At 40.6% G+C, this 68,890-nt stretch overlaps 6 protein-coding genes across 8 annotated transcripts; 4 read left to right on the top strand and 2 right to left on the bottom strand.

The window, feature by feature from the left end:
• The first annotated feature begins 4,846 nt into the window (after nucleotides 1-4,846).
• LOC141652932 (dehydrodolichyl diphosphate synthase CPT3-like) lies at nucleotides 4,847-7,822 on the top strand. The gene is made up of 2 exons (XM_074460552.1): nucleotides 4,847-4,984; nucleotides 6,382-7,822. The coding sequence occupies exon 2, from the start codon at nucleotides 6,435-6,437 to the stop codon at nucleotides 7,272-7,274; it is 840 nt and encodes a 279-aa protein (XP_074316653.1). The 5' UTR covers nucleotides 4,847-4,984; nucleotides 6,382-6,434; the 3' UTR covers nucleotides 7,275-7,822.
• Nucleotides 7,823-37,663: 29,841 nt separating this feature from the next.
• LOC141652061 (ethylene-response factor C3-like) lies at nucleotides 37,664-38,454 on the top strand. The gene has a single exon (XM_074459716.1). The coding sequence runs from the start codon at nucleotides 37,681-37,683 to the stop codon at nucleotides 38,419-38,421; it is 741 nt and encodes a 246-aa protein (XP_074315817.1). The 5' UTR covers nucleotides 37,664-37,680; the 3' UTR covers nucleotides 38,422-38,454.
• Nucleotides 38,455-40,561: 2,107 nt separating this feature from the next.
• Nucleotides 40,562-44,405, top strand: LOC141652930 (putative inorganic phosphate transporter 1-7). Its single transcript, XM_074460548.1, has 3 exons — nucleotides 40,562-40,793; nucleotides 41,874-42,479; nucleotides 43,191-44,405. The coding sequence occupies exons 2-3, from the start codon at nucleotides 41,902-41,904 to the stop codon at nucleotides 44,176-44,178; spliced, it is 1,566 nt and encodes a 521-aa protein (XP_074316649.1). The 5' UTR covers nucleotides 40,562-40,793; nucleotides 41,874-41,901; the 3' UTR covers nucleotides 44,179-44,405.
• Nucleotides 44,406-44,497: 92 nt separating this feature from the next.
• Nucleotides 44,498-46,908, bottom strand: LOC141652931 (actin-depolymerizing factor-like). 2 transcript variants are annotated; one of them, XM_074460550.1, is made up of 3 exons: nucleotides 46,694-46,908; nucleotides 45,032-45,297; nucleotides 44,498-44,881 (listed from the first exon to the last, which is right to left on the bottom strand). In XM_074460550.1, exons 1-3 carry the CDS (start codon nucleotides 46,706-46,708, stop codon nucleotides 44,731-44,733), a joined length of 432 nt encoding a protein of 143 aa, XP_074316651.1. In that variant the 5' UTR covers nucleotides 46,709-46,908; the 3' UTR covers nucleotides 44,498-44,730. The 2 variants fall into 2 exon arrangements, with proteins under 2 accessions (XP_074316651.1, XP_074316650.1); XM_074460549.1 differs by lacking the exon at nucleotides 46,694-46,908 and having other exon boundaries at nucleotides 45,032-45,318.
• A 2,466-nt stretch (nucleotides 46,909-49,374) lies between these two features.
• LOC141652928 (uncharacterized) lies at nucleotides 49,375-53,932 on the top strand. 2 transcript variants are annotated; one of them, XM_074460547.1, is made up of 7 exons: nucleotides 49,375-49,461; nucleotides 49,794-49,888; nucleotides 50,885-50,985; nucleotides 51,709-51,778; nucleotides 52,946-52,973; nucleotides 53,067-53,127; nucleotides 53,581-53,932. In XM_074460547.1, exons 1-7 carry the CDS (start codon nucleotides 49,449-49,451, stop codon nucleotides 53,672-53,674), a joined length of 462 nt encoding a protein of 153 aa, XP_074316648.1. In that variant the 5' UTR covers nucleotides 49,375-49,448; the 3' UTR covers nucleotides 53,675-53,932. The 2 variants fall into 2 exon arrangements, with proteins under 2 accessions (XP_074316648.1, XP_074316647.1); XM_074460546.1 differs by lacking the exon at nucleotides 49,375-49,461 and adding an exon at nucleotides 49,477-49,614.
• Nucleotides 53,933-63,950: 10,018 nt separating this feature from the next.
• Nucleotides 63,951-66,524, bottom strand: LOC141651048 (uncharacterized). Its single transcript, XM_074458775.1, has one exon. It carries the CDS (start codon nucleotides 66,522-66,524, stop codon nucleotides 63,951-63,953), a length of 2,574 nt encoding a protein of 857 aa, XP_074314876.1.
• Nucleotides 66,525-68,890: the final 2,366 nt, after the last annotated feature.

Raw genomic sequence — 68,890 nt, 5'->3', positions numbered from 1 at the left:
TCCTATCTTTGGTTAACATCCCAAACAACGAACATCAAACCCATCAACAAAATTACCTCAACATTATTTCCAATACTATCTTATTTGTATTGTCATCCAACTCTCCACCAAATATCTCGTATCGTTCCAATACTCCACCAACTTCTTACTCCCTTAGTTCCTCGAAACTCATTATCAATCATGTTGTCCTGAAACTCCTATATAACCATAAGCTACATCCTCGTGATACTATCACCCATTTCGATGATTCCTTACTTTTATATCACATAACTCCGGTGAACATTTTCCTCAGCTTACTTTTATCCTTCCTTTCTCTTTACACTCAATAATACCAATTAATAGTTCAACTCCTTATTCCTTCTACCTAACTCTTTAGTAAACCAGTTACTTTTTTTTTTTTTTTTTTTTTTTTTGCTCCAAAACTCAATTTCCCTCATTTCATATTAATACCATCTCACTCTTTCTTACCATCAATCTTTTCTTATCCTGCTCTTACTCACACTTAACATAAATCGACCAGGACCACCTCATGCTATTACTCACCCTGATCTCTCATGACTTACTTGCTCAAGGAAGTCACACATTAGTTTCGTTTCTTAATGAACCAAATTTCCCAAACTCACTCACTATCTGCAAATCTACGTCGCGACATGCCTCCATTAAGTTCGCTATATACAACTCTTCTCAATTCCTCTAAAACGACCTTTCATTACATATATTCTTACTCAACTCTATTTCTAACCATCTCCCTCCCTAATTCGTTATACATCTCCGGTTGCTACTATCCACATCCTTTCTTTCAATCTTTTCATTCTCACGTTCCTTAAACTTACATCATGCCTTGCCCACATTCACTTACATTTTCATTACTCAACATACAATCATGTCACTCATCTCGTCTCACACAACATGCTCTATGCCTTAATTAAGTCTTACCAATCCCAACACATATAAATCATGTCCTCCCCACCGAACTCATACTCATCATAGGTGCCACTCTTTACACCACAAAATTGGGTAACTTACGCGTCAAGACCAACATACATGTAAAACAATGCATAAAGAAGCAAAATAACGCCTTTGAATTAAACATAATATGCAACGAAGTCAAAAGATAAGCATATGACCCAAAATAGGGGTCACTAGATCGAGTACAGGCCACTCGATCGAGTAAGGGACTTACTCGATCGAGTAGGTGAAGATCAGAAGCACGTAAAACAAATCACCAGGGCTACTCGATCGAGTAACTAACGTACTCGATCGAGTACCCCCTTACTCGATCGAGTACCAAGGATACTCGATCGAGTACCCCAATTCTCAGCACTGTCCAGTTTTCGTAAAACAGTCATAACTCACTCATTTCTTGGTCGTTTTGGACGTGTGACCTATCGTTAGAATCGTAAAAGGACAAGCTATCACCTCCAATTGGAATCACATCAAAATCATTTATGCATCTAAAGTTATAACAGTTTAAAGTCAACTTTGCTGTAATCAGACGACATAACTATTTGATTTTTACTTCCAAACAGCTTAAACAACAACCAAGCAAACAAAACCAGTCCAAAACTCATAAAACCAGTATTCATAATCATATGTTACTATTTTCAAAAGCCAAGCAACAACATTCATCATGCACATAGCTTGTCTAACTTGCCAATTATGACTTACCCACATGTTTTTATTCTATCACTTTTCGTAAACAAAATCACAAATACACGACATCAAGTCCCCTATTCACATGTTACTAGCATAACAACATTATAAAATAACTTCCATTATATAACATGCTTAATCCGGAACCATGTTATCATACCACGATGATTCATCTTTTTCCACTAATTCATCCATCATACCACATATTTATCCACCATATTCGTTCAACATATTCACCCAGCACATGTTCAATTCACACTCCCAACCTTCTGTACTTTTACTTAACACGACAACAACAACATGTATACTTACACATCGCTTTATATATATATATATATATAGACAAAACACTTTTCCTTACATAATTATAACATGTCAAATTACATGTATCAATAATTATACTTTCATGCTTTACAATCAACCAACATACAATTCACGTCATTATCATCTTTCATCCATCAATTCATACAACATACTACTACATAGATACACACAGCACACAATAAGCACATAACGATCCCGACACATATCCCATGGTGACCGGTTCAAAATTGTAGGGCGAGTTCGCGACTTTAGGACGTCTCCCAAGTCTTTGCATTAGCTCCTACAACCTTTACCCCGGGTTCATTTTAATTGACTCCCTATGTTCATTAAGTTCATTGGTTACAGGTTTCAGGATCGTCGCTCTGATACCATTTGTAACACCCCCATACTCCAAGTGCCTTACCAGGACCACTCAGGTATGAAGACATCACCATCTCGGTCGCCCGAGGTATGATAATCAAATAGACAAAACAGAAACAACGCTTATTATAAATAGTTTAACGAATAGTTATAATCCATGAAACCAACTAAAAGTACGATACATTATTCAAACTATCTGTTCTCAATCGTAATGTAAATAAATACTAAACTACAAAATGAAGACTCTATCGTCATGTCGTGGCCATCCCAAATATCCCAAAGATCATCTCTATACCTGTTCAATATCTGCTCACCATCCCCGAATGGATCACCGCAGTTTTACAAAACAACACCGGGTCGATTTAATCACACAATCAATATAAATAACAATAACAAGATACACAGACAAATTGAACCGTCACACACACACACACACCAACTCCCATCATCTCAACACCGACGTCCACCGGACTACCGCCATGGGGGACCGCAGCCGTTCCCACCTAAGCCCCGCTCATCGTACGAGCGATAACCCCGTCCATTAATGTGCACATCCCCTTTCGTGGCGGGTTCCACGAAGGGCGAAACTAGGGCGTGAGATCACTCCCGCAAGTGACCCCACTCATCCGAGAACGCATCTCGAGAGCCATAGAAACCAATCACAATCACAATCACAATCACAATCACAATCATCATATCAAACAACTAACTACAAGACATCACCAATATCCCATTATGGGACTAATCTTTTGAGTAGGAAATCCTACCTGAAAGCACAACACGCAGACGGTATCTACAAATTAGATCAAAACGGCTCCTCTACGAATTCTCCTCCTACCATACAACACATAGATGCTACCATTCAAATATTACTCATAAAAACCCCCAATTCCTAAATTAGGGTTTCATCAATCTTAACAAAACATTATATAAATTATATTAAAAGCTTACCCTCGACGCAAGAATCCAACGACACACGAACTACGATACGAACCGACCGTCAACTCCGGAATTTTCAAGAACGCGATTAGGAAGAAGACAAGTTGCTTTCTCTCTTAAACAGGTTTTAGGTTTTGTAAAAAGTGATTTAGAACAATGACGGATATGTTTAAATACCTTAATCGCGTAATTAACAAAACCCGAGAAAACTCCCCCGCAAAACCGGACACTCGATCGAGTACCCAAGGTACTCGATCGAGTACCCCCCCTACTCGATCGAGTGCCCCAGCTACTCGATCGAGTGCCCAACAGGTCAGAAACTATTTTATTTCGCAAAACTCCCTTACTCGACAGAGTAAGGCCTACTCGATAGAGTACCCCAAGACTCATAAATACGGAGTATTACACCATGTGTATCTCTATCATCTTCCTATGTTCACTTGTTAAGCCCAATTTGTAAAGAATATTTCAATAGAATAATATAGCCAAATATAGAAGGTTCCTTACTAAAAATTTGAGCGGGAAAAATTCTTGAGTTTCTTATTCTTTTTTTTTTTTTTTTTTGCAAGCAAGGGAAATGACTTTCCTTTCAAACCTTATTGGATCCGCCTAGTCAGAACTATGACGAGTGTCTTTACACCAGAGATCATAAGGAGAGTCCGGCAAGCCCAAACCTCGGGAATACGCGACAGCACGGGAAGCCGGCACCCCGTTTAACAGACCCAAAGGGCCACCGTGCAATACCTCAGTGCTCCCGTCTAGGGCGTCGAACTCGGGACCTCAAGGATTGAGGAAAGTACCTTACGGCACACCCGGACACCACTAGACCCATGATCATAATTCTTATATTCTTCGTTTTATCAACAAATTTTAATAGTAATCGTCTTAATTATAATCGATTGGATGAATGTTTTTTTTCTTTTTTTAAAAAAGGGGATTTTTTAACAATTAGGGTTTGAAAATTAGATTCGCCCCGTAGATAGAACATATCAACGGATAGAGTTCACAAAATCATTTCTTCTTTTAATGTTCGTGAATTCAGAGGGGGTTGTCTTCAAGGATTATGATTAGCAGTAGTTTTACTAGATCCAACCCATATTGCTAGAAATTTACCCACCAAATTTGAGAAATGCATTAGTCATCGCTCCAACAACCCAACCTCTTTCGCTTCTCCCTTTCTCAACACTCACAAACGCCGACGATTCTCCGTCACCGACGATCCAATCCGGTTCCCTCTTTCCGTCATCGGTCAGTTTGTGGGGTGGGAGCAGCCACATCTATCGTGTTTTTTCTTTTGGGATTTCTTGGATTTTTGATTAATAATTTCTCTCTCTTTAATTTGTGGGTGGGAAATAAGAGGGGTAAAAACGGAAAAAGGTGGGAAAAAGTGCAGGAGTGAGTAAAATATTGTGCGAAATTTAGCAACACCCAAAAAATTAACGACCAATTAAAAGGAATTTCAGGGCACGGTATACCCAAACCCGACCCATTAAAATCCCGATACAAAACCAATACTCCGTACAGTAGTAACTAGTAAGCACTCTAGAATTGATAGTTGTAAAAAAAGAAGCCACAAATTAACAAGAAGTCCAAAAACACTTTTGACTTCTTTAACGACCTTTTGTCAAATCTTGTCTTCTCCTCCCTCACTTTGCCAAAACCCTTCTTCTCCGATCTCCCTAACCATCTGCTTAATTAACCACTTAAGGTAATCCGATCGTATTATATATATTGTTACATTTAATGTTCTTTCATTTATTTTTTGTTATAAAGATGATTACTTTTATATGATTTGATTAATTATACCCAAGTATAATGATTTATTCATAATGTTTTATGCAATATGCATGATTTAGTTTCATTAAGTTAAGTTTTTTCACTTTTATTTTGGTGGGTTAATCTTCTTTTGGGATTGTTTTGATTGTTGATGATCTAATTTAATGCATGTTTGAGGAATTTGATTGTTTTTCTGTGCTATTGCTTGTGTCATTCATGCTGAGGCCATTGACCCATGGTTCTAAATCTCGGTTTGAGACTTGATCTTAAAATCGAGCCCATTTTCTCTCCATTTCCTCAAAAGAAATGGAGAGGCAAGTATCTATTAATGGCCAGGATCGCATATTGACAACATCTAACAGTTTAAATTTACGCATAAAAATAAAGGAAAATGAGGGTGTAAGAGGAAATTATTATTTAAAGAGATTGTGAGAGGAAATGGAGAGAAAGGAAATAGAGAGGATCCATTCCTTAAAATCGGTCTTCGCAGTCTCTGAAGCTGTAAATGCTACAGTGAATAATTTTTTACTTTTAAAATTGCGTTTTCATACTCCCTCCAAATATATATGTTCTTCCCATTTCTCTATTATATGTGAGTAGTATTTTAATGAAATGGGAAGAACAGTAAAATTTAGAGAGAGTATATCATTTCCATCGGGCGAAACAGTCATTATCTGTTCAATTGTCTGTTCTTATTGTGTGAAAGTCCGTCGAGCCATTTATCAACGCAATTTTTATAGGAGGGATCCATTTTAGGCACTGAGGTAATGTTGCTGTAATATTTGATAGAGTTAGAAAAGTGATCCAGAAAAGAACAAATGAATACGGAGTAACATTTATTCAGCAGTCGTAGGTTTTACCTCAAGGATAGACAACATATATAAGTTAGGTAGATCATAGATGCAATATATTCATAGAATTAGAACCTCAAGGGTAGAAGTTGAAATATCAGTGAAACTGCAATCGGAACATTCTTATCTTCTTTGATAACACAGGACGAATAGTGCCTATACTACAAACAAGAAAGTCGTTCCTAATTTTTTGTTGCATTATTGTACGTCGAGAATGAAACCTACATTTATCAATTTCTATGGCAGATTCTCAACTCTGCTTGTCAGTAATTTTTTGTTGCATTTAATGCATGGATTGATGAATGTATATTTGTTTTGATAATCTCCGTTGTGGTGTATCTTGCTGTTATCATGATTATAACAAACCATACATGGGTGTGTTACTAATTGAAAATTTGATGGCTAAGTTGTGGTTTGATTAAATTTATTCGTGGATTTGATTCTTGGTGTGTTTTGTGATGTTGTTTCTTGAATTTAGGAGGTTTTATTGTCTCATTTTCTTCGGAAAGAGCATTTTGCAAAGTGATTTATATGGAGGAAACAAAAACAAAGGGAGAGTCGATGTTCAGTAACATGGCTTATGTTTTGCGGAGATGTTTGTTTGGTGTCCTTTCGGTGGGTCCAATCCCCGATCATATTGCTTTCATCATGGATGGAAACCGGAGATATGCCGAAAAATGCAATTTGGAAGAAGGTGCAGGCCATGAGTTAGGGTACATGGCGCTAATGTCTATGCTTAGGTATTGTTATGAGCTAGAAGTAAAATATGTAACTATTTATGCGTTTAGCATTGATAATTTTAAAAGACGTCCTGAGGAAGTTCAGACTTTGATGGATCTTATTCGGGAAAAGATAGAAGGGTTGGTTAAAGAAGGGAGTTTAGTGAATCAATATGGAGTTAGAGTTCACTTTATAGGAGACCTAAAGCTTTTAGACGAGCCGGTTAGATTAGCTGCTGAGAAAGCCATGGCAGCAACTGCTGGTAACTCAAAAGCAGTGCTCTCGATATGTATTGCCTACACCTCGACCAATGAGATTATGAATGCTGTTGAACTATCCTGTGAAGAAAAATGGGATGAACTTAAGATACTAGATTCTTGTGGGGCTGCATATGGTTTGACCAAAAATTTTGTCGATTTGGTGGATGTTGAGAGAAATATGTTTATGAAAGTTGCACCAAGTCCTGATATTGTAGTGCGGACTTCTGGTGAAAGTCGGCTGAGCAATTTTCTCCTGTGGCAGAGTTCTTGTTCCATTTTGTACAGTCCTTCAATATTTTGGCCCGAGATTGGACTTCGCCATTTGGGTTGGGCCATCCTGAAATTCCAGAGATATCGTTCTTATTTGGAGAAGACAAAGAAACGAGTATAGAATTGAACAAGGGATTGTTTTGTTGTTAGATAAACTCCCATGGTGATAGATCAGATTATTCTTCTAATGTATTTTTCCGCAAACTTTGGGAATGAATGTCAGAGCTAATTAGAGGATAAATGATATCAATGGCTCAGACCCCACATCCTTGATTGTTCTATTTTGCATTTGTAGAGAGATTTTGGAGATACAGCTTAAGAAATCGACAGTCCTGGTGCCATATGAATTTCAAGCGTCACCGAAACTGCAGAGAAATGTATTGTATGAATGCTGATCATCAGATCTCCTGTTTCATAGAATTCTCAGCGTCTCTATTTGATTATCCAAAGTGTCAGTTCAAGTGGTTGGGATCTAAAGCAAGTTCGTGACAGCTTTGATCTCATCAACCTCGTGTAAGAAAAAGTAAAGTAGCATTAAACCTCGGAAATTAGGATTTGGTGATAGAGTTACATTGCTAACTGTAGTGAGAGGTCCCTGATCCTTCTGAGCTATATAAACTTTCATTGTTATTTTGATCGAGTGATTTATATCTATATCTTTCGATTTCACAACAGTATCGGATTCGTTGGGTTAACTTAATGTTGTAATTTCACAATGGTTTCGTGGTTTCCTACCTTCATTTTCCGTCTGTCTTTACTCTGAACAACACCGCCTTGAGCTCGCTGTTGATTGACCTTTGCAACTATCGCCATCGTCGATTGACGTTGAATCGGTTTCCTCTCTCTTAGGTATAACTCTTTCTATGTTTTATTGATTACTTGTGATTTATAATATGAAATGTTATGGCCATTGATTTTATGTCCGTCCTTCTATTGTGGTGGTGTTTAAAAAACTCTCATCATTTGGAATATAGGATATTACCTCCGATTATCCCTCCGATTATCCCTCCGATTATCGTTATCCTTCCGATTAGGTATAACTCTCTTAGGTATAACTCTTTCTATGGTATGCTGATTTGTTGGTTGATTCTGCTGCAGAATCAGATTAAACGGTTAGGGTTACCTCCGATTATCCCTCCAATTGTTGTTGCTAAGAGCATGTTTGGCCTAGATTGTTAAAAATGAGTTTTTGTTTCTAAAGCTTAATTGTTTAAAAGTAGTTTTTAAGAATCAGAAACACCAAATTGCTGCTTCTATTTTTATGGGCAAAAAGATGGTATTTGAGAAATTATTTTTAACTTTTAAATATATGATGTGTTTGGCCAAAAAGTGTTTTTAAGTCCAAAAACACTTTGAAAAGTGAGGCCAAACACACACTAAGTTCCTCTTGTTTCGCCTTCGGTTTGTTAGCTCAAACTAAGGTTAATGCCCTTTGAGAATCTCATCATTTGGAATATAGGATATTAAACAATCAGTAGTATAAATCAATTACTGCTATTCAATCAACTTTAACAAATGACGTCCAATCTAGGTATTCTGTTTTGTTTGATTGTCTGGTTTCGGAAGCCAGATTACTGTCGATTACAGAAGGAGTTCCTAGATGCATTGGATGCATTGTATTATTAGATTAGTTATATTAGCGGGACTTTTCATCTCCCAAAAACGTAACTTAACATAGTGCGGACTTCTGTTGAAAGTCGGCTGAGCAATTTTCTTCTGTGGCAGAGTTCTTGTTCCATTTTGTACAGTCCCTCAATGTTTTGGCCTGAGATTGGACTTCGCCATTTGGGTTGGGCCATTCTGAAATTCCAGAGATATCGCTCTTATTTGGAGAAGACAGAGAAACGAGTATAGTATTGAACAATGGATTGTTTTGTTGTTTAGAAAACTCTGATGGAGATGGATCAGATTGTTCTTCTATTGTGTTTTCCTGCAAACTTTACGAATGAACTCCGAGTTGAGTAGAGGATAAATGATATCAATGGCCCAGACCCGCATCCTTGATCGCTCTATTTTGCATTTGTAGAGAAATTATTGATGCAGCCTAAGAAATTGACAGTTCTCCTGGTGCCATATGAATTTCAAGCGTCACCGAAACTGCAGAGAAGTGTATTGTATGAATGCTGATCATCAGATCTCCTGTATCACGGAATTCCCAGCGTCTCTATTTGATTATCCAGTGTCGGATCTAAAGCAAGTTCGTCATAGCTTTGATGTCATCAACCTCGTGTAACAAAAAGTAAAGTAGCATTTAACATCGGAAATTAAGATTTGGTGACAGAGCTACATTGCTAACTGTAGTGACAGGTCCCTGATCCTTCTGAGCTATATACAGTTCCATTGTTATCTTTGATTGATTGATTATATATACTAATAAAAAACCGCGAAGTTGACATATATGAATTGCGTCCTCTTTGTTTTTTTTTTTTTTTTGTGTGTGTAACAATATTTTACCCATTTGTTTTGAACTAGTTTAGATCTCGCGCATTGAATGCACGGTATTTATAAAGTTACTAATATAGACCTCGTGCAATATATGCATGGTATTTATAGAGTTTTACTTTTTAGTATATTATTTATAGAATTTAAATTGACAATTCACTTATTTTTCATGTTTCTTCTTAATGTATTTTGATTAGAGAAATAAATAAAAGTTTAACTCATAAGAAGTGTTAGGGTGCAAACCCTTGTCCTACATCGGTAGAATAAAGATGGAAGATCATCTTTATAAGTATCTACTAAATATAATAGTACGAGGCCTTTTGGGAAGGAGCCCAAGAATAAATCCGTGAGGGCTTAGCCCAAAGCGGACAATATCGTACTATTATGGACAGTGGACACAGATGCAGCAGAGGCCCAACACAGGATATTCACGCTTCCGCACAACAAGAAGTAATAAAATGAGTATTTTTTTTTTGAATTTATTTTTTTGTTTTTTACCGAGAAATTAATGATGTTAATTTACAAATATTTACTAATATAACATATTTTTTAGCTGCACATTTTTATAATAAAAAGTCGATGAATTTTAACAAATATTTACTAATACCATATTTTTTAGCCCCAACTTCTTATCATAAAAAATCAATAAATTTTTATCAATAAGCTCTTTAAAAAAAGAATCTCCTTATCCTAAAAAGATCGGAGTCGGTTTTGAAATTCTCGAGTTTGCTAGGTCCTTTTCTAGTATTCGTTTTAGTTTTGTTCGTAGGGATGGCAATTGTGTGGCTCATGGGATGGCTCATCTAATGCCGATCGACTACTTGACACGGTTTTGGGTGGGTGCGATTCCTGAGCATATTGCTCCTCTTGTTGAAACGGATTCTGCTCTCTTACCTTAAATTTGTGCAGAATGTGAAATATTAAATGTTATAAATATTTAAATACAAAAGATTATATCCATTCATAACTAGGGGATGTAAGGAGAGAATGATTGTTGTACTGCTGTTGGAATGAAGCTTATTAATCTGTGTATACAAATTCAATTCTTTGGAATTAGTGTCCGAGTTTGCTTATTGGGCCGTTGGGAACTTGGGATGAGTCAAGTATCCGTTTTTAGTCCTCATGAGTCCGACACCTAAATCCATACTCATTAAGTAGATAAGCAACCGGCTCTATCTGAAGTTCTTTTTTTTTTTTTTTTGAAGGAGCTCTATCTGAAGTTCTTAACATTGAACAACTATGTTACTCTGATACTTCACTTAGTTGCTGTATTTCGTATCCGATACATTTTTGTCGAATACGATACAATACTTTGATACTTCATTTAGACCAAAATATTGAAAATTCGCACAAAATAGCCAATGAATTGAATGAGGTGGGTTCTCAAAACGGTGTCGTTTTATAGATTCAATTGAATTGTCGTTTTGCAGTCGCCTTAGTTTTGGAAGTTTGTGACACTAGAGTCTAGACACTAGACCATCATATAATCTGGTATGCATCAAGTAGCCACAAAACAAAAGTCAAAACATTAATATGGATAAGTAACGCATTATCTGTACTAAATTACCCACTAAAAAGTTATCTCTAGTTAATTATTATGCTCCATATTCCACATTCTTATGTCACTCTCACCATGCGTCCATGCCCACCTTCCAGGAATCAAGCACTGTGATTTTGGTCACGTAAAAATCAATTTATATGACATCAGAATGTTATGGTCAGCTGAAGAAAAAAACAACCCCGTCAAAATTGACCGGAAATTAAAACAAATTCTCTCATATGTTTCAATCTGTATTTAGGTTAATAATAAGTTCGAGTATGTTCAATCATGCAAATGAGTATGATAAATCCATATTTAACTTAATAACAAATTCTCTCATGTTTCAATCCTTTTTTTTTTTGCAACATGAACAAATATCTTATAATTATCAGGAAGTCTCATTATAGACAGGGGATATCCGTCTATAATAAAAGACGGGTCAGATCTCTTTCACAAAGAGGCAAGTGGAAGGCCAAATGGTAACCCACTTGGTTTTCCATTTGGCCTCTCACTTGCCTCTTTGTGAGAGGGATCCGACCCGTCTCTTATTATAGACGGATATCCTCATCTATAATGAAAATTTGTATATAATTATTAGTGTAAATTGATAACTTATGCCCGATATAATTCCGCTTTTCAAATTTTATACCTAAGATAATTTTTTTTCAAAACTTATACCGAACATTCTAATTTCTTCCAAACATAATACTAAGTTGCACTTCCAAACATAATACCAAATTGCACTTTATGATTGAAGTAAGAAAGCGTTTATCACTTTAGCAACTCTATTATTACTCCTAGGACAATAATCTAGGCTCGCATGAGAACAAGAGTTAGCTTAAGTGATAAGAACTTTCTTAGAGGGTGTTTGGTTGAGAGGTTTGGAATGGATAGGAATGGATTTGGGCAAATCTAGTGTTTGGTTGGCTTGTTTTGGAATGGAGTTAGATACCTGATGGATTCTAACTCCATTCCAACCCCCTAGAATCTCATACCTAAGTTTTTACCCAAGTTTCCAACTTCATTCCCCCCTAGTATAAAAAATAAACTTACCATACAAGTTTAGAGTGGTATGAGGATCTCAATCCATACCTCTATGGTATGAGATTCTAATCCATTTCATTCCACCTTCTTAAACCAAACGACCCCTTAATTCAATCATAAAGTTAAGGGTTTAATATTAATTCGGGACATAAATATGCTCATTTGAAAAAATAAAAAAATAAAAAAAATCTAAACATCGTACATTCGTACTACAATTGTAGCAATTAATGTACAACAATGCGCCAAAGGATTACGTTAAAAATATTTACTAAATCCCACTAGACCCACCTTACAATTGCATCTAAACACAAATGGGAAGACATTCTCCTCAGTCCGTCTTGCTTAAGACCGTCACTATCCGTCTTAAGCTTAAGACGGATAGTGGCCTCTCACACAAATGCAAGTGGGAGGTAAGTGGGTATATCCATTTCCCACCCACTTGCATTTGTGTGAGAGGCCACTATCCGTCTTAAGCTTAAGACGGATAGTGACGGTCTGAAACAAGAATTTGTGCATTCTCCTTAGTCATACTCTCAAAATGTCACTCTCATTTACCACATCACCATGAATCTAAGTTATATTCCCAAATCCCACCAATGATTCATAATTCATATCTACGGAGTATCATATTATCTCTAATATTCTTTTAGAGTAGTAATTCTGAACATATAAGTGGGACGGTTTTTTTATATGTTAAACATCTCATATTGTGATATTTATAAAAAAAAATGGCATTTAGCATAAAAAATTACTGTACAAACGTTTTAACAGTTTTATTATAAAAGTTTGATTAATTGTAACACTTTTTTATATTACCACTGTCAATAAAAATTTCATTGTAGGACATTGTCCCTCTGATTAACATTTTCTTACAAAATGTCGTGATTATTATGACATGACATATTTGTTATAAAATTAAGGAAAAAGAAAGAGCGTCATTAGGTAGTACTAAATTTGGGCGCCACCCTCTCACATGGGTAAGTGGGGACCCCTTCAATTAAAAATGTATGTGAGAGGGTGACACTCAATTTGGGCGTCACCCGGTGACGCCCTATTACTGTCTAAAATTAATAATGATGGGGCATATTCTCGCACCGTGGATCGAAATCAACAACATATTGAGCAAGGTCAAAGATATCCACAAAGAAGTCAACGTATTAGACAAAGATAATCGACGACGCACTGTCGGCTGTCGATTGGGTCTCGGTGTCAATCACCACCGGGAGAGACATATCCGCGTACTCATATCCAAGACCCCTCGGCCGGCCTGCCATGGGTCTCTCGGTCGAGGGTAGAACAGTCTTTTTCACCTGCTCTGCCACTTGGCCACTACGTGACAAAATGTGAAAGTCTATAAATACTCCTCAACCCTCATTGAGGAAAGGATCCGAAAATAATCAATAAAACACACTAATCTGGTATAAACTCCTTTATCTCTCTACAATATACTTTGTGCCAAGTAACACACAACTTAATCCCCTTTAAGTTTACTGACTTGAGCGTCGGAGTGAGTTCGCTCGGTGCCAAGCCGAGCCCTCAGTTTGTTCATTGTTTCAGGAGAGGCCGAAAGGAAGAGTTAAGCAAAGTCATCATTCTACAAGCTTACGTGGTAACAAATCCTGCTCCGGAATCACACCCGGAACAATTGGCGCCGTCTGTGGGAAGGTGAATACTAAAAGCTAGTCAAATCCCTTACCAAGAAAAAAAAAAAGAAAACACAAAACAAAACCCACCCAGCAAGCTAAGAAGATGTCAAAACAACAAGAAGTAGTTGTGAGTGACAAAACCGCATTCTACCAAGACGACACAGTCCCTAATTCTGAGATCAGGCAGTCCCCAACCGGCCGAGTGATCCAACCGGCGTACGGGATGCCAATACTACTGTGAAACACCGCGCTCACGCCACGTCCACCGTCATGGGACATGTGGTCGATGCAAAATGAACCGAAGCTATTCCTGGACTCGATGGGTAATACGCCGATCACCCCGCCGCAACGACGGTGACGGCAAAGACACCCGCAGTGACCAGGGCCCATAAAGTGACCCCGAACAACTTGTCCGGGGCAATACAAGGAGCCATGCATACTAGGACGCCGGCGGAGCACGTGCCCGCTGGCGTACCAAAGTCCTTCCCCACTCGCGGAAGGACAGCGTCGCCGGCGGCAAAGAACGAGGCCCGCCCCAAAGAAATGAAGAAAGAAGTCCGACTATCCAAAGTCGGGCAACGAGAAGCCCTTCCCGCCACGAGGAGAGAAGCCGGACTAGGGGTGCGAGGAGCCGATCGCCACGTGTCGTTCGACACATGGTCGACAGCCCCCTCGGTGCCTATGTCCCGAGTCTCCGTGCCAACCAAATCGAAGCCGCCATCCCTATCATACAAAGGGGATAGCGACCCAACCGACCATGCCGAGGCTTTCGAGTCTTACATGTCGGTATGGGAACAAACGATGAGGTATGGTGCCGAGTCTTCCCAACAACCCCGCATGGGATGGCCCGGAGTTGGTACAAGGGGCGCCTAATGGTTCGGTATCTTGCTACGCCGACCTAAGGGATAACTTCATAGCCCAAAGACGCCTGCAACAAGAGAAGGGCCGTGGAGACATCGGATCTCCTCACTATCCGACGGGGGAGGACGAGTCTCTACGAAGCTATGTGAAGAGGTTCGACGCGAAAGCTCGGCAGATCCGTGAGTGAACGAACACCGAATCGGCGGCCTTCGACCGATGAAAGGCCTCCCGAAAGGCGAGCTCAAAAATGAGCCGATCAAATGCGAGGTCCTCAACCCGGACTCCGCTTGGAAAGATGGCCGACCGAGCCGTGAAGGTGGAGGATTACCACAAGACCCGGGTAGGCCACAGCGAACTGGGCACCCGGAGAGGAGGAGCCGCCGGGAGAATATCGATGAAGGCCGCCGTGACGATGTCGGTCACGGCCAAAAATCTAACAGAAACGAGCTCGGCGGGCGCCGGGGGGAGTTCGGGACCATACACTCAGAAGCGGTACCACGGTCTTACCCCCTGGTCAAATCACCGGCCGAGATCTTTGCCCTGAGCAATAATGAAGGGCAGAAGTGGGCAAGACCCCCCAAGACGAGGGCGGAGGGCGACGCAAGCCAATTTTGCGATTACCACGGCCAGCCCGGCCATAAGACCGACGATCGTCGGCATCCGAAGAACGTCATCGAGGAGCCGATCCGAAAGGGGCTCTCGGCAAGTGCGTAGGCGGGGCCCCGAAACGAGCTCCGACGGGCGAACAGAAATCGCATTCCGAGGGATGGGAGTGATCCAGGTGGTTATCGGAGGAAACGAGAACGGAGGGTCGGTTAATGGGCACAAACGGCACCTGAATGAGCTTTACCATGCCATCAACTTTGTGCCCACCACAGCGATCCCCGCTTCCACCGTCCCCGATTTAACCATCGGAAAGAAAGACTACAAAGGAGTCGTGGCCCCGCACAGCGACCCACTGATGGTCCACCTGGACATATCCAACCACTTGGTTAAGAGGTGCCTAATTGATACGGGCGCCTACACGAACATCATGTTCAGGGAATGCTTCCTCAATCTCGGTCGAAGATTGAGGACCCGAGCCCCCGCACTAACCCACTATACGACTTCTCTCGGGGCCGGCCTAGTCCCCCAAGGTCAATCAAACTGCCGGTCTTTGTTTGGCCAAGCCGATGCGGCCAAGAACGTTTGGTCCGAGTTCGTGGTCATTGATGGTACGTCTGCCTACAATGTTCTAATAGGCCGGGTTACTTTGAGCGAGGCCGATCTTTGTAATATCCATCCGGGCCCGACATTGATGTATGTCTCGGACCGGGAGGCCAAAAGCTCGTCTCAAAGCACGAGAGAGACGAAATTGTCAATGTCCAAATATCGCGCGGAGGGTGTAACATGCAATCCCTCAAAGTGGCGAAGAAATCGAGAGAAGGGAAGAGCCCATCCTTACGACGGAGGGTGATCCGATGAGCACCAACAACGTCGATGGTCGAAGGGGCCGAGACCGAACAAGTAGAAATTGACCCGGGCGCACCGTGAATCGCGGTGTCGGTGCTGGAGCCAAAGTTCAGAGCCGACCTCCTGGACCTGCTGAGAAAGAACAAAGACGTCTTCGCGTACTCAGCCGCCGAGATGCCAGGCGTGAGCCGAGAGGTGATCGTTCACAAGCTGAACGTACTCTCCAACGCTCGCCCTTTCAAGCAGAAGATGAGGAACTCCTCGGCCGAAAATGATGACGCCATCAAGGCCGAGGTAGATAAACTATTAGAGGCGGGTTTTATCATGCCTTGTACTTACCCTGAGTGGCTAGCAAATGTTGTAATGGTGAAAAAGTCATCAAGGAGGTGGAGGATGTGTGTTGATTTTACAAATCTTAATAAAGCATGCCCTAAAGATTGCTATCCCTTGCCTCGAATAGATAGCTTAATTGACGCAACGGCAGGCTACACTATACTGAGCCTGCTAGACGCTTTCTCAGGATACCATCAGGTATTCATGTCCGAAGAAGACATGCCTAAGTGCGCATTCATCACCATACGCGGCACATACATGTATAAAATGATGCCGTTCGGTTTGAAAAACGCTGGCGCAACTTACACTAGGCTGGTGGACAAAGTATTTCAAGATCAAAAAGGGCGAAACATCGAGGCTTACGTCGACGATGCTATTGTAAAAAGCAAGTCTGACAGCGAGCACTTGGCCGACTTGAGCGAAACATTTTGTTCACTTAGAAAATACAAGATGAAACTTAACCCAATGAAATGCAACTTCGGTGTCCGGGCAAGTAAGTTCCTCGGCGTGCTTGTCAGTGCCAGGGGAATTGATGCCAATCCAGAAAACGTTCAGGCAATACTGGACCTACCGGAGCCGAGGAATCGAAAAGAGGTTATGATGTTGACCGGGAGGATAGCGGCTCTCGCCCGTTTCATTTCCCGGTCAGCCGACAAGAGCACCCCATTCTTCAAAGTGTTGAAGGGGAATAAAGACTTCAGCTGGGGGAGGAACAGAGCACAATTTTCAGGCAACTGAAAGCTCATATTCAAACTCTCTCAACCCTGTCCAAGCCGATGCTGGAGGAGACGCTATATCTATACATAGCAGTTACCTTGGCCACGGTCGGTCTTGTAATCGTCGTCGAAGAAGAAGACAAGCAAGCAACACCAATCTACTTTGTCAGCCATACACTGATACCCGCCGAAAGAAATTACCCACTGATTGAAAAAGCAGCCTTTGCTTTCGTCGTTGCCACAAGGAAACTGAAACCTTACTTCGACGCGCATCCTGTGACGGTCTTAACCGACCAACCATTGGAGAAAACCTTGGAAAAATTTGAACAATCCGGCAGGCTCATCAAATGGGCAGTAGAGCTATCCGGCCTCGGCATTCAATACAAGCCGAGGCCCTCGATAAAGGCGGCGAGCACTTGCGACTTACTGGCCGAGTGCACATATCAAGAAGAACCAAACCCCGGAGTTTGGGAAGTATACACCGACGGGTCCTCCACGGCGAATGAACTCGAGCCGGCATCCTTATCATCGCCCAAACGGGACGAGTTTGAGTATGCCTTGAAGTTTACCTTCTCGGCCTCAAACAACGAATCCGAATACGAGGCGGTGATAACTGGAGTCGAGCTAGCTAGAGCTGCCGGAGCGGAACACATTGTGTTGAAGACAGACTCACTATTGGTGACTAACCAAATCAGAGGAGAGTACGAGGCTCGAGACGACGGGATGGTAAGATACCTGGAAAGGGTAAAAGCTGACACCGCAAAATTGAAATCTTTCCAAATCCAATGCATCCCAGTGTCTGAAAACAACCGAGCCGACGCTCTCTCAAAACTTGCCGATTCAAGCATCAAGAATGTCACCAACCGTGTTTGGTAGATATCGTGAATGCTAAAAGCATCACCGAGACCGTCGGCATGGTGGGCGACATAGAAGCCGAGACGACGTGGATGACTCCGATAATGAAATACAAACTAACAAAAGAGTTACCGGAGGACCGCAGTCTCTCTCAGAAGATAAAGAGGATCGCCGCAAGGTACTTGGTGTTCGAAGGAGAACTATACAGAAGGTCCGTAATAAGACCACTTTTAAAATATGTCGCCAAGCCGACGCGGCTCATACTTGTAAATTCACGAAGGCATCTGTGGACATCACATGGGGGCAAGAACGCTAGCCCACAAAGCTCTCCGAGCCGGCTACTTCTGGCCTACCATGCTTGAGGATTCCAGAGCTAAGACAAAGAAGTGCAAGAATTGTCAGATGCATGCTCCGGTGATACACACACCCTCCCGAGACTTACAACCAGTACCTAGCCCCCTACCATTTGCACAGTGTGGGATGGATTTATTAGGGCCATTTCTGACGGCCTCTGGAGGAAGGAAGTACCTAATCGTCGCCGTTGACTACTTCACCAAATGGGTCGAAGCTGTCGCGGTACCTGCCAAGACCACGGCGGCCGTAAGAAAGGTAATCTGGGAAAACATCATAACTCGTTTTGGGTTACCCCAAGTCATGGTATTTGACCACGGCCGAGAGTTTTGGAGTGACATGGTGATGAACTGGCTAGAAGAGCTCGGTATCAAGTTTGCATACTCCTCCGTCTGCCACCCTCGGGCAGGCGGAGGCAGCTAATAAAACAATCCTAAACGGGCTGAAAAAGAAGGTTGAAGATCTTAAGGGAAGGTGGGCTGATGAACTACCCGGCGTCCTATAGTCCCTTAGAACCATGGAGAAAGAAGCAACGAGGTACAGTCCATTCCACCTAGTCTATGGGTCTGAAGCCGTCCCACGCCAATTGAAGCGGCGATCTTTCATTCGAACGGCAACCTTTAACCTGATCGAAAATGAGGAAGGCCTGAAAGCCTCCCTGACACTGTCGAAGAAAGCCGAGACACGGCACGGCTTAACTTGGCAGTATATCAAAACCGAATGAGAAGAGCATACAACCGTAGGGTCCACAAAAGAGACTTAAGAGTAGGAGATCTAGTCCTAAGAAAGTCAGCCGCGACCAACAAAGGAAACATCCATGGTAAAATGACGGCCAACTGGGAGGGACCCTACAAAGTGGTTGAAGAAATGAGGCCGGGGACATACCGGCTGACAGAGATGGAGGGAGTGCCTCTAATGAGCCACTGGAACACAGACAACCTAAGGAAATATTTCATATAGCGGCGGAGGTGTCCAAGACCGTTGTGGGCACCCCAACGTGTGTTAATACCTTATAAAAGTGATCCAAGTTTTTCATCAAAATACTTGTCCCCTCCATAGTCATGCCAGAACCCCGATTGCCTCGGCCAGACCCGGGGGTGGCGGAGGAAGCAAATCTGACTGCCCCGGTGTAGACACCTCGTTTCTGCACCCCTCGCAAACCACCCGGTGATGATTGGGCCGCATGTTTGATTCGCGGAACGATTTGTGACAGTTCGTAAGATTATCGTCAAGTGTTTGCTCAAATATTAATGTCTACCTCTTAGTTGTCATCTACGTCCCGATACGGTCGTTTTGGCAGTAATTAGAGTATATTCGGAGTCCGGGTCAAAAACCGTCTCCATTTTCGATAGTTGTTAAATCCCGAGTCGAATGTTCGGAATGTTCCGGATATTTCTATTCCATATTTCACAAATTTTATCTTTAGGCAAATAATATCCCGTAATATTCAAAAGATAATCGAATTATTTCCGTCCTACCATAACTCAAACGCGGAAATCTTTCTTGACGGAGGAAACCTCCTGGGAACAGGAGCCTACGCAGCAGTCTGCGCCTCTTCCAAGGGACGCATGGTCACGCGCCTCTTCCCAGCCCTTCTTTGCATGATTTACGTATCTTTTTTATATCTTTCCGAGATTCACTTCCAAAGAGTCTCCGAAACCCTATTCCGTCACGTGATTAGTATAAATAGGAGCCTTCGTTCCTCATATTTCTCACGCGAGTGTCCGCCCTTCTCTTCTCCCTTTGCATTCTAGACTTCGTTCTTACTAATTGGCGCCTACGTGCTTGGACTTCCGACCACGTAAGCTCGGATCTTTCCGGGTACCAGCCTCTCCGTTGCATGACCGACCAATTTGACCAACTCCAATAATCAATCTTAATAAATTAATTAATCGTTTTCCTCTTACGAGGGCACTCTTTCCTTGCATTCGCGTCGAGCATTCACTAGTCGATTTTCTTAGTTCATCTCGTTCCGTCAACATGTAAGTCTGAGGGTGTAAATCCTTATTTATTTATTGTACTTTTAATTATTATAATCATCATTGTAAGATTTATGTCGAATATACCGTTAAAATTGATTTCTAAAACCGTGCTTTAAAACTCTGTTTTTGCGGATTTCCAGTAGACAGACGTCGAGAAAAGACGCAGCAACTGCTGCGCCTCTTCTAAGGAGCGCAGTTCTTGCTGCACCTCTTCGTGAGGCTGCCGCAGTTCCTGCTTCTTTTCTTCTTCTTCGTCCTCTGTAATTCGTTTCTTTTCTTATTTGTTTTAATATATTTGTTCTTTAATTCGTTCGCATGATAGTTTAATAATCATATGTATATTATTCATTCATCATTAACATGTTTTAATTATTCAAATTCGACTTAAATCCTAAATAATCAATATTTACGGGTTTTCGTCATTAATATTCAAACCCGGGTTTTAGAGATTCAATTTGTCCATATTGGGTTTCTGAGATTCGTCATTGATACATTTGCATCCATATTCATTGTTAATTCGTCATGTTTAGTTTGTTCCATTCACCGATGTCACTAATTAATCATTCATTAACATCGCCCCTTCATGTGATTAATCCGTCTACGTCTGTATCATTCATGTTTTACTGTTTTTATGACTAATTCATATGCTAAATAACCTGTTAATCACTTTCATCCGAGTCAATTGTCGTAATCAATCCTTAAATTCATCAATTCACATTAACGATTTGCGTTCGGCTACGGCCTGAAACTCACCCTTGAATGAGACGCAAAGAATCGCTGCGCGCCTCTTCCAGAGGGCGATCTCTCATACTGCGCTGTTCCAGGTTGAGTTCTGTCCTTGAACTCCGTTTCTGCCTTGACCTAGATTAATTAGTTTACGTATTAACTAACTATTATCCGTAATATCACGCTAATCCCTGCTCGTAATTTATTTAATTTAGTTCTTTTATTCTTTTATTCCTTTTTCTCTAATTATCCGTTTTAAAGGTATTTTCGACATAAATCGTCTATTCCATTGTAATTATTGTAATTTTCATTATTGTAATTCATATTTATCGTTATTGCTTTTATTCATTTGTATATTTTCACATGTAAATCAACATTAATTCCAACTTCGACAATAATTGTATGCTAATTACGTGTCAACCGACTTAGTTAAATCTCACATGTTAGGATTAATCAATGGATGTTGCATTGCATGCATATAGCCGACGATATATCAAGTACGAATAAACTCCCTAATCATTAGTAGAGGCCGCTATTGAGGCGGGCGGGATTAGGTGTTCGATCAAAAGAGCTTCCTAATACGTACCCTCACCCCTTACTCCAGATCTCCGTGAGCACCCGTGTTCATTGGCATCCACGAGAGTCATTCTAGACATAGAATGCTAAGGGTAACGATTGCTTAGTGTTCATGTCACTACTTTGTGTCTTGACATGACACGAGGTATTCGAACGGTTCCAATTTCCCATAAAAATTGGTGGCGACTCCTTACAAAATGCAAACGCTTGTCCCTCGTTTCTCACCAAGCGCCCCCGTGGGCGGCCCGCTGTCCACACCCGGCCAATCCGGGGGTGGCGGAGGAAGCGATCAATATGTCTATAGATACGGAAAGCAGTCAAAACGTAAACTCGGTTGCCTCGGCCAAAGCCGGGAGTGACGAGGAAACGCGACTTGCCAACAGCAGTTGTTACTCGCCACAACGACCAACATGTTTAGGAACGTATAAGTACGGTTGAGAAACGCAAATCGGACGCCTCGGCTAGACCGAGAGTGAAAGAGGAAGCGATCAACACGTCTACAGATACGAACGCTGTCGCGCCGTAACCCCGATTGCCTCGGCCAGACCGAGAGCGACGGGGACACAACGACCGATACGCTAACATGTTCACAATGGCGGTTGGGAAACGCAAATCTGACCGCCTCGGGCGGTGGAGGAAGCGACCGACACGCCAACATGTTTAAAAACGTTAAGTACAGTTGAGATACGCACTCTAACTGCCTCGGCCAAGCCGAAGGTAGAAACGGAAAAAAAGCGCTCAATTAATAACGAAAGAAGACAACTCAGATAAAAATGAGATAAAGACCTCGGCCAAGCCAGAGGCAAAATAAGCAAACTCTTATTAAAGTATTTACAGGTAATACAAGAAAGAAGTCGACGGCCGTCCCCATTGGGATAGCCTAAACACAACCTACCAAGAGTTTACAAAAAGAGAAGGAACAGCAAAAGGTTACAGACATAAGACGTTAAGTGCCAAAAGATGGCAGGGAGGAAAGGCTCAATAGTTGGCCCCGAACAAACCGGTTATCCGAGATGCCGGGTGAATCTGGTGACGACCGCCCGTCTCCCTTAGCCTGCTTCTGCTCGTCATCAGCAGCGGTAGCAGCATCACCATCAGTGGGCGACCCGAAAGCCGACTTGCGCCTTCAAATGCTTTTGCCCTCTCACTTCCTCCCCCCGGCCGCCTTCACCTTTTCAAAGATGGGTCGCGTTCTCCGCAGCCTCCTCAGCGGCCTTCTTAGCCTCTGCCTCCTCCGCAGCCTTTGCCTCTGCAGCAGCCGCCTTATCATCAAGCAGCTGGTCAAATTTTTGCCACGGGAAGAAGCCGTCATGAAAGAGCTCTCTGATTACTTCCCTGGTAGCTTCTTCGGCCTGGTCCCGGTATTGGGCTCACATGTTAGGGATGACGTCAGTTTGGAGCGTCTCAATGTCCTTCTCCCTCTGGGCGAGGATAGCCGTTGTATTCCTGTGCGCCTTCCCCTGAGCCATATACAGAGACTTCCATTCTTCCCTCTTCTCAACAGCAAAGTTGAAAGCAGCCTGAAGCTTGTCCCGCTCCTCCCGCAGCTTAGCGGCGTCAGCCTCCGCAGCCTCAATCTTGGCCTTCTCGGCTAGGACCGCCTTGTCAGCTTCCTCCCTAAGCTTTCGCTCGGCAAGGAGGTCTTTCTTAGCAGCCTGGAAGTCCTTCGCCGACCTCTCGGCCTCCTTCTTAGAGGCAGCAAGCTCGACCCTAAACCGTTCAAGCACAGGGGCAGCTTCAGCCATGACCTTTTCTTGCTCCATAATGTGAGCACCGGCCACGTCAGCCCACTTCGCCACCATCTTGGACAACTTTATGCCCTCCGCCCTAATCTGGGCGGGGGAAGGCTTCGAGGAGGAGGAGACGACGGTGGCATTTTTATCACCCGTCTGCACAGGCCGCTTCCCTAATTGCCGTTCAGAGGGACCGGTAGCCGGCAGCGGTTGATCTACAAAAAATTCGGACAAAGCATTCATGTCAACATTCATTGACATGCCAGAGAGACCGTCATCGAACGCCTAATGAACCAACTAAATCGAGCCACGAGTTAGATCTGTACCAGGCTTGGCCTTCTTGGTTGGAGGACCCATTTCTTTACCGGCCTCGGTAGCAGCGCAAAGAAGACGTCTCTTTTCTCTTACGTAAAAGAGGAGACTCCTCTGCAACGGTGACCTCGTCTTCGACATCAACAACGACCACCACCTTCTCCTTTTGGACGGCAGGGATTGAAGGTTGAACTGAAATTGACGTCGTCGCCGCCGTAGACGTTGCTCTTGGCTTTCGGTGCGGCACGTTACCGGCGATCTTCCTCTGAGCCGCCCCCGCATCCAAAACCTTCAACTGCCGATCCATGAGTTCGTTTGGGGCCGGTCTCATGATCACGTGCCGCGGCCTTAGGATGCAACTCAACAACTCTCCCGTTCTTGTCAAGTCCCAACCTCTCGAGGACGTCACCGTACGTTTTCGGGCCAAAGCGGTCTGCAAGGGAAACGAAGCAAGAGTTAAGTAAAAGAAATAAATCAAAGTTCAAAAACAGAAACATTAAAAGCAGAGATGGGCCTCACACCGACCCCACTCACCCTGTTCGAGGGCCGGTATGAGGTCGACGTGGCAGAGCAGCTCATCCTGAAGAATGATCTGCGTCGGGGGCATCCATCCCTTCGGCGTCCCATCCTTCTCAGCCTCAAACAGCTTCATTGCCCGCCTTTCGTCCTCATTGAGATAGACCTTCAAGGCGTCCATCTTAAGCTTATTCCGGGAGACATATTTCTCACGCTCCCCCCGACTCTCACACCGCAAATTGACACGGTGCTGGAAGGACCGGGGCAGTGGATAATCCTCCGGAACCTCGACGTATACCCACCGCCCCTTCCACTCCTTGCAAGAAGTAAGCTTAGAGACGGTGATATAACCCGGCTCAGTCTGTATGCTATACCACCCCGTGCCACCCACGACATTCTGTCGAAGGTGGTGAAGCCGGCGAAAGAGGTTCACCGTTGGGAGTTGGGACCTCCCCTTTGAAAAGACACAACCATACAAAACCAACAATCGTCCTGATGGCCAAGGGATGCAGTTAGGCCACGTCGACGTTCATGGCTTTTATAATGGCAACAACGTACTCATTCAGAGGAAACCGGAGCCCATACTCCAGGTGTCTGATGTATACGCCGATACAACCCGGGGGAGGGCAACAGACGGCCTGACCCTCTTTAGGAATAACAATATTATACTCCCTGCCGAAGGAGAAATGATGTTCAAAAGGTTCAGAACCAGAACAACTGGCGAACTTGTTCGTCCAAGCACGATCAGGACCGATCTTACAGGCGTCGCCGTGATCTAAGAGATGCGGCCTCTCCTCATCGGAATGAGTCCTTTCCTCATCATCACCATCATCATCAACATCATCACCGTCATCATCAACATCATCACCATCATCCTCGAAATCCTCCAAATATTTTGGATCAATCTCAGGAGAAAGCGGCCTGGGACCCCCAACGGTTAACGGGTGACAACCAAAGGCCTCCTCTTCATCGTATGACGGGGAGCCCCCCGGCGCAGAAGTACTAGGTCCAACATCAGCAGAAGACATGACAACAAATACTTAATAATTAAAAGTTTAAAAGTTTGGTTGTTTACCTTGGAAAAGTGTTACACCGAGTAACGCTTTGAAGGCTAGAGAGAAGTTTCGTCAAAGAAGGCTAGAAAGAAGAAATTTTTTTTGAGAAAGTGAATTTTTGGCGGCCAAAATCAGGGGCTAACTGCTCTATTTATAGAGCAAAACCCATGAAACGGACCAATCAGGGCAAAGCCCATGGAGCGTCAACCAATCAACGCCGAGCCACGTGTCAAGCATGCAGCCATGGAACGTCAATCGACAAACAGTTACAAAACTTCTTCAACACGCTCCTTGACAGAATGCCAATCGACGTATCTTATTCAACACGATCCTTGGTATCTACTTGCCAAACGGCCCGCTGTTCAACCAAGCTTGGCAGCACCGGCTGGGGGCAATCAAAAGCACACGGCACTCACAACCTCGGTCTCGGCCAACGCCATTTTCTTTTCCACATTTGATGCCCTTTACACATCCATGTGGAGGGGGGATACGGTACGGCCTGAGCAGAGCCAAGCCGAGGAAGAAGAGGTCAGGGAAGAAATTTTTACTTGCGCAGAATACGCTCAACACTCATCGAAGGTCCATACCACGGCATAGACTACGCTGGGGGCAAATTGATGGGGCATATTCTGCACCCGCTGACCGAGTCAACATATTGAGCAAGGTCAAAGATATCCACAGCAAGTCAACGTATTAGACAAAGATAACGGACGCGACTGTCGGCTGTCACTTGGGTCTCGGTGGTCAATCACCAAATGAGACATATCCGCGTACTCATATCCAAGACCCCTCGGCCGGCCTGCCATGGGTCTCTCGGCCGAGGGTAGAACAGTCTTTTCCACCTGCTCTGCCACTTGGCCACTACGTGACAAAAGGTGAAAGTCTATAAATACTCTTCAACCCTCATTGAGGAAAGGATCCGAAAATAATCAATAAAACACACTAATCTGGTATAAACTCCCTTATCTCTCTACAATATACTTTGTGCCAAGTAACACACAACTTAATCCCCTTTAAGTTTACTGACTTGAGCGTCGGAGTGAGTTCGCTCGGTGCCAAGCCGAGCCCTCGGTTTGTTCATTGTTTCAGGAGAGGCCAAAAGGAAGAGTCAAGCAAAGTCATCATTTTACAAGCTTACGTGGTAACAAATCCTGCTCCGGAATCACACCCGGAACAAATAAGTTCATTGCAAAAGCGAAACAAATAAAAAAAATAAAAAAAATGGACGCAGAGAGACAAACTTGTACTCCTGAGGTGATTAACATAAAACAAGACCGTTATATACATACAACTTATTTAGGAGTTTTTGTAATGGGAAAATGCACGCGGTGCCCTTGAACTTTGATGTTTTGCCCGAAATACCCAATTTTTTGATCCGGAAATCTTTAAGAGGCTATAACTCGTGTTTACAAGCTCAGAAAGTAACGATTTTTTTTTTCAAATTGATTATCTTTTCGAGACCTACGACTTGAAAAAAAAAAATTGTCGTGTTTGGAATTCGTGACGAAGAGATATGGTCACTCAAAGTTTGTACGGTAAAAAAAACTTTGACGTACAAAAACTCCTAGCCACGGGATCCAAATACGACAATTTTTTTTTTCAAATCGTAGTTCTCGGAAAGATGATCGATTTGAAAAAAAGAATTATCACTTTCTGAATTCGTAGACACGAGCTATAGCCGCTTAAAGTTTTCCGGAACAAAAAATTGGGCATTTCGGGCAAAATTCGAAACTTCAAGGGCACCACGTGCATTTTTGTTGGGTTCCTTATGTTGATGATAACATGCCCATTTGATTTGTGTATTCTTAGTTTACCTTTTCAGGATTAATGATGTAATCAAGCTTGGATTAAGAAGTGTTGAAGTTGTTAATCATCCCATTGTATTTAGTCAAGTGTCATCTAATGTACAAGCAAGAAAGTAGAGTATATTAGAGTAATAGAAACAGTCCAGACGACTGTTGCTTTCACACGCAAACAACTGTTTGGATTATGCCACAACTCATAAAAACTTGAAGATCCTTTTTATCTTTCAAAAGCTTTCACGTGATTCATTTTTCAAAGATAAATATCAGATTTTATTAAGGAGGTAGTATTCTCTAAAGAGTGGTTTGAATTATTTCAAAATGTTTCCTCTTTATGCAAATTCAATCCTTTGGTCTTTAAGAAAAGAAGAAATGCTTTTTGCCATATTTGTGTTAACTTGTCATCATGTGACTTGTCTCACATCCTTTGTTTTCTGATTTTGCATGAGCATTTAAGGTTATCTTTCAAACCTTCTTTCTCTTTTCTTACCTTTGCAAAAGACCCCTCTTTGGTGCAAGTTTTGGGTGGTTGCAAATGGTCTTCACATGTGAGGTCTTTGACCCTTCAAAACCCTAGCAACCCCTTCACTCACCTCCTCTATATAAACCGTGTCCCTCCTCATTAAATCCCCAAGACTTTTCTGAAATAATTCTTTCATCTTTGCAAATTGTTTTTAAAGCTTAAAAGTTGTGTTTATTTGCAAAAACCTTTAAAAGTCTTCAAGTGTCTTTCAGTTTCTACAGTCGTGGCTACTGTTGCTTTTCTATACTAAACTCTCTTGCTTAAAAGTGTTGATCTTGTAAAAGTTGTCCACCTCTATTCTTTGTTAAGAATGTGTTAGTGGAAACTTGATCCTTTACATTTTAAGTGTGTTAGTAGAGTTTAGGACGGAGTAGTCTTTAACTCTTGACAACCGGAGTAGGTTGTGAGTTGGCAACCGGAGTAGGTTGTGCGTATTGAGTTCTAGGACGGAGTAGTCCTTTAACTCTTGGCAATCGGAGTAGATTGCGAGTTAGCTTGTCATAAGAACGGAGTAGTTCTTGTACTAGCTTTGCAACCGGAGTAGGTTGGCGTCTTTTATTACAAGGGTCTTTTAGTTGTCGGAGTAGATCACTAAAGGAAAGTAATAAAAAGGTAGATTGGACGTAGGCACTTGAGTATTTGCCGAACCAATTCAAAAATCTCGTGTTCATTGCTTTCTCTTTATTTCCGCTGCTTTTACTTTGTTTGTTTTGTTTCGCTTAAACTTAGAAGCAACAGTTCATCATACTGTCGTATTTGGTCTGCAGTAATACTCCACAAACTGAGACAAATAGATACAAATCGTAACGATTGTTGCTTTCATACTTCAAAGAACATTCATCGCGATACTTGTTCAATCTTTCAATATTATTCAAAGTATCCTCTAAACTCTTTTGTTCACTTAACTTACTTTAATCCAATAAAGTTGAAGTTAAAATTTTAAAAAGGGTACCTAATTCACCCCCTCCCCCTCTTAGGTACTTGAATCCATAAACTCAACAATTGGTATCAGAGCCTCGTGCTCTTGATCGAGGCTAACCGCCTTAGAGTTTGATTCGTGGGTAATGGATTCCGAGAAACACTCCAAGATCCCGGTCTTTACCGGTTCGAATTTTGGATGGTGGAAACTCAAAATGGAACATTACATCAAAAGTATCGATTATCAATGTTGGAACATCATCCAAAATGGACCTCTTGTCATTGAGGAAACCGATATTCTTAACGGTTTCACCAAGACAAAAGAGGAAAGAAATTACAATGAGAACGACTTCAAGCTTGCCGAAAAGAATTCCAAAGCAATGTCGATTCTTCAACGTTGTGTTGGTGAGGGGGAAGTTAGTCGAATCTCCGGATGTCCTACGGCAAAATCTATTTGGGATTCCCTTGTACTTGCCCATGAAGGGACGTCCCAAGTAAGAAAACACCGTATTGACCTTCTCATGCAACAATATGAGATGTTTAGAATGTCAAAGGACGAGTCCATAAATAGTTTCTCTTCACGTTTTTCTTGTATTATTAATGAGCTTAAAAGTCTAGGAAGGAATTTCGAGTCCGAGGACATCATTCGAAAAATCCTTCGTAGTCTAACCTCTAAGTGGCAACCCAAAGTTACCGCTATAGAGGAAGCCAAAGATTTGTCAACCCTATCTCCTCATGAACTAATGGGATCACTAATGGCTCACGAGTTCAATCTCGATAAGCATTCTAGTGAGTCTTCAAAGGGAAGGAGTCTCGCTCTCACGTCCTCTCCAATCGATGGAGAAGACGAGGAGGAAGACGAGTTTGCTATGTTCTCAAGGAATCTAGTTGGGTTGGTCAATGATCTAGAAAATAGAAAGTTCAATAATAATTACTCGAAAAAACGTTTTCCTAGGAAACGACCTAGTTCCACCGTGGGATGCTTTAAGTGTGGTGATAAAACTCACCAAGTTAAAGAATGTCCCAAGTGGGATGAAATCGAATCAAAAGAAAAAAGAGATAAAGTCAAAAGAGACTACAAACATAGAGTCATGACCGTAATTTGGGGAATGTCCGACTCCGAGGAAGATGAGGAACTCATCGAGGAGCAACTAGAGTCTAAAATGTGTCTTACAAGTCATCTCAAGGACAAAGTCTCAAAAACTTCCAAAATTGAACATCTTAGATGTCTCATGGCTCACCCCGATGATTCCGACTCGGACTCCGACAATGAGGTAAAACATCTAAAAGCCAAGGTTAGATCTTACCCCAAAGAAAAGGTATGTAAGCTTCTTGACAAACTCTTTGATAAGTGTCGTTCACAAAATGATAAGCTTGATGTCATGCAAGACGAAATTGAAGAAATTGCTCAAGAAAACTTTAACCTTAAAAATGAACTGAAAGCAACAAACAGTGTCACTGTCACCTCTGAGGCTTATGATGAAGTAAAAAGAGTCAACAAATTGAACAAACAATTGACTAAAGAACTTGAGTGTCTTAAAATGATCTCCACGGATGTCTCTGACCTTGAAAATGTCAACACCACTTTGGTGATGCAAGTTTCCTTGCTAACCAAGGAACGTGATGACCTTTTGAAGGACAAAGATGCTCTCAAAGATGAATTGGATGACCTTGTGGTTGAGATTGTAGACCTAAAAGAAACAAAGCGTCCGAGACTGTTGCTTTCGACCACGATTTAGACAAGTTTAAAAGAAAAAGTGAATGGTTGGAAAATGAAAATGAGTGTCTTAAGAGTGAGGTTGTTTGTCTCAAGAATGAAATAGAAGATCTCCATGATAGGCTTACCTTCTTTCAAAAAGGTAAGCCCGAACGTAGCACTTCTAGCTCTTCTCCTCACGATAGATCCGATGAAGTCGTTGATCTAAACAAAAGACTTGACAAGATGACATCTAAATATGAAGAGTCCAAAGAAAGAATCATATATCTCGTGTCTAAACTCAACAACCACACCCATGACTTCATTGTTGAGAAAAGATTGTCCATAGAAAGTGTCAACAATGATGAACTCAAAAGAGAAAAAGAAAAGAATTTGCATCTCCTCTCTCGTGTCAAATACTTGACCAATGAACTTGTTAATGCTAAGAACATCACTGAAAAATGGGAAGGAAGTCAAACCGTGTTAAATTTCCTCACGAATCAAACCGAGAAATGTGATAAAGTTGCGGGTTTGGGCTTCAAATGGAACGGTCAGACTGACTGTTGCATCCAGAAGCCTAAAACTGATTTTAGAAGGAGGAAGTATGTTGGTCCTCCCGAATACATTATTTGCAATTATTGTGGTAAGAATGGTCATGCCCTCAACACTTGTGAAAAAAGATTTCATGACATTAACAAGAACATCAAAATAATTAAGCAAGTATGGATTAGGAAAGACACCATAAGATATGTTGATCACAAAAGGGGACCCAAGTTTGTTTGGGTTCCTAAACTCAAAGTCTAATCTTGTGTAGGGCTTGGTGAGAGGCGGCCGCAATTGGTACTTGGATAGTGGATGCTCTCGTCACATGACGGGTGATAGAAGCCAATTCCTCTCACTTAAAGCGTTTGATGGTGGCACGGTAAGGTTTGGTGACAACAAGAAAGGTGAAGTAATTGGTATTGGAAAAGTTGGTAAGTCATCCTTATTTTGTGTCGACAATGTGCGGCTTGTCAAAGGTTTGAAGCATAATCTCCTTAGCATTTCTCAACTTTGTGATAAGGGTAATGTTGTTGAATTTCGTGCCAATATGTGTCGAATTTTTGATGCCACTACTAATGAACTAATACTCGAAGGAAGACGTGTCAAAGATGTTTACCTAACTAATTTGAACTCTCTATCCGGTCACACCATGTCTTGCATGAGTGTAATGAACAATGATCCTTGGTTATGGCATAAAAGGTTTGGTCATGTTAGTACAAAAACTCTTAATACCCTTAAAAGACTTGACTTAGTTGAAGGTATTCCTAATATAAAGTTTGATTTTGATAAAGTATGTGATGAATGTGCTAGAGGTAAACATGTTAGAAGTTCCTTTAAATCCAAAAGAATTATGAGTACATCTCAACCTTTGCAACTTTTACATATCGACTTGTGTGGACCAATGAGAACTAAAAGTAGAGGTGGTAGTCGTTATGTGTGTGTCATTGTTGATGATTACTCTAGGTTCGTTTGGGCACTCTTCCTAAGCTCTAAGGATGAGACATTTGATGAGTTTCTAATTTGGTTAAGAAAGATTCAAAATAAACTTGGTTTAAAACTTGTTTCAATGAGAACCGATCATGGAACCGAATTCGAAAACTCATCATTTGGTGCTTATTGTGATGACAATGGTGTAGACCATAACTTCTCGGCTCCTAGAACCCCACAACAAAATGGTGTGGTGGAAAGGATGAATAGAACCCTTGAAGGAATGGCTAGAACAATGTTGTTAACTAGTAAGTTGCCTAAGAATTTTTGGGCCGAAGCGGTAAATACCGCTTGCTACATTCATAATCGTGTCATGATAAGGAGTATATTAAATAAAACTCCCTATGAATCGTTACGTGGAAGAAAACCCAACATTTCATATTTTAGATGTTTTGGAAGCAAATGTTTTGTTCATAACAATGGTAAAAACAACTTGGGTAAGTTCGATCCACGTAGTGATGAAGGAGTATTTATTGGGTACTCCGATCATAGCAAGGCCTATAAAATTTACAATAAACGAACCTTGTTAATTGAAGAAAGCATCCATGTCATTTTTGATGAATCTAGTGTGCTTGGACAGGTACAAAACATGGATGATAATGATGAGGATGAGGATGATGAGTTTGAGATTGGTCTTGTTCGAAAGGACTTTGTATTCACGGATGAAGAAGCTCCCGACAGAATTGCAAATGATACGAGACTGCCGCCTTCAAAGGAAATTAGCAACTCGGGGGAACACGTAGCACCTCTCGCTCATTTTCTTCTCTCGAAGCAACAGACCCAACGATCGTTGCTTCTACCTCCGTAATCAAGAAAACCAAAACAAAGAGGATGAAGAACCTTCCAGGCCAATAGCAACATCCATGGATCGATGCTTTGCTGAGGGGGAACAAGAAACCATTGTTCCAAAGAAGTGGAAACATCAAAGCTCTCATCCACTCACTAATCTCACAAGTGATCTCAACTCGGGAATTCGAACAAGATCATCCCTCAACAATCTCGCTCATCTCAATGAGTATTGTGCCCACAATGCGTTCCTTTCTCAAATTGAACCTTCAAATGTAACAGTCGCCTTGACTGATGCAGATCGTTGCTTGCCATGCAAGAAGAACTTAATCAATTCAAAAGGAATGAGGTATGGCACTTAGTCCCTAGACCGCCTAATCGTACCGTCATTGGTACTAGGTGGGTCTTTCGCAACAAGCTTGATGACTCGGGAGAAATTGTAAGGAACAAGGCTAGACTAGTGGTGCAAGGTTATAACCAACAAGAGGGTATTGATTACGATGAAACCTATGCACCGGTAGCTAGACTTGAGGCCATACGATTGCTTATAGCTTTTGCGGCTCACAAAGGCATTAAACCCTTCCAAATGGATGTCAAAACCGCTTTCTTAAATGGATATTTGGAAGAAGATGTCTTTGTAGAGCAACCACCGGGTTTTGAGAACAATGATTTGTCTAACCACGTTTTCAAATTAGACAAAGCTCTTTATGGTTTAAAACAAGCACCAAGATGTTGGTATGATAGATTGTCTAAATTTCTTATTGAAAATGGTTTTAAAAGAGGCTCCGTTGACAAAACATTGTTCTTGAAGCAACAGTCCAGTGAACTGTTGGTTGTACAAGTATATGTTGATGACATTATATTTGGTGCAACAAATGAACTCCTTTACTTATATTTTTCGGAACTAATGAAATCGGAGTTTGAAATGAGCATGATGGGTGAGCTAGGATTCTTCCTTGGGCTCCAAATTAAGCAATCAAAGGATGGAATCATGATCCATCAACAAAAGTATATTAAGGAAATGCTTAAGAAATTTTGGGATGACTAATGGTAAGCCTCATGATACACCTATGGTAGCCGGGTCCAAATTGGACAAAGATGAACTCGGTAAGAATGTTAGTGATAAGGTGTATAGAGGTATGATAGGCTCACTTCTTTACTTGACCGCAAGTCGTCCCGACATTCTCTTTAGTGTTTGTTTATGTGCTAGGTTCCAAGCAAATCCGAAAGAATCACATTTCAAAGCCGTTAAACGAATTCTTCGGTATTTGATTGGAACACAAAATCTTTACCTATGGTACCCTTTACATTGTCCTTTTGATCTTATAGGCTTTTCGGATGCGGACTATGCGGGGTGCACGGTGGATAGAAAGAGTACCTCCGGAATTGCAACGTTCTTGGGTCCTTGCTTGACTTCTTGGGCCTCAAAGAAACAAAACACGGTAGCTCTTTCTACGGCCGAAAGTGAGTACGTTAGTGCGGCACATTGTTGTTCTCAACTCCTTTGGGTAAAACAACAACTCTTGGATTTTGGTATTATTTTTGACTCCATTCCTTTAATGTGTGATAATACGAGTGCAATAAATATTTCCAAAAATCCTATTCAACACTCTAAAACCAAACATATTGATATCCGTCACCATTTTATTCGGGATCATGTTGAAAAAGGACATATTAAACTTATCTTTTGCAAAACCGAAAATCAAATTGCCGATATTTTCACTAAGCCACTTGCAAGAGAACATTTTGAGAAATTTAGATTAGAAATTGGGTTAATCAATTGCTTGTGATTGTTAGTGTGAGTTATACAAATTTCCTTAATTGATTAAATTAAATTTGGATATATGTTATTAAGTGTTCTAAGTGCATTGACATCATGTTTAGACCAAAAATTGACACCGTATTTGTGAGTCGGTAATCACTCAACCTCATATCTAAATTTACGTTTATTACATGCTACCTTGCGTTTTTATTTCGAGTGATTAAATATGTTTAAGTTGGGCCAACTACCTCACCTCCCTCATTTATTGGGCCATTTACTCCCTCAACCCATCTTCTACTCCTACCCGTCCAAACTTACTAACCCACAAACCATCCATCTCTTCATCTCCCCAAATCCTACCATCTCACCTACCCATTAAACTCAACAATTACCCACCATGGTCAAAACGTCCTTCAATACGAATACCAACCCTTTCAACCACCTTCAAATGGATGTCTCTTATACTCTTCAAATTGCTCAAAATCCTTCATTTTTCAATACCCAAAGACATCACCCCTTCACATTCAATCCACTTATGTTGCAAAGGTCTATGTGAAACAAAGAACCAAACAACTACATGTTCTACATATGCATCAAGAGATGATTGGGAAGTTGGTTAGAAAAACGGAGATAGATGAAATTGAAAATTGAAGTTGGTTGGAAAATTGAAAAAAAAAAAAAAAAAAAAAAAAAAAGGGGCAATATGCGAAATGTCAAAGTGATTATTGGAAACGAGATAGATGAAATTGAAAACTGCGACGGTCTTGAGAAAAGAAGTAAAGCAAAAATTTTGGAAGAAATTGAAAGGAAGTCACAGTGTATGCGACTGTTGCAATGCTCAAATGTCAAAATAGAAAGGAAAGCAACAGTGTATGCAATTGTTGCTACGTTAAGAGGTCAAGATCAAATTTGTCAAAAATTTCATGAAATGAGAGCAAACTATAAGAAGTTGATGTTCTTTCATCATATGTTGAGAAGCTATATCGATGCATACCTTGGTGGTTTCAATATACAAAGTCCAATGCAACAGTAGAGATGACTGTGACTCAGATCTTCATTGTCAAACCTTAACCAATTTGCTATCTTCTTCTTTATCCTCAAAACGATGACCAAACTTCCGCACCCTGAATTTGCCCATAATCAAACTTTTATCCTTGCCTTCTCATTTTGACCACCCGTGTTGTGCCCTTCTAAGACATTATTTCCTTTACTTGTTATTTAAATGCTTGGGTTTGTATTAAACTCTATTTAGCCATGTTGAACTATGGTAAACTTATGTTTAAACCGTATGTTTATGTTGACCTTGTTACCTTGTCACAATTCCATGTGTCTTTTTGTGTTTTCTTGTGAAATATCTGCACTCTAATGCTTTTGACATCCCTATCCGTTTGATGATGTCAAGAGGGGGAAAAGGTAAACTCATGCTTTGAATCTCTTTGCTTATTGATTAAACTAATGGCTTGTCTAACCTTCTTAGCTTGATTCTTGCTTTGGGGCAATGTAAAATTGTCATGATAGTTTGATTCTAGCTTTTGCCCTTGGTAAGGTAATATTGTCCCTTCTCTATCATTTGATCTTGCTTGCTTAAATCTTGAATTAAGGTGTTTACATTGCTTATACATTCGTTTGGGGCTTGTCATCATCAAAGGGGGAATTTGTTGGGTTCCTTATGTTGATGATAACATGCCCATTTGATTTGTGTATTCTTAGTTTACCTTTTCAGGATTAATGATGTAATCAAGCTTGGATTAAGAAGTGTTGAAGTTGTTAATCATCCCATTGTATTTAGTCAAGTGTCATCTAATGTACAAGCAAGAAAGTAGAGTATATTAGAGTAATAGAAACAGTCCAGGCACGATTTGCTTTCACACGCAAAACAAATTTGTTTGGATTATGCCACAACTCATAAAAACTTGAAGATCCTTTTTATCTTTCAAAAGCTTTCACGTGATTCATTTTTCAAAGATAAATATCAGATTTTATTAAGGAGGTAGTATTCTCTAAAGAGTGGTTTGAATTATTTCAAAATGTTTCCTTTTTATGCAAATTCAATCCTTTGGTCTTTAAGAAAAGAAGAAATGCTTTTTGCCATATTTGTGTTAACTTGTCATCATGTGACTTGTCTCACATCCTTTGTTTTCTGATTTTGCATGAGCATTTAAGGTTATCTTTCAAACCTTCTTTCTCTTTTCTTACCTTTGCAAAAGACCCCTCTTTGGTGCAAGTTTTGGGTGGTTGCAAATGGTCTTCACATGTGAGGTCTTTGACCCTTCAAAACCCTAGCAACCCCTTCACTCACCTCCTCTATATAAACCGTGTCCCTCCTCATTAAATCCCCAAGACTTTTCTGAAATAATTCTTTCATCTTTGCAAATTGTTTTTAAAGCTTAAAAGTTGTGTTTATTTGCAAAAACCTTTAAAAGTCTTCAAGTGTCTTTCGGTTTCTACAATCGTGCTACTTTGTTGCTTTTCTATACTAAACTCTCTTGCTTAAAAGTGTTGATCTTGTAAAAGTTGTCCACCTCTATTCTTTGTTAAGAATGTGTTAGTGGAAACTTGATCCTTTACATTTTAAGTGTGTTAGTAGAGTTTAGGACGGAGTAGTCTTTAACTCTTGACAACCGGAGTAGGTTGTGAGTTGGCAACCGGAGTAGGTTGTGCGTATTGAGTTCTAGGACGGAGTAGTCCTTTAACTCTTGGCAATCGGAGTAGATTGCGAGTTAGCTTGTCATAAGAACGGAGTAGTTCTTGTACTAGCTTTGCAACCGGAGTAGGTTGGCGTCTTTTATTACAAGGGTCTTTTAGTTGTCGGAGTAGATCACTAAAGGAAAGTAATAAAAAGGTAGATTGGACGTAGGCACTTGAGTATTTGCCGAACCAATTCAAAAATCTCGTGTTCATTGCTTTCTCTTTATTTCCGCTGCTTTTACTTTGTTTGTTTTGTTTCGCTTAAACTTAGAAGCAACAGTTCATCATACTGTCGTATTTGGTCTGCAGTAATACTCCACAAACTGAGACAAATAGATACAGTCAGAACGATTGTTGCTTTCATACTTCAGCAAACATTCATCGCGATACTTGTTCAATCTTTCAATATTATTCAAAGTATCCTCTAAACTCTTTTGTTCACTTAACTTACTTTAATCCAATAAAGTTGAAGTTAAAATTTTAAAAAGGGTACCTAATTCACCCCCTCCCCCTCTTAGGTACTTGAATCCATAAACTCAACAATTTTCCCTTTTGTAATTCTATGAGTGGTTGACACTATTTATATTTTCTTACAAGTCTTAGTCGTCCTCTATTTAAAGAGTTTAAACGAAGTGTGATGGACATCATTTTTACGACTACTAGTGCCTCACTAAGTTTCAAAATGGATGTTTCTTTCATCTCATCAACTTCCTCAACCTTTTCCTTCACCTCTTTCCACTCCAATCACCACTGTCACCAACATACAACCTCATCGGAGTCTGAACCCTCCGTCGACTCCCATTCCAATCCCAACACCCTCCCTCAACTTCCATTTAACATCGACGATTCAGATGAAATACATCTCTTTAACCTTTTATCTAAGCAGGAATACCTGCAGGAGACCACGGTACAGGCAAAGGCAAAACCTAGACCCTGGTCTCCTGCATCCCTTAACTCTTCCTTCTCAGAACAAAGGAGGAAGAGTTACAGAGGCGTAAGAAAACGCCCCTGGGGTAAATTCGCGGCTGAAATTCGCGACTCAACCCGAAATGGTGTCAGGGTTTGGCTAGGCACCTTCAACACTCCTGAGGAGGCGGCCTTAGCCTATGATCAAGCGGCTTTCGCAATGCGGGGAAACGAGGCAGTGCTCAATTTCCCCGTGGAAATGGTGAAAGAATCATTGAATAAAATGGATCAAGAAATTGAGCATGAGGGTTTCACTGTTTCCCCTGTTATAGCATTGAAGAGGAGACATTTGATTAAGAGGAAAGAAATGGAGGATATAAATGGTACAAAAAGAGGGAAGAAAAAGAAAAATGAAGATATTTCTTTGATTATTAATTCTTCTTCTACAAGTGAAAGTATGGTGGTGTTTGAAGATTTGGGAGCTGATTATTTGGACATGCTCTTGAGTTGTTCTTAAGGAATTAAATTTTCATGCCTAGAAAAATAGGGCAAGAAATTAAACATAAGCTATACTATTGACTGTTGTACTCCGTAGTAATCGACTACATACGGGTAAAGATCCTCTCCATTTTCTTAAAATAAATGGAGGTTTATTATCTTTCATTGATCTGGATCTAATTCTGGATAAATCGGGGGGTTGTAAATACATTTGAGTAAGAAAAAGTAAATGAATGAAAATGAGATATACTTCGTATAATATAATGTGTGTATTAGAAAAGAAATGGTGATAAATAAATGGAGATGAATCGGGGATCCAAATTGACTATGTACATATAGGTATTAGGACTTTTTTAGTAAGCAGTTGGTCTCTTATAAGACACTTCACACGAGTTTTGTGTAAAATAGAACCAATGTAAAAGGTGATCATGATCCACATAAATGTAAACGTGGTTTAAAATATACAGTTTATGATATACTCGCAAGTCGTACTTGTGTAAAACTGACATACATATGAGCAATTAGTACTCCTAATAAAAGTGTGTGTGGGAAATAATATAAATTGACATTTCTATAACTTAGATGTTTTTCTTTTCAATTTTAAAGTTGAGGTTATTTTACGTGTTAAGGTTTTTTATATAGTGCGTAAATGCGTAATGCCTAGTTATATTTTTCAACTTTTTGGTAGATTTAAAACATACTCGTAGTAAATGGTTAATGGTATGTGCAAAATATAATTGTACTTGCTTTTTTTTTTTAATATGCATATATTTCATATTTGCATGGTCAATTGATCATACCTAAGATACAACGTCATTATCGTTGTTACCCTTAAACAAATTGATGGTATTGTGAAACGATTTATGATTTATTTTAGTTGAGTTTTAGTGTGGTATTTTTGTGATAACAAATATGACATTTCAAAATCAAAAATAAATTTATAGTACATGAATTTGTTGGTAATTAAAGTTACTAATTATATACGACTCATTTTTTCACACGGGAATTAGTAGTCCTATGTAGAGAATTAGATGTGAACTATCGAAAAATGTTGTTGATTATTACTCCAATATACTCAATTTTTATTCACTAGTACTCTCTCCGTCCTAGTTAATTATTATCCTTTGATTTTGGCACAAAGACCAAGAAAAGAGGAGAGAATCAATTATTATATGGTAAATGGACCAAATTAAGTGTAAATGATCAAATTGTCTATCAAGTTTAAATTTAAAATAGAAAGGGTAAGAATTAACCGAGACATCTCAAAATAAAATAGGACAACAAATGACCGGAATAGAGAAAATAGTACGTAGTATACTGAAATCATCCATGCAGCTTACTAAAACCTTGGAAATAATTAGATACTCCTATGCGGCTACAATTAGTCTTGCTATAGATGGGTATATCCTTCTATTGTTATAGACGGGTCAAATACAATGAAAGTGGTGACATTTTTGCCTCCACCACCCCACTTGTTTTTTGTCCTATTAGAAAAATGGTATTGTATTTGGCCCGTAGATGAATAATGTCCGTCTATAATGAGAATTTGTGATGCAGCTATATGCAAATGTATTTGGCCCTTTGAATAGGGGTAAATTCAATTATTCAAACCTTTTTATTATTGGAAAGTGATCATCGAATATGTAAATGTATTTGACCCGTTTTATTCATTTAATGCAAATCTCATAAAATAACAAATACGGAGTATTTCATAGTTTGTTATTTTCATCATTGTGTGAATGTCAATAAATTAAATGTGCGCTTATTTAAACCAAAAAATAATTGAATGTGCATAAGTGTGCTTATTAAGATGTCAAATAATCTTAATTTGCTAAATATTGACTCATTTTACCAAAAAAGAATATTTGTACCCATTTTATACAATTATACTAGTACAAATTAAGTGACCAATTACTCGATCACCCTACTCATATTAACAAATCATAACGAATTGTTTCTATTTTGGATTAAAAAAAAAATAGTTTTCTCAAAAATTGAAAGGCTGACATTCATGCATGATTTATTTTTCCCATTTAATACGGCGCAAATCTTAGGTGGACTTTCAATTGAAAAATACTCGAGAAAACATTTGCAAACTAAATAAAGTTGGACTTGGTGCATGAAATTAAAGGAGACAATGTAGGCAAAATTAGTTTTAGTTTTGAGAGAAACAAGGGAATATTCTCCTTTAGTTACTAAAAATCCTATATTTACAAACAAACATTTTCCACTTATATAAGTTAAACAATTCATTCCTCATAATTTCATTTCATTTTCACATCTTAAAACACACAAATTAAACTCTCATTATTATCTAGCTTAATTAGTTGTGAGCACTTTGTTAATTATTTCTCCTCTTCTTCTTCACTTTCTTGCTTAATCATACTTCAGGTAATATTGTACTTCCTTTGTCTCGATTCTTAATCATTTGTTTATCTTTAATTAAATTGTTGTTTATGTCCTTAGTATTATATAATGTATTTTTTCATTTTTCTGTTTTTCTTTTGTATGTCGTCGGAACTCTTGAGTTAAGTTCATAATTATCGAAAAAATATGATTCGGATGTTCTAACGTGTGCCCTAGGACACGTTAATAAGTTAATTAGAGAAAATTTGGTGAGAATATTTCACTAATTATGTTAATTGTGAGTTTGTACATCTAATTTTTCATGATCTCAACAAATTTTCTCTAATTATCTTATTAATATGTGCCAGAAAAAACGTTCATAATTTCATACATACATTGCTTCTAGTCGTTTTGTAGGATTCGAAATGCAATTTTTTGTTACAAGTACAATTTACGTACATACCCACAAAATGTAATAAATGTATATTTAGAATTGTTATGATTTTGTTAATAATGGAGGTGTTATGGTGGTGATTTGGTATCTTAAGACTTAAATCATGGTATGTTATCACACAAATGAGTTAATTCATTGTAAAGTGTCATTTTATTTTATTTTTTTCCTAAAAACGCTATTACCAAAAAATATTTTCCTAAGTGTCATCGTAAACGAACGGATTGAATATCAAGAATTGATTCACCTAATTTGAAACCGAACCGATTGACCTATTTACCAGGTCTAAATTTAGCCTCCCCGTTATTTAAAATTATTATGGAGTAATTGATGATCAAGTTTAATAAATATTGAGTACGTAACTCTTATTTCGCTTTGTCTATTACTAAAATCTTCATAAACGGACCGTGCGATTTTAACGAGTTTAACAAGTTGGAGATTTCCCTTTCATGTATACGTTTTACTTGTTATTTCTTACCTCGTTACAGTGCTACTTTTTATTGGTGTTAACCTTGATAATCTATTTTCCATATTTTATATTTTGATCCTTAGAACAAAATGTGTGCCATATAATAAATATTATTATATTTTAAAATAACTTGTTTAATAGTACAAATATTCAAGTACTATTGGTGTTAGATTTTTTTTTTAACAAAATAAGGTACTTGAAACAGGAAAAGGAATACGTACAAAGTTAGCGCGATGGCAAGGGATCAACTTGAAGTTCTTAATGCTTTGGACGTAGCTAAAACACAATGGTACCATTTCACAGCCATAGTAGTTGCCGGGATGGGTTTTTTCACCGATGCCTATGATCTCTTTTGTATATCAATTGTTATGAAACTTTTGGGTCGGATCTACTTCCATGTGCCCGGCTCGAAAAAACCTGGCACGTTACCACCCAACTATTCCGCGGCTATTAGTGGTGTCGCACTAGTCGGAACATTATTTGGTCAACTATTTTTCGGGTGGTTAGGAGACAAACTTGGCCGTAAAAAGGTCTATGGTCTTACACTTATGCTTATGTGTCTATGCTCGGTGGCTTCTGGTCTATCTTTTGGGAGTACTCCTCACTCCGTCATGATCACTCTATGCTTCTTTCGATTTTGGCTCGGTTTTGGGATTGGTGGTGATTACCCTCTTTCGGCAACAATCATGTCCGAGTATGCTAATAAGAAGACTAGGGGAGCATTCATTGCTGCAGTATTCGCAATGCAAGGTTTTGGCATCCTTGGTGCTGGATTTTTTTCTCTCATAATAAGTGCTATTTTTGATTCCAAGTAAGTATAATCAAAACCTACTTTCTTATATTATAATCCATGTCATTATAGTTGCTCTTCGTATTGTGTGTTTCGTGTCAGATATTTCACATTTGGACATGTATATGAAATATGATTAATATGAACAACTCAAACATTTTATTTTAAGACCAGATACTCGAAAATATATTTGTAATTCTGAATGATATTTGAATTAGGAATTTCTCTAACTATGGAGGGGCAACATAAAATGTCTTGATTACATCATAAAGTAAATTATCAATAACTCATTTTTAAAATACACTTTTAAAATTTACTCCCTTTTAAAATATTGCAGAAATTTAGAAATTGCTCCAAACCCCTACTTTTACATTTTTATGACAAAAATACCCCTTATTTTATTTCTTATATGACGAATACGGTGGTGGAGTTTGGGCGGAGGGTTGTGGTGGTTAGCCGTGGAGTCCTTGGGTGGTTGAGGGGTGGGTTGTTGTAAATTGTAATGGAGTTGGCTAGTAATATGAAAAAAAAAGGTATTTTCGTCATAAAAATGCAAATATAGGGGTTTGGTAGCAATTTCTAAATTTTCGCAATATTTTGAGTGTAATTTTTAAACATTTTTTTTTAAAAGGGAGTAAGTTTTAAAATGTGTATACATCATATTCATAGTCATTCAGCAATACGAATAATGTCGAGTGTTTTGTAACATTGTACTGTATTTTTATCATTCAGGTATCCATCACCAACATATGAGGTTGATCCAATAGCATCTGTACCGCCGCAAGCAGACTATGTTTGGAGAATCATATTAATGGCAGGTGCCGTACCAGCAGCTATGACATTCTACTCTAGGGCAAAGATGCCGGAAACGGCACGGTACACTGCATTGGTAGCAAAGAATGCAGAGAAAGCTGCTAGTGATATGGGAAAGGTATTGCAAAAAGAGTTTGAAGGAGAACAACAAAAGGTAGACAATATAGCTTCAGAAACCAGTTGGGGATTATTTTCTAAAGAGTTCTTACGCCGTCATGGCTGGCACCTTCTAGGAACAACATCAACTTGGTTTTTGCTTGACATAGCCTTCTACAGCCAAAATCTCTTCCAAAAAGACATTTTTAGCGCCGTGGGGTGGATCCCACCGGCTCAAACCATGAACGCAGTCCACGAATGCTATAAGATAGCACGAGCTCAAACCCTAATAGCCATTTTTAGCACGGTTCCCGGCTATTGGGCCACCGTGTTACTCATCGATAGGATCGGGAGGTTTACTATACAACTCATGGGTTTTGCTTTTATGACCATATTCATGTTTGTTCTAGCAATTAAATATGACTACTGGACTCACAAGGATCATGTCATTGGATTTGTAGTCATCTACGCCTTGACTTTCTTCTTTGCAAACTTTGGTCCTAATGCTACCACATTTGTAGTCCCAGCCGAGATTTTTCCAGCCCGGTTAAGATCCACTTGCCATGGATTGTCAGCTGCTGCAGGAAAGGCCGGGGCCATCATTGGGGCTTTCGGGTTCCTATCCTTGTCTCAAAGCAAGGATCCCAAGAAAACCGACCAAGGTTACTCCCCGGGTATTGGTGTTAAAAATGCTCTACTTGTTCTAGCCATAGTCAACGCCTTTGGCTTTGGATTTACCTTCTTTGTACCAGAAGCAAAGGGAAAATCTTTGGAAGACATGTCAAAGGAAAATGAAGAGGAAGCCGTGTAGCTTCGGAAGGAAAGGTCTCGTAACTCTCAATTCATCTCTCGAGTATTCTTAGTATTGGTAGCGATAGCTTAGTTTAGTTTCTAGCATTTCCTTTCCATTGTATGTTCTATGGACTATTATCTAGGATTTCCTTTTCTTTTCGGTATTTAGCTTTTCAAATCAGCACTCTTATGATGCATGTTCCGAAATTTCAATTAATTAGATTATCAAATTTTTATTAGCTGTGTTACTATACTTCAAAATTTATTTCTTTAATTTAACAAGTATTTATACAATATTTGTGCTATAACTATGAATTAACACAAGGTAGATCGAAAACTTTTAAAAAAAGAAGAATACTCGGTTGATACTTCATACTTGATGCTTAGGCAGTAGCATTAAGAGAATTAGTACAGAATGCAAGTATTGACATTTGGCAGTAACAGTAAGGATGAAAAATAAGGTTTTAGTTTTATAAGATTAAAAATTGTTCAAGCTCCATTTGTTTTGTGTACTAATGGTAGGCCTTTCTGATGAGTGATGATTACCATTTACCTCGGCAACTGTAAATACTTACTGTGCTCGGTCTTTCAGTATTTCGAGATCCACTTCAGAGAGGTCAGTAGCTTGAACTTCATAGTGAACTCCATCAAGCCCTTGTTTGAAATTCTCTTTGGATGTTGCGTAAAGCATCTTTGAACGTATTCTTGATGTTGAAGGAGCCCTGCAAATCAAGCAAGAATAACAAACAAATCGGGACCATAATCAAAATCAACGTGCAAGCGTTATGTGGATATTACGCGTTTAGATTAGTCATAGACTGCAAATAAACCGACAGCAAGAAGAAAGGAAACAACTGGAAAAGGGAACTAACCATGCAAAGAAGAAAATTTTGCTCTTTTGGCAATTGTCGGATGTAACAAAATCATAATCATACACTGCAAAGCGACAGTCATTCCCGGGTAAGGCGGCAACAAAATCGTCATAGCTCTCAGCTGGAGTGCCAGTCTTCTCAACTACAACTTCCCTTTTCTTTTCATCAATCTTGAACACCACGTAGCGATGCCCTTTCTTCCTTTTTAGTTCCATAAACGCATTTTTGCTATGGTCCGCGATAGATAAACCAGACAGAGAATTCGACTGTATGTGGGCAAAATTCATGAATACACACAAAATCTTACATGAGAATTGAGAAGAGTGTTACAAGGGACACCAATCAATTACGTAATAATAACGCGTTTAGGAATACACAAGTATTTTGGTTAATCTCACACATGAGACTGAGACCGTCCCATATAAGACTCGTGCACATGGTGGAGCTAGGGGGACTAGCACGGGCGCTCGCCTGGCGGATTAAATTTCCGGAATTTTTAGTTAAAATTTTCAAAAAAAATTTGAGTGTACCTTATATCATTACCACTTCGCCCCCCTAAAATTTTCCGCCCCCCTCAACTTGAATCCTAGCTCCGCCACTGAGTCGTGCATATGATAATGCCTTTTTAAAATATTATCAATGGTGAATTTCAGTTTAATCTAATTATTATTAGTCCTGGTAAATTGGTAATTAAAGTACTTACCCACTAAAAGGTTATTAGAGAAACTTTAATTGCTTATCAAAGGTGAATATCAACTTATTCTAAGCAGTCTTTAGAAAATACTTCATCCGTCTCAATTATTTATTTACCGTTGATGTGAATGTGAATGGTATTTTAATCAAAGGTAAACAAATAATTGACAGGATGGAGTATCTAATTAAACAAAGCTACAGTTTAATCTTGTACTTCCTTTTTCCCAATCATTTGTTTACCCGTTTTCTATAATTCTATGTTCGAGTTATTTTAATTAAATGCAAACAAATGATTGGGACAGAGGGTGTATGTTCTAAGAGCAATAGCAATAGTGGTTCTTATTCTTGGAGTTATCAATAAGAACCTAAAATAAAAAGTTCTTCTATTGCAACTATAAGGTTGTTCTTAATTTTAAGAATTAAGTTCTAAAATAAGAACTTGGTTGATTATGCATGGGAATTTGAGAACCAATAAACATGACTTTGAAAATTGTGAATGCCAATTACATATTTACTATTTTCCATTTAAGAACTTGATAAAAATGTCATCTATTGTGAATATAGGTTCTTAAACATTGGAATTAATGAAATGTGACATGGTAAGATAAGAACTTTATGTAGAGTTCTTGTTATTGCTCTAACAAGGCTAAGCCAAAGTATCCATTAATCCGACTAAACTATATTCTATAGAAATATATGATTATCCAAGATTTCAAATTCTTTCTTTATCATTCAAAAGAAAATTGATCATGCAAGTTATGATCTTTCCAACTTATAATCATGATTGTACTAATAATTTACCAAGGTAAATTAGCAATCAAATTTAATAGCAAGTTAACAATGAACATAAAATCAAGCAACTTTAATTTTAATCACGATCACAAATAACTACTATTAGTAAAAATAAAAATAAATAAATAAAAAGTGAACCAATTGCAGAATTATAAAAAGATGGAGAAAAACACATACCCTTCTAAAAGACATGGCTGCTACTAAATTTTATTATTGAAATTGTTTAGACCCTTAATTATTTTTGAGATAATTGTTTGTGTAATAATAATAAAGTTTATTTAGAGATGATTTGTAGAAATAAGCAATTGTTTTCTGATTTCTCGAGGATATAGGATTGTTGTAAGAGTAGTAAACAAACAGAGGTTCAAGTACTCATGTGAAAGAAGGAAAATAATGAGGACTTAGACTTATTATGTGGCTTGATGCGTCCAATATAAAGGACCGTCTCAGCTCGGATAAGACCGTTTTATTTTATAATTTGTATTTAATTAAATATATCTGGTTAATAAATGAATTAACTAAAAGGAAATTAAATGTATCGAGTTCAATGGTTTTGAAATTGGTTTTTATGTATATGATGTAATTTGTTTTTTTTTATTAGTTTAGATTAAGACTAGTTTATAAACTGAAATACGAATAGAAACTTTCTTCCTTATAATGCCGAGTGCCGACTACTAAGAAAAGTTAAGTGATGAAACTCTAACTTAAAGGTGTCAACATGATCACTCGCAATTGGTTTGACATAATGTAATTTATTTTCGCAGTACGATTTTTACTCATTATAGTACTTTTTACACTAAATTTTCCATTTGTCTACCCTTCGTTAAAAATCATCAAACTTAATTCTCTCTATCTTCTCTCAATTTATGAAACCATAACCTTCTTCAACCTCCTTAAAATTCTTCAATTATGAACGATTATTCGACTGTAGAGTAGGTATTTAATTCGTTAATCCTATATTAATAATTGAAGGGATTATTTCTTATAATTTTGTTCCTTTTTAATTAGGGTTTATGTTTAAATTAATTAAGGGCTAATTAATGTAGTATGATGGGGTTTGTTGGTGGTGGTTTTTATATGACTTGAGTTTTGTTAGGTCAACATCATTTTTCGAGTCGAGATAATTTAGATATACTGAACCTCATATTAAGTAGTCAATAGGTAACATGTCAAGGTAAATTAGGTTCATTATCGTAGAAATAGTTTCATATTGAAATGGGGCAATTTCATGTGATTCGGGTCGGCATGGAATCAGATTATATTTTATTTGCTCTAATAAACCTACAACAGAGTATTTCCCAACCAAGTTGGCAGTAGATGGCCAAGATAAGAAGAAACGGAACTTTTTATATTCCACCATTTGGTTGAGAATCCTTATATGCGATGCGTATAGTGGATTTGTTAAAATAAAACGGTCGGTGCGTTTGCATAACGCTTTGTCTATCTGCACCCGAAAATCTGATCTTGGACGGTTCATTAAAAGATGATTGCATTGCAATATCTTGATGTTACTCGCTACCGGATTAAAGGGCCACGGTGAGGTTCCTCTGTCCCACTTTTGTGTCACATTCTATGTCCCACTCCATACACATCTTGACACATCACTTGTTGTAAATAAAAATTACACAATAAAGGTGGTAATGTGTTGATGTGTCAAAATGTGTATGGAGTGGGACACCAAATGGGACAGAGTATCCTCACTGAAAGGGGCAAAATGCATCGTATTGGACAAAATCTAGGATTCTAACATTAAGAGGGTTCATTCGATCCATATCCATACCCGATTATTAGTGTGCTAATACCGTCTTGCCTACAGAAATTTAGAAATTGTTATTTTTTTTTTTGTGGAGGGAGTCATAAGAGCGATTTTGTAGCTGACGAAATTTGAACTCAGGTTATAAGACCAACTTAGCTAGTTGATATTGCAAAAATTTAGAACTTGTGAATGTAGCAAAGTGTGAAGAGCAATGTTGTTTGCACCGAATTGAATTTGACTCCACGATATGTGTAACATCTATAATACAATATTTACATGTAACATTTTAAGTTTTGTTGTAATTATTTACAAAGCCTTGATTAGAGGCGTTTGATATGTGTAAAATCGATTTTTTGTAACTGTTTTCCATCAAATAAACTTATATGATTATGGGTTATTTGTATATCCACTTTAAACAATATTAATAAAAATCGGTATTACAAGAGACAAAAACATAGTGATGAATCAATAATTGCATGATCTTAAAATATCCATTTCTTATAATTGCACCCTTATGTAAAGCCATGTAACACAATTACTCCTTTGCTTTTAGTATAAAAGAAGTCACAATGCCAACACAATATTAAACCTATGAGTTTCGAACCTATAATATATTGTTCCCCTGAATCTCCTCCTCGACCTCAGCCATGATAATTAGCAGTTTTTTTTTAAATAAAGCGTAAAGCCACTACAATACAAGTGAAAGGGGATTTGAAATTTTGAACCCGTGACTTATAATTAGTAGGGACATTTGTTTTCTCTTATTTGATCATGAAGCTTGCGCAATATGACCTTTTTTTTGTGTTGGCCAAGAGTACTATCCACTACGGCAGGATGACAGCTCGGGCAATCTCATTCGGGTATTGAAGGTAATTTAATGGGTTGACTCATTCCAAGTTTGACTTTTTCATTCGCAAGAGTCAGGAATTGAACCTCTGATCACTTTGTTTAAGAGATGACAGACCTTACCACTCACACCAGCCAACTTTGGTTGCGCAACATCACCTTTATGGGCTTGAACCATCAACAAATACTCAAGTTAAAATTTTCGACTAACGACGGGTCTGATACAAAAACCTATTGCGAATAATTCACAATCAAATTTACGTTAAAAATTAGGCAAAATTGGAACTTGTGAACTACTCAAAGTCTGAAAGCCCTAGACAACAATCCAACATGGTACACCCAGGTCTGATTTCTGTTTTTCTCTGCTTACATTTTGCAGTCTACATATCAAACAAAACCAAACAACACACCCTTTTTGCAGAACTTCTTCGATCTCCCACCTGTCTTTCAAAACTTTCCCTCCTAAATACGGAGTAAATAAACATGGACCCTGAAGGTATAATAATGGGTATCAAAAAGATTAAAACTTTGTTGATCCCGTCTACTCCCTCCGTCCCAATCATTTGTTATAATTGATTAAAATACTGCCCACGAGGAATAAAAAAAGCAAACAAATAATTGAGACGGAGGCAGTATTTGGTGATTGAATGTAATAATGTGGTATTTGATTTGCAGGTCACAGAAATTCTTCAAACCCATCTGTAGCTTTGGCGTCTTTGGTGACTAAACGGGCAAAACTTCATGAAGAACTTAGAAACATTGAGAAACAGGTTATTCCTTGATCATCATTATGCTTAGTGATTGTTTTTTTGTTTAATTGTTTACTTATTTTATTCAATGTTGTTTAATTTAAGTGGAATATAATGTGGGTGTTAATTGTTGTTTGATCATCATAAAACATAGTGATTTTTTTGTTGTTGATTGTTTTCAGCATTTTATTCAATGTTGTTTAATTTGAGTGGATGATATATTGTACTCTTTCCGTCTCACTCATTTGTTTACCTTTTATATTCATTGTGAGGGCTAGTTTAATCAAAGGTAAACAAATGGTTCTTCAATGCTTTGGCAGTGATCTTTGATGCTAGTTGTTGATGTTAGAATGTGTTTGGTACTGCATATTCTTGTTAATTGATGATTTGATTCGATATGTTCAAAAGCCCTTCGGATTGGACTAAGTTGAAATCGTATTGGGATGATGAGGTTATGCATTGGCAATCTTAGGAGATTTTTGGCTTTAGATTGTTGAGTTTGTGCTATGTTACTCGGACTTAGGTACACTATACACATGCCAGAGACAGTGTGTATTCAAGTGTCTGATTCGAAATGACTCAACTTTTGTAACACAGGACTCTATCCTAAAATCAGAATGCTGGTGCATGTGTACATTTTTGTAATGTAGCTATGAATTTGAAATATTTCGTGTTTTGAAAGCGATCCTGTTTCACCAGTATATCTCAAGCGCCTAACCTGTGATTTCGATAATTAACAAGGTTGTCTTTTGAGCTATCTTGGGATTTTGGTAAACTAGGACTAAGTGGTTAATTTGTAATAATAAGAAGAATTTCAGTCTTTGCATTTAATGATGCCTTAACTTGTAGGAAGGAGTACAAGCTTAACGGTTGTGTGGCAGGAACATGTTAGAAATTTATCAAAAAAAAATTCACTAATTGCCACTTGCAGTGTTGGGTGTACTCCATGTTCTCGTGTCATCTTTGCCGTTAACTGGTTTTTTAGAATGTGTGACGGAGGCATTGCTACACATGCAGGTTTTTGACATGGAGACAACTTATTTACAAGATCCAAGCCAATGTGGAAATGTATTGAAAGGTTATGAAGGGTTCTTATCTACCACAAAGAGCACTACAATGTACTCGTAACTCATTCCCATTGTCATTTTTCTATATGTTTTTTTTTTTTCTGTTTTTAGTCCATCACTTTGCTGTCTTCAGACAAACAGCCCTCATTGTTGTTGACAGAGGTATATATGTTTTTTTTTTGAGATTATTAGTAATTGCTTATAGGTAAGGCCGGCCTAAAATTCTGTTGCCTTTGAACTTGACAAAACATTGAGCTTCACACGGTCCATATTTCCGGAAAGGATACTGATATCCTAGGTGCTATGATTGAATCTCTATATGTTGCAAGTCCTTAAAGTTTGCGCGGTAAATATTACAGAGGTTTAAGATAATTTGATAAGATGGGGTTGTTGATGTTTAGGAATGACCCCTATTTGTGGGATGGGGATCAATATTCCTTCATTCATTCAGGCTAACTGTGAATATTGTGCGTAACACTGTTGATCTTAAAGACTTAACTACTTTTGATCTTCAAAAGATAAAGTCAGATTATTGCTGTAGAATTGTACGATAATTCTTCAACTAAAGATGTTCTATTCTGAAAGCTCATGATTTAAAGAGGGTGAGTGTGACTTACGAGTTCAAGTTGGTTTGGCTTGGAAAATATAAGACTCCTTTCCTCAGTACTTTCTTTAGTTTCTAAACTGTTGCATTCTAATTGGTACTTCGTATTAGTTTGGCCTTTGTTAGTGTACTGACAGGCGAAGTTGACATATTCTTGTGTGTCTGAGTAGGTTGAAGCGGTCCCGGAAATTTCAACCTGAGGACAGGCTATTCTCCTTGTCTTCCACCACTTCACCAGCGGTGTGTATTCTGTATCTTATGCTCCCTCTGTCCCGGTTATTTGTTGTCCTATTCCATTTTTGGGCATCTCAGATTCTCAGTCAATTGTACGCATGATATATATTTATCAGGGAGATAAAGAAGAGAAAAGTAGTACTCCGTAAGTTGTAGCATGTGACATTGTAAAAATACAGAAGAAAGACAATAGTGTGTGATAGAACCAACTCTGAGTCATTCGGTGTTCAAAAACTTGCACGACTTACTTGTTAGATCATCCCATTAACGCTATATTCAACCAAGGATGGGTTGTCTGAGATAAGACTTACTGTTTTCTCCAAGTTCAGTAACAGTGGGTATCAATGAAAGGGGTCGGGAGTTCATCGATAATAGTTTTTAGTAATCCGAGCACCACAATGAGACACATCATGAGGAAGACTTAGTTTGTTCCTTTCCCTCTTTGATGAGCAATTAGTTTTCACGTGTGAATGCTAAATGGAATGAGTTCATTATGAGTTTATATATGTGCTTTGGAGACTTTGCTTTTGCCATCATTTATCTTGTCCATTATTTTGGATGTACTGGTGTGGCTTTTCTTAGAACAAGAATTGAAACTTTTTTTGTTGCTTCTTCAGTCTTCACTCTGAAATAGACTGGGGTTGTTGTATATTACGGATTACTCGAGAGAATGGGAAAATTGTAGATCAGGTAGATGGTACCTCTTTAGCTCCTGTAAACTAAATTGGACTCTAGGCAATTAAATTTATTGTTATGACGACTTTGTTTGTAGTTTTGTTTCTGCTGGGTCACTCTAGCAGTTACAGCAGTACAGGTATGGGTACATGCCCAGTATGAAATTTCGAGTTTTTCAAATTGAAATGAAGGGAAAATTTGGAATTGTGTCCTGAAATGATCAAAATCTTATGAAAATGATTCATTAAGCCTCTCTTCATCTACTTCTGTAATGTTTAGCATCCTTTTATGTATTTGCTAACCGAAGTGCTGGGTTGGACAAGGCTTTTAACTGCCGAAATGACGAGAGATATCACATTTTAAATTTATCAGTAGGTTATAATTTGGTTTTCAATCCTTCTGATCTTGGGCGCCTTTCAGCTACTTGCTTTGTCAGTCTAAGATGAGATTGATAATATCCTTGAGTTTCTCATGCTGATGTGTTTTATACGACTGCAGGCCGAAGAACAAGCACTTGGAAGAGAAGGTGTATTTTTTGAATCGGGACTTCTTACACGAACAATATCTTCTAACCATAATTTCGTTGTTGTGTTCTGATCACTTCTGCATTTATTGGTAGATGGAAGATTTGACTCGGGGCCAGGTCGGTACAAGGGTGTTGGTTATTATGGAACTGGACCGTAAGTGCTATTTTCGTATTTCATAAAGCGGACACGTTTTTTAATGGAATTCACCACATTTAGACCACATTTAGACTCCCACCAAGTTCAAAATCATAACTTGCAACAGCCTGTGTTGTTGCTTACTTGCTACATTAGACCAGCTAAAAGTATTCTGGTCGGTTCAGTTTTGGGATGGGTTATCGCGGATTTATTACCAATTCAGATTGGGTTAGATCATTTTGGATCCGGGTTTGTTTTGGTGTGTTATTTTATTACATGGATCAACTTCAGTGTAGTTCCAAATTAGTCAATTTGGGTCATTTTAGATCGGATGTGTATTAGGGCCGGGTCATTTCGGTTGAGTCTATTCATGTTCCAAGTCAGTTTTGTCAGGCCTGTGTTATAATGATGTATAGGTTATTCTCGGAAAACAGTCTTGACATGAGGCCTTATGTTTTATTAAAATCATAGGGGGAAACCAAAGAAAGGAAGAGGAGCAAGAGAAGGGAAGCGAATCAAACATAGTGATCAAGATTTTGATTATGATGACGATACTGAATTGTAGCGGTTTTCTATCCTCAAGGAGTATGAGTCAGCTAATTCCCTACAGTGTTTGAGTAGCATCAAAAGCGCCATTTGCTGGCAAAATGGAAATAGCATACTCTATCTGAGAAGACATTGTTTACCTTCACTTCACTACTTTAGCCCTCGTCCAACTACAGCAAAAGCACTGCTTACATTGTACTTTGTTTTTTCGTGTAAAGGCATTAACTACGATGATTTTGAATTAATATTATTGAATTCCTAACACAGGTTGATATTACATCCCGGCCATAACTCTCTTGTTGATTATGAGTTTATGACCATGTTCTTCCACGAATTAGTTTAGTTTGTCTAGTCATGTTGGCTGTGACTCCGTGAGCACTCGTAACCTTGATCATCTCGCATTGAAATGGATCTCTTATGACGTTTTTCTTGCAAACTAACGTCAGTTAATTTAGCTCTTAAATTCTAGATGCAATATATGGATAAAAATGGGAAAGCACAAGGGAGGGAATACATTACAGACGTCGTAGGATACGACTATGAGTTCAACGTCTCTTTTGGCCCGTGATCGAGACCAGGCTTCTGTTCAAATGGGCCATACGGCAAGCCAATTAAGGGCGGACTACGCTTAAAAGGGCAACCTTATACCAAATCGGTTTGCGTAACGGGTCGGACAGGTTGATGTGTTGGGCAAGGAAAAAGTAGCTCATTAGCCAAGTCAAAGCATTCTAGGGGGCTCAAATATCACTGTTCATCTTGTCAGAATATCACTGTTCATGATTTTGTGAAGGCAAACCAATTGTGTTGGTTTTGTTTGTTAGTCTCATTGTGTACAAAACAACGTTACATGTACTCCCTCCTATTTACTATATTCTTCCCCTTTCCTTTTTGCACAAGAAATAAGAAAGTGAATTTGGACCACACAAAACACACTACCCCACATACAATTTAATTTGGACCACACAAATCAACCCAAAAAAGGAAATAGGGAAGAAAATCCAAATAATCCGAATAAGGAAATAGGGAAGAATATAGTTGATGGGGCATATTCTGCACCGCTGACCAAATCAACATATTGAGCAAGGTCAAAGATATCCACACCTTGGGACAAAATTAGCCGATGCATCCTGTCGGCTTCGGCATGGGTCTCGGCATGGCAACCTCCCGGTGGACACGACCCGCGTACTCATATCCAAGACCCCTCGGCGGTGAGTCAACAGGGCCCGCCGGCCTGCCATAGGTCCCTCGGCCGAGGGGTAGATCAGTCTTTCCACCTGCTAGCCACTTGGCCACTTGGCCACTACGCGACAAAAGGTGAAAGCCTATAAATACTCCTCAACCCTCATTGAGGAAAGGATCCACAACTTAACCTAAATACACTATTCATCTGGTAATATCCTCCTTATCTCTCTACCATATACATTCAGCCAAGTAACACAACTTAATCCTTTGAGTTTACTGACTTGAGCGTCGGAGTGAGTACGCTTGGCACAAAGCCAAGCCCTCGCCTCGTTCATTGTTGCAGGAGAGGCCGAGAGGAACAATTAAGGAAAGAAGGATTCAACTTAAGACATTATTCTACAAGCCACGGTGGTAACAATACTTGCTCGGAATTACACCTAACAATTGGCGCCGTCTCGTGGAAAAGACACTAGAAGCTAGTCACATTCATTCCCAAACAAAAAACACACAAAAACAAACCCACCCAAAAAGCCAAGAAAATGTCGAAACAACAAGACGCAGTCGTGACCGACGAAACCACACTCTACCAAGATGATACCTTCAACAATTCTGGAGTCGTGCAGCCCTCCACCGGCGGAGTAATCCAACCGGAGTTCGGGATGCCAATAATGCCAGACACGCCGCCGCCACCAACCAGTCACCATCATGGGCATGTGGTTGACGTAGCAAAACTGAAAATGCTCCTGGACCTAATTAGTAATACGCCTGCTCACACTGTCACGCCGACAAGAGCGACGGAAACCGTCCAGGAGACCAGGGCCCAAAACGTGACTCCGAGAAATTTGAACGGAGCGCTAGGAGAAGCTGACCCAGCCAAGTCGCCGGGGGAGCCCAAAGTGGGCGTGGTAGACCTAAGTCCTTCCCGTACTCGTGGGAGGACAGCGTCCCCGCAACACGAACGAGGCTTACCCCAAAGGAGCCAGAGGAGTCCGACTCAGCAGAGTTGGAGGAGAAGTCCGAGTCGAAGAAGGAGTCCTTCCCGCTACGAGAGGAGGAGCCGGATTAGGAATGCGAGGAGCCGATCGCCGCGTATCGTTCGACACATGGTCAGACAGCCCCTCAACGCCTACGTCCTAGAAGTCCAGGTGCCAACCAAGCTCAAGTTACCACCTCTATCATACAAGGGAGATAGTGATCCAGCCGACCACGCTGAGGCTTTCGAGTCTTACATGTCGGTATGGGAGCAGCCCGATGAGGTCTGGTGCCGAGTTTTCCCAACAACTCTGCATGGGATGGCTCAAAGCTGGTACAAGGGGCTTCCCGACGGCTCGGTATACTATTACGCCGACCTAAGGGACGCCTTTCTAGCCCAGTACTCTTGCAACAAGAGGAGGGCCGTGGAGACGTCCGACCTCCTAACTATCAAACAGGAGGGGGGCGAGTCTCTACGAAGCTATGTGAAAAGGTTCGACGGAAAGGTCCAGCAGATTCGAGAAATTAATCCCGAATCGGCGGCCTTGGCGGCGATGAAGGGCCTCCCAAGGGGAGACTTAAAAATGAGCTCATCAAATGCGGAGGCCTGGGGCCGGGATGCCGCCAGAAGATGGCCGACCGTGCCATTAAGGTAGAGGACTATCACAAAACCCGGGTAGGCCCCGGTGAGGCCGAGCACTCCGGAAAGAAGAGCCACCGGGAGGACAACCCGGATGAAAGACGCCGTGACCACGACGGGTCACGATCCGATGAAAGACGCCGTGAGAATAATAGGTCACGGTCGGACAAGTCTGCCAGGAAACAGGACTCGACGGGCGCCGGGTGGAGTTCAGGAACGTACCACCAGAGGCGGTATCATGACAAAACCCCTCTCGTCGTATCAGCCGCCGAGGTCTTCGCCCTGAGCAAAAACGAGGGCCAGAAGTGGGAAAGACCCCCCAAGCCAAAAAGTGACGGTGACACGAGCCAAGATCGTGAGTACCACGCCACACCGCCATTTAACCAACGACCGCCAGCATCCAAGAATGCCATTGAAGAGCTGATCCGGAAAGGAGGCCTCGGCAAGTACGTTGCCAAAGGCCAAAAGACCGACGCCGACGTTCGGGTAAGAAATCCGTCTTCGAACGGATAGGAGTGATCCATGTTGTCATCGGGGGCAACGAGAACGGAGGGTCCGCTCATGGGCACAAACGGCACCTGAACGAACTATATCAGGCCATCAACTTTGTGCCCAACACAGCGATCCCCGCTTCCAACATCCCCGATATAACCATTGGAAGGAAGGACTACGAAGGAGTCATCGCTCCTCACAAAACCCACTTGTAGTCAATTTGGACATATCCAACCACCTGGTCAAGAGGTGCCCGATTGACACAGCGCGTACACGAACATCATGTTCGGGAGTGCTTCCTCGCCTCGGCTCGAAAGTCAAGGACTTGAGCCCCGCACCAACCCACTATACAGCTTCTGCCGGGGCCGGCCGGTACCACCGGGATCAATCAGACTCCCGGTGACGTTCGGCGAAAAGAATGCGGCTAAGAATGTCCTGGCTGAGTTCGTGGTCATCGACGGCTCGTCCGCCTACAACGTTCTCATAGGCCGAGTCACCCTGAGCGAGGCTGACGCAGTGATGTCCATCCGAGCCCTAACACTGATGTATGTGTCGGACCGGGGGGAAGCGCATAAGCTCGTCTCCAAAGACGAGAATGACGAGGTGGTCAACGTCCAGATAGCTGCCAGAGGATGCAACATGCAATCCCTCAAGGTGGCAAAGAAATCAGAGAAAGGGAAAAGTCTATCCCTACAACAGGAGGGCGACCTCATGGATGCAACTAGCGGCTGACCGGGAGGGTGTGCTTTTGGCAATCTCGGGAAAACTCTGTGTAGCGACGGAGGTGTCCAAAACAGCTGTGGGCACCCCGACGCATGTTTTTATCTAATGAAAAATCGTCAAGTATTTCATCAAAATGTTCATTTTCCCCATAGTCGCTAGGAAGCGAAAGCGACGCCGGCTCACACTCGTCGCACCGACAAGAGCGGCGCTTTATCGATCAAGAAATGACGTCGGCTCACACTGTCATAACGACAAGAGCGGCAGTCTCCATAAAGAAGCAGGCGTCGTCGCAGTCACCCCAAGTAGTAGACGCCACGGCAGTCACCCCAAGAGGTAGACGCCGTCGCAGTCACTCCAAGTGGTAGACGCCACGGCCGTCATCAAGAAACAGACGTCGGCTCACACTGTCATAACGGCAAGAGCGGCAGTCTCCATCAAGAAGTAGGCGCCGTCGCAGTCACCCCAAGTAGTAGACGCCACGGCAGTCACCCCAAGAGGTTTGACGCCGTCGCAGTCACTCCAAGTGGTAGACGCCACGGCACTCTCCATAAAGAAGCAGGCGCCGTCGCAGTCACCCCAAGTAGTAGACGCCACGGCAGTCACCCCAAGAGGTAGACGCCGTCGCAGTCACTCCAAGTGGTAGACGCCACGGCCGTCATCAAGAAAGAGACGTCGGCTCACACTGTCATAACGGCAAGAGCGGCAGTCTTCATCAAGAAGTAGGCGCCGTCGCAGTCACCCCAAGTAGTAGACGCCACGGCAGTCACCCCAAGAGGTTTGACGCCGTCGCAGTCACTCCAAGTGGTAGACGCCACGGCCGTCATCAAGAAACAGACGTCGGCTCACACTGTCATAACGGCAAGAGGGGCAGTCTCCATCAAGAAGTAGGCGCCGTCGCAGTCACCCCAAGTAATAGACGCCACGGCAGTCACCCCAAGAGGTTTGACGCCGTCGCAGTCACTCCAAGTGGTAGACGCCACGGCCGTCATCAAGAAATAGACGTCGGCTCACCCTGTCACGTCGACAAGAGCGGCAGTCATCAACAAGAAGCAGACTACCGTCGCAGTCACCCCAAGTAGTAGACGCCACGGCAGTCACCCCAAGAGGTAGACGCCGTCGCAGTCACTCCAAGTGGTAGACGCCACGGCAGTCTCCATCAAGAAGCAGGCGCCGTCACAGTCACTCCAAGTGGTAAACGCCACGGCAGTCAATAACAAGGAACGCACACCGGCTGACACCGCCACACCGGCAAAAATGGCAATCACCCTCAGGAAACAAAGGGGAGGCCCAATTAATAGCATAAGAGAAAAACTCAGACAAGGACGAGAAAAGACCTCGGCCGAGCCAGAGGCAAGTGAAAACGTCGAGTATAGATCGAGACGCTCAACTGTTAGCACGAGAAAGGAATGAGGTAAAGACCTCGGCCAAGCCGGAGGCATAAGAAGCGAGCTCTTATTAAATATGTTCAACAAATTACAATAAACGCAAACGACGGCCGTCCCCATAAGGATTGAGCCAAAAAGACAACCTACCAAAGTTTACAAAAATACAAAGACAGAAAGACAAAAGGTTACAGACATCATCTCCCTACGTCTGTTATCGCTCGCCATCAGCAGCGGTAGCAGCACCTTCTTCGATGAGTAACCCTAGCTTCCCTTTAGCAAGATCGGCTTCAAAGGACCCGACCTTAGCCTCGGCAGCCTCAACTGCCCTTGCCCAATCGGCTTCCTCCTTAGCCGCTTTAGCCTTCTCAGCGATAGCTGCTGCCTCCTCGGCCGCCTCTCGCTTTATCTTCACTCTCACCGCCTCCTTGACCTCCTCCTCCACAGCCTTCTCCTTAGCTTCGAGCTTATCGTCAAACAGCTCGACGAATTTGCTCCACGGAAAGGAACCTTCAAGAGGGAAAAGCTCCTCAATTGTTTCCCTGGCAGCTGCTTCGGTCAAATCCCGGAATTCAGAGCACATGTCAGGGAGCATTTTGGTTTGGAGCATCTCAATGTCATCCTCCTTTTGCCTGATGATGGCCTCCTTGCTCCGGATCACCTTCCCCTGGATCTGAAATTTGCCCCTAAATTCATTCCTCTGCTGGAGATAAAGGTCGGCATGCCTCTGAACAAGGTCACACTTCTCCAACAACTTTGCAACTTCGGCCGCAGCAGCCTCGGCCTTGGCTCTCTCAGCGAGGACCTCCTTTTCAGCGTCCTCCCTAAGTTTTCTCTCAGCCAAGAGCGCTTTCTCAACATCTCCCCTAAGCCTTTGCTCATTGAGGAGATCCAGCCTCGCCTTCGCGGCCACCTTCTTAGTGACATCAAACTCAAGAGCGGACTGAGCCACGGCCTTCTCCTGCTCTATAATGCGAGCACCGGTCAGCTCGTTCCACCTCGCCAGCTCCTCGACCAACCTCGCGCCTTCCGCCACGAGCTGGGAGGGGGAAACCTCCTGGGATGAAGAGTCAGCAGTGGCGTTTCGATCACTAGGCTGCGGTCGGGAAAGGGAAACCTTCTGGGATGAAGAGCCAACGGCGATGTTATGATCATCAGCCTGCGCGGGTTTCTCCTCCACTTGTTGCCCAATAAGAGCGGCGACTGACAGCGGCTGATCTACAAAATTTAAAGAAAGCATCAGTATCAACATACATAGGCATGCCGGAAAGCCTTCCACCGGCAGCGCCTAATGAACCGGCTGAGTCTGAGCCACAGGATAGATCAATACCGTGCTTGGCCTTCTTGGCCGAAGGGCGCATTTCCTCGTCAGCAGCAGAAGCAACGGCAGCGGTAAAGGCTGTCTGCTTTCTTTTACGGACAAGAGGAGACCCCTCCTCTTCATCGGAGTCATCCCCATTGGAGATATAAACGATCTCCACCGTCTCCTTCTGAACAGGGGGAATGGGAGGCGGAGCCGATGTCGATGCCATCACCGCCGAAGGTTTTGTTTTTCGCGTATGGCGCGGCATGTTACTAACAACCTTCGCCTGGGCCTCCACCGCATTCAAGCTTTTCAGCCGCTGGTCCATAAGATCACTCGGCGACGTCCTACGGTCATGGGTCAGAGCCTTGGGATGCAAGTTAGCAACGGTTTTGTCTTTGTGCAGCCCCATCCTCCGGAGGATATCCTCAGACAAATCCCGTCCAAAGTGGTCTGCGAAGGAAACAAAGCAAGAGTTAAGAAGAAATAAATCAAAATTCGAGACACAATGAGAACGGTGATGGGCCTCACACCGACACCACTCACCCTGTGCTAGGGCCGGTATGAGGCCGACATGACAAAGCGGCTCATCCTGGAGAATGATCTGCGTTGGGGGGATCCATCTTTTCGGTAGCCCACCCTTGTCCACCTCAAAAAGCCTCATCGCCAGCTTCTCGTCCTCCTTAAGAAAAACCTTGCTGGCATCCATTTTAAGCTTCTTCCGGGTGACCCATCTGTCATGCTCAGCCTTAGTCTCACACCGCAAATTAACCTGGTCTTTGAAAGGAGAGGGCAACGGATAGTCATCCGGCACCTTAACGTACACCCACCGGTCTCTCCGGTCTTTGCAAGAAGTAAGTTTGTCGACAGAGACATAACCCTTCTCCATGTGCACATCTTTGTAACCAACGCCGCCAGAGATTGACGGCTGGAGATAGTGAAGCCGGCGGAATAAATTCACCGTCGGGGCTTCCCCCTTGAAGAGACAAAGCCACACAAAGCCGACTATCGTCCTCATGGCCAACGGATGCAGTTGGGCCACAGCGACGTTCATAGCTTTGATGATAGCAAGGACGTGCTCGTTCAGCGGAAACCGGAGCCCGTACTCCAAGTGTCGCATGTATACACCAGTATGGCCCGGCGGAGGGCAACAGACGGCCTGACCCTCCTCAGGGATAACAATCTTGTATCCCTTGCCAAAGAAGAAATGACCCTCGAAAAATTTCTCACCAGAGCAACTGGCCAACTTATGGGTCCAAGCTCGGTCAACGCCTACCTTGCAGACGTCACCGTGATCCATAACGTCATCGCCTCCCACTTTGGGACGAGCCTCTTCAAAGATCGTCACCAAAATCGTCTGCGTCATCATCGACATCAGAGTCATTCTCCCATTCCTCCAAAATCCGAGGATCGACTTCAGGAGAAGGAGACCTAGGGCCCCCAGGTCTTATCAGAAGGGCGTCCAACTCCCCCTCCTCAACAAGACGCAACGGGGAACCCCCCGCCGCAGAAGTACTAGTCCCGGCGTCAGCAGAAGACATAATAGCAATAATTATTTAACAAAATAAAACTGAAGTTTGTTTGTTTACCTTGAAGAAAAACACTCGCCGGAGTAACAACTCTGGAAATTAGAAGACAAAGAAGCCCTTGAAAGTTTAGAGAGAAGAAAATTTTGGAGAATGAAATTGGTGGCCAATTTCACGGAATAACTGCCCTATTTATAGGGAAAAGCCCATAAAGAAGGACCAATCAGCGAACAGCCCATGAAGCGTCAACCAATCAGCGTGCAGACACGTGTCGGACATGCAACCACGTGATGTCAATCGTCGCAACAGTTGAACGTCAATCAATGCAACAGTGACCAAGCGTCTTCAACACGCCCATTCATATCTCTCCGCCTATTCACCTTCCTCAGCAAAATTCTCAAGCATCTGTTCTCCGCCGGCCACATGATCAACCAAGCTAAATAGCGCCGGCCGGGGGCAATCAAAAACAACCGGTACTCTCAACCCTGGTCTCGGCCAGCGTCACTTTCTTTCCACATCGGATACCCTTTACGCATCCATGTGGAGGGGGGATATGGTACGGCCTAAGAGAGGCCAGGCGCAGAAGAAGCCGATGCAGATTATTTTTTACAAATAGCTTGCGCAGAATATACGCTCAAACATACATCGGAGCCCATACCACGGCATAGACTACGCTGGGGGCAAATTGATGGGGCATATTCTGCACCGCTGACCAAGTCAACATATTGAGCAAGGTCAAAGATATCCACAGCCTTGGACAGCCTAGCCGATGCATCCTGTCGGCCTGTCAGCATGGGTCTCGGCATGGCAACCTGCCAGCCGGGACACGTACCCGCGTACTCATATCCAAGACCCCTCGGCGGTGAGTCAACAGGGCCCGCCGGCCTGCCATAGGTCCCTCGGCCGAGGGGTAGATCAGTCTTTCCACCTGCTAGCCACTTGGCCACTTGGCCACTACGTGACAAAAGGTGAAAGCCTATAAATACTCCTCAACCCTCATTGAGGAAAGGATCCACAACTTAACCTAAATACACTATTCATCTGGTAATATCCTCCTTATCTCTCTACCATATACATTCAGCCAAGTAACACAACTTAATCCTTTGAGTTTACTGACTTGAGCGTCGGAGTGAGTACGCTTGGCACAAAGCCAAGCCCTCAGTTCGTTCATTGTTGCAGGAGAGGCCGAGAGGAACAATTAAGGAAAGAAGGATTCAACTTAAGACATTATTCTACAAGCCACGGGTGGTAACAATACTTGCTCTGGAATTACACCCGGAACAATAGTAAATAGGAGGGAGTAGAATTTAGGAGCTCGAGATTTTAATTATAGAGCATGTTTCTGCTGGTAAAATGAAATGAAAAGAAAATGTCAAAAACATTTGTCCCTATTATCACCGTGTGCTACTAATTGAATCTGTACGCCGACATAAGTAAAATCTACAATATTGAATAAAAATACGTTCGGCTTAGTGGTGTAGCACCTTATGAGTAATGGGATCCACAGGTTTTGTAAATTTACCTTATCGTATGCCAATATATGTATAATTGTACTGTTTTTTTTCTACGTAAGACCCCTCTATTTTATGGGTGTTATTAAATCTACGTTAAGACTCTACTGGTCAAATTTTCTGGCTACACCACTGGGTCGGCTCAATCTGAACATTGCGACGATTTGGTTTTAAGCCTCGCTTAATAAGGCGTTGACACCCTGTCTAAGTGTACATACTCCCAGAGTCTCATACCATGCACTTACCAATTACCATACTCCGAGTATACATGGACCATCTTTTTTGATAAATATTTTTCAAATCACCCCTATGTACCACGTTTTAATAACATTTTGATGCGGTCGTCACCGTAATTCACTTGACTAGCTACACTTAGTCAAAGTAATATCGCTATCAAAATATGGTAAACTTGGTCTCATTTATAAATGACAATACTCATAGATCAATTTCGCTACCACGTAACATAATTAGCATCATGACAAAACACAAAAGAACCAAATGTTGTCTAAAATAATCCACAAGTTTTTTTTTTTTTTTTTTTTTGACAGCAATAAATAGCATAGCTTACACAAGAGCTCTCTGAGCAAGATTATGAGCTATCCTATTCACTCCCCTAGGACAGAAACTAAGAGAGCAACAATGAAACTGAGACGCAATAGACTTAATATCATGGATAATGCAGCTAATAGATGCAATCGGCTTCTCCGCTCCCGCAGCCTGCAAAACCAAGATAAGACAATCCGTAACAAGTCTAACATGAAGGTACCCTTCGTCCAATGCCCATTTTAGCGCCATAAAAGCTGCATGTCCTTCGGCATGCAGGGCAGAAGAGGCAAATGAGCGAGCGTAAGCAGAGTTCCTTAAGGTCCCATTACCATCCAATAAGCACCACCCCATGCCAGCACTTCTATCAGCCCTCCAAGCAGCATCACACTTGACAGTGCAAACATTTCCGCACCCAGGTCCACCAACAATCCAATAGGGGAAGGAGTTTCTAATCCTCTTAGCTAACCCAAAACCAGGGGAGGAGTCCAGCTGAGGTGCTCGAAGGAGGCTAGCATCCTTACTGCACACAACCTCCTTCATACATTGAATGTCACCAAGAATGGAAAGAAGAGCACTCATAGGCCAAGGACGACGATTCTTGAAGACCATATCATTCCTGCAACACCAAATTCTCCAGAGGGTAGCGATTAGGGGAAAAAGGAGGGAGTTAGGATCTGGGCCAATAAGGAAATAAGTAATCCAGTTAATGATCCAAACCCTAACATCAATGTCCATCCCTCCCGTGATTCTAAGTCCTAAAGGACAGCCAAACCATAAAGCCTTTGCAAAGCTACAATCTCTAAACATGTGAGAAATAGATTCCACACAAGGAGATGAGCTATCACAAAGAGAACAGGAGGAGCACCAACTCATTTTTCGTTTGAGAAATTCAGAGCCCACTGGAAGGGCATTAGCCATAAATTTCCATAAAAACACCTTTAGTTTGTTTGAGATAGGCAACTTCCAGAGCTTAGACCTGCAAAAAGCCACAATTGTTGCAGACATTCTAGAAAGATCAGTAGGCGATGTGGGTCCATTAGTTAAGGTCATAGCAGCGACATAGTATCCGGACTTGACAGTGAATGCACCATGTTTAGAGAATTTCCAATAGAAAGAGTCATCCGAGGATTGACATGGGATATAAGTTGCGAGGATTTTCTTTGTAACTCCCTCACCCGGATCGAAACCAAGAGAAGAGAGATCCCATCTCCTATGACTATCATGAAGGTCACCAACGAGTAACTCGGGATCAATAGGAGCATCAATAAAATCCCCACAAAGATCTTGAAGACTATAACCCTCTATCCATTTGCTCTTCCAAGCATTAAGACGAGAAGAAGATCCAATAGTCCAAGCAATATTATTATAGATAAGATCGGATCCCCAAACAAGGCTTTTAAGAGCCCAAGACGACGCTTGGGGAGCCTTCCAACGGGTCTGGAATAAAATATCATCCTGAACACCAAGCTTGGGACCAATAACTTTGCTAATAAGGCTTCCCGGAACACACAAGATTCTCCAAGCAGATTTGGCAAGAAGAGCCTGGTTAAAGCAACCAATATTGCGAAGTCCAAGGCCCCCTTCACCCACAGGCCTACTAAGGAAGTCTTTACTACACCAATGAATAGACTTATTATTTCTAGTTCCACTCCACCAAAAATGCACCATCAAGGACTGAAGTTTTGATGTTACACTTACCGGTATACGAAATACCGATAGAGAGGAAAGAGATAGTGAAGATAGAACAGAACGAATAAGAGTCAATTTACCAGCCGAAGAGAGAAGAATGTTATTCCAGGAGGAAAGCCTTCGCTTAGTCTTGTCAACAAGAAATTTAAATAAATCCCTTTTTGAAGACCCAATACTCGTAGGTAGGCCAAGATAGTTGTCAAGATCATGCTTAGGAGCAAATTTAAACTCTGTCAAGCACTTCTTGACCGTCATAAGAGAGCAATTTGGACTGAAAAGAATAGAGGACTTATCTTTATTAAGGCATTGTCCGGAGGCAGAACAATATTCATCGATGATATTCATTAGAAAATCCAAATTCTCATAGTCACCACGGATAAAGAAGAGAGAATCATCCGCGAACAATAAATGAGAGATTTCTGGCCCGTTCTTGCAAATTTTGATACCCTTAATGAGATTGCTATCCTGGGCATAGAGAACCATTTGGGATAGGACTTCCGTGCAAATCGCGAAAATATAGGGGGATAAAGGATCACCTTGCCTAATCCCACAGCCAGGTTCAACTCTTTCCATAGGAGCACCATTAATCAGAATTTCATAAGAAACAGATTCAATAGTACTCATAATAAGCTGAACCATAGAGCCCGGCAAATTTAAGTAAGAGAGCACCCCTCTAATGAAATTCCAGTTTAGCCGATCATAGGCTTTACTCATATCAGCCTTTAAAGCCATCATACCCATCTTGCCATAACTCCTGTGATTTATGGTGTGGAGAATTTCTTGGGCAATGACAATATTATCAGCAATACTTCTATTAGGGACAAAAGCACTTTGAAAAGGACTAACAAGATCATCCATAACCCCTTTTAATCTATTAGCAATGCACTTTGTGACGAATTTCATAATAACGTTGCAGAGGCTAATCGGCCGAAAATCCCCAACTCTCTCCGGGCAATCATTTTTCGGAATAAGAACAATAAAGGTTTTATTGAAATCCTTAAGCACAGTACCGGAATTTAGGATATTGAGAGCTCCTAATCCACAAGTTTAGTGTTGCTTTGTACTAATAAAGAGCATGCGATGGAGTTTATTATTATTGACAAAAAACTCAAGACAAATTAAACGATTTCTTCATTACCTATTTCATATAGACAAAACAAACTGTGCAAATTTTGTTTATACTTCAATTATGTACAAGCAACATTGCATGCCAAGGTTGAAAACTCAAGGTTTAATGACCTAAGCATGCTTTACATAAATTAACCCTTGCATGACGCTTTTTTTCACTCATTTTATGCCTATAAAAACTTCATTTCACCATTAAAATTACACAAATACTAGTATTTCATTTCTCTCTTTTTTTCCATCTCAATTAATTAAAAGACGTAGGCTTTTTTAAAAGAACAATTAAGAAGCTAGACTTCAACGACCTTACAATATGCAAGTCTAAGCACACACCCCGAAATATAAATTATCGTGTGCTTTAATGTCTCAACGATAGGCCTTCCACATTGAATCAATCTCTATCATTGTATTAGAAGGGAATTGGGTATCCTATCGATAACAATTTATATACGAGTTTTAAGCTCATCCTGTCAACCGACTTTATGACCAAGTCCCTAATTATTGACCCTTTATGCAAAGTGATCAACTAAAAATGAGATCTCACAAAACAACCAATATCGTCGTCCCATTTTAATAGCTTATGTACCACGTTTTAATAACATTTTGGTACGGCCGTCACCGTAATTCACTTGACTAGCTACACTTAGTCAAAGTAATATCGCTATCAAAATATGGTGAACTTGGTCTCATTTATAAATGACAGTACTCGTAGATCAATTTCGCTACCACGTAACATAATTAGGATCATGACAAAAACACAAAAGAACCAAATGTTGTCTAAAATAATCCACAAGTTTAGTGTTGCTTTGTACTAATAAAGAGCATGCGATGAAGTTTATTATTATAGACAAAAAAACTCAAAACAAATTAAACGATTCCTTCATTACCTATTTCATATAGACAAAACAAGTTGTCCAAATCTTATCTTTATTAATTCAGAAGACAATGCTGAATGCAGGATGCGCCAAGTCGTTTGTACAGTTTCTTTTCTTTTTTTTTTTTTAGGAAATTCAGGTTATTGTGGGACCCGTTGCTGTGCAAAGAATTAATTTCTTCAAATCGTCCGTCAATACAAACATGCGACAATTTCCGTCTTAGCAAAAATACTATGAAATAATTTTACCTTTGGAATAAATGAAATTAATTTAGACCAACTAGATAATTACAATAAAAATGCGAAAAAAAAAAAAAAAAAAATGCATCCAAAAACATTAATAACGGCCCAAATACATACCCGTGCAATTTAATCGCTGATTTAGACCAACTATATAATTACAATAGAAATGCAAAAAAAAAAAAATACATCCAAAATATTAATATCGGCCCAAATACATACCCGTGCAATTTTGCACTGGTTTAAAACTAGTTTTGTTTATACATCAATTATGTACAAGCAACATTGCATGTCAAGGTTGGAAACTCAAGGTTTTAATAACCTAGCATGCTTGTGCAAACAACTTGTGCAAATTTCCCCTTGCATGGCGTTTGTTTTCCACCCATAGTATGCCTATAAAAACATCATTTCACCATAAAAAATAACACAAACAATATATTATTTCTCTCTTCTTTTGCATATCTATATATAATATAAAAAGCAAGATTAAGCATTATCTTTTACCATTCATCTTTTAAGATCATTAGAGCATGCCATTTCATCATGATTATTTAAAAAAAATTAAAAAATTATAGCATTAAATACAAATTAAAATACAATAAATATTAAAATTTCCGTTTTATATGTACGTTTTTTTCCACCCATTGTATGCCTATAAAAACTTTATTTCACCATTAAAAATTACACACACACTATTTCATTTCTCTCTTCTTTTGCATATCTATATATAATATAAAAAACAAGATTAAACATTACCTTTTATCATTCATCTTTTAAGATCATTAGAGCATGTCATCTCATCATTATTATTTAAAAAAAAAATGAAAATTATAGCATTAAATACAAATTAAAATACAATAAATATTAAAATTTGTGTTTTATATTGTAAGAAAAATAAACTAAAAAGTAAAATCAATATATATGATAACATTACAAGGCATGTACTGTGTTTAATTGACAAAAATTTTCATTTTTTTTAATTTGTTATGACGCCAACTCACAACCATGTAGAATTATTAAACTAACCCTT

The sequence above is a fragment of the Silene latifolia genome, chromosome 4, assembly GCF_048544455.1.
Source record: "Silene latifolia isolate original U9 population chromosome 4, ASM4854445v1, whole genome shotgun sequence".
NCBI lineage: Eukaryota > Viridiplantae > Streptophyta > Magnoliopsida > Caryophyllales > Caryophyllaceae > Silene > Silene latifolia.
This window is presented reverse-complemented; position numbering and strand designations above follow the sequence as displayed.

What these genes read in the sequence shown, in the direction of transcription:
- LOC141652932 (XM_074460552.1), top strand. Translation starts at nt 6,435, where the DNA reads ATGGAGGAAACAAAAACAAAGGGAGAGTCGATGTTCAGTAACATGGCT.
- LOC141652061 (XM_074459716.1), top strand. Translation starts at nt 37,681, where the DNA reads ATGGATGTTTCTTTCATCTCATCAACTTCCTCAACCTTTTCCTTCACC.
- LOC141652930 (XM_074460548.1), top strand. Translation starts at nt 41,902, where the DNA reads ATGGCAAGGGATCAACTTGAAGTTCTTAATGCTTTGGACGTAGCTAAA. An exon ending in AGTGCTATTTTTGATTCCAA is followed by an intron (nt 42,480 to 43,190) that starts GTAAGTATAATC and finishes TTTATCATTCAG; the next exon opens with GTATCCATCACCAACATATG.
- LOC141652931 (XM_074460549.1), bottom strand. Translation starts at nt 45,318, where the DNA reads ATGAATTTTGCCCACATACAGTCGAATTCTCTGTCTGGTTTATCTATC. An exon ending in AAAATTTTCTTCTTTGCATG is followed by an intron (nt 44,882 to 45,031) that starts GTTAGTTCCCTT and finishes CTTGATTTGCAG; the next exon opens with GGCTCCTTCAACATCAAGAA.
- LOC141652928 (XM_074460547.1), top strand. An exon ending in TTAGAAACATTGAGAAACAG is followed by an intron (nt 49,889 to 50,884) that starts GTTATTCCTTGA and finishes CTACACATGCAG; the next exon opens with GTTTTTGACATGGAGACAAC. An exon ending in GGTTATTATGGAACTGGACC is followed by an intron (nt 53,128 to 53,580) that starts GTAAGTGCTATT and finishes TTAAAATCATAG; the next exon opens with GGGGAAACCAAAGAAAGGAA.
- LOC141651048 (XM_074458775.1), bottom strand. Translation starts at nt 66,524, where the DNA reads ATGAAATTCGTCACAAAGTGCATTGCTAATAGATTAAAAGGGGTTATG.